Genomic DNA, 71,620 nt, shown 5'->3' with positions numbered 1-71,620 from the left:
GGCACTGCTGTTCCAGAGCTGTGACAAACTGTACGCTAAAACCGTGACGCTGTCAAATAGTTGTGAGGCGAACAATGGCACACTCACACTCTGTATACACACAACACAACACAACACACAACACAATACAGCACCAACTTCAATTAAACAACCGTGCATAGTGTCTAAACCCTAGCGGCAGCGGCACAGGGTTTACCGGGTGTTAGCGGCCGAAGTGAGTTCTCTTCGGGAACGGACACGATAATTTACTCTTGTTTTAAACTTGTTTATAGTGTCTAAAAGTTCAACAACAGGACAACTACCCACTGGGCAGGTTGCTGTGACATTCCTATGGATGCAGAAAAATCACTCTTGACTGATTCAATCAACTGAACCAGAAATGATCACAAAGATTTGGGACTATCCAATGCCCACAAATAATTTGATGCTGCATGATAGCTCTGTTACCTAGCAGGATGGCCGTACTCACCCGTCCGCTGAGAAAGACCACATTGTTGCGTGGCGTGATGCCGAGCACACCGGCTTGTGCGGTGTAGCGTTCTGACAGGAAGTCAAACACTGAGCCATTGCCAACTGCAGCAGACACACAAGTAGAGCGGAAAACCAGACAGCACTAGTCAGGTATGAATTTCCGATAACAGTGCAGTCTACAGAATGACCAACCATTGCCATGTGGAGCACCACGCAAGTGCAGGTACACTCAACTGAGTGCATTCTATCCAGCACTGTCTCCTAGCATTATACGAGTACATTCACACACATCAGTAGTACGCCAATGATAAGGAATAAATCTATGTCAGTCATCCTTTAATAGAGATTCAATCTTTATAATTATCACAATCACAATTTGCAGCACTACAGTATTTCGAAGCAGATAGAAATTCTGAGGGGGAACCAGAACAGTAAATGATTTAATCACACAAGACAATGATGTCATAACACAAATCAATTATGTCATACTTATCAGGGAAGATCCGACGAGAGACTGAACAGATACTTGATTGGTGGAGTTGAATTGCAATGCTGTCATACCATCACCACCCAGCCATGTCCAACCTGGCCCTAACATGTTCTACATACACACAGGCACACACGTATACACACACATGCAGACATGTGATATATCGACACCGAACGCCATGTACAAGTACACACACACACACGCACACACACACGCACACACACACACACAAGCACAAATACACACATATGAACACCGTATATATAAACATTATGTCATTGTCCAGCAAGACCTGCTGCCAAAAGGCAAATAATAAAGCCTCCGGTGTACTGGCTGCAACAATCCACTTGACTCAGTACCGTAGCAGCAGCAGCAGCAGCAGCAGCAGTTCACAAGTCTGGTCTGCTTTCAAATGAACCCCGTTACACTAGGGAGCGCACAGTTATGTAGATGAGGAAAGTGGCGCCAAACCTGGGTGCAATAGAATCTCGAGTAGTGATAAAGACAACAGCAATGGATAGAAAAATACTAGCAACTACTACCTCCAAGCGAAACGTGGCGCGTTTTTTTACTTCAAATTACTCGAAATAACTCACACTTTACAATCAAAACTAATCAAAACTCACAAAAATACAACTTTGTATTGCTCAACAAGGACATCATAGAGATATCAGTTAGGAACCACTCTCCTGATTCAGAGATCGCAGTTTCTTCTGGAGAGGAATTATCCCTGTTTTGCGATGAAAGTGCGACTAGAGCGGATTCAGTGCAGCAAGCACCTCAGTTGTGATCGCTCTGGAAATCTCGATATCGCTCCTGTGTGCTGTGCTTGAGCCACGATGTTGAGAGTAGTCATTTACGCCGCCACTATCCCGGTTGACGTGGTACGAACTGTGCAACACCTCCACACGCGCCTGGATTCCAACTTTTGTGCCGGGTATTCTCGCCAACTGTCCAAAATAGCCTGCAGCAATTCTTGGCGATTTTCCTTAGCCACCAGAGACGCATCGCTGTAGAGGCTATTGAAAGACGCCAGGATTGTTTGGCATGGACGTATGGACTCTGTGCTGGCTGAGTGACCAAGTGGAGAGAGAGAACTCCTTGGCTTTGCATCGGAACGCGAAAGCACGACGATTCTCCTTCGCAGAATGGAAGCGCGCACTGTTGTGCTGGTACACGAGCGACTGGTCTGCGTCTGACTAAGTCTGAGCCATGTGCCACTCACCAGCTCGTCGCTTGGCTTCCTGCACCCGGGTTGAAATGCATGGAGCTACAACTACAAATAGTACAAGTACAAGTAGGTCGTACCTCACATGGGCATGCACAGCCTTATGAAGTTGTGTACCAACACAAAAAAATCAAAAAACACGCCAAGTTTCGCTTGTCGGAGGTGGTATCACCAGGTGATACTTTTCACACTTTTCAACTTTGCTCAAATGAAACTTGCTCTAAGTAGTGCCTTATTTCTCAGGTCATATTCAACTGTAAGACTGAGCAGATCATGTGACAGGAAATGACAAGAAGCAGCCCAAGCAGTGCAGCACACTGTGACAGACTATTAGGTGGCTGGGGCGGTACAACTTTCTTGGGAAAATTTTGACTGCATTTTTGCGTTTATCGGCAAGGCAGAGATGAAATTTGAAAATGTTTTCTGGTGAATCTCTGGAGAATAGCCTTCTCTAGCTTCCTATAGTTTTATTTTTACGTTTGGACAAAATTTGAAAACGTTTTATGAAAGGTTCGTGTTATTTTTTCACGGACCTTTCATAAAACCTTTTCAAATTTTGTCCTAAAGTAAAAATAAAACTATAGGAGGCTAGAGAAGGCTCTTTTCCAGAGATTCACCAGAAAACATTTTCGAATTTCATCACCACCTTGCGGATAAACTCAAAAATGCAGTCAAAATGTGATCAAAATGACCCCTAAAAAGTTGTACCGCCCCAGCCACCTTTTAATTAAAGCTTGCCAGTGAGTGGTGAAGTAACTAGCACCCTGGTAACATGGCTAGTGGGTTTGGTGCTTGCAGGGAAAACATGTGCCGGAGATAACACTGATGTGCATGCTGTCATATGACATCATTGTGATGAACTGTCTGTACTTCAGAATCTATAAACAAACTAGTTGGAGAGCGGTTTGCAAATTCCAGCACTACACTGCACTGCACTACACTGCGCTGCACTGCACTCAATCGCCACTGGGAGTGAGTAACTGATAATATTAGTTTGCAGGACAGTCTGACCACACACCGCGGCTGTGAAAATTCAAGTCAACCTGCACCAGTCTCGGTGATCATATCAGAATCAGTTGAGTGCGGCATTTCTTAAAGTGCATTGCAGCTGGTTTTGGCTGCCTGTTCTGATGGCTTCCTTCGTTATGCTACACGACTAGGCTGCGAGTTCATGGGTAATATCCTCCAACAGGCCATACTGCGATGGCGTGGGTTGGCACCATATGCTAAATAATCCATTGAAAATCAGCCTAAACGTGTAGCAAATATTATTGGAATAGTTTCCAGATCAACAACGAGTTCTTACATTGATTTCGGCTGCCCTGAGAACGGTGCGAGTATCGTCCGTGAAAGCGCTGATAAAGTTCACTGCAGTGTTCCCATTGCGCAACTGTACATACAGAGGATGCGGACAGGCAATAATCAACTGTACATACAGAGGATGACAGGCAATAATCATCATACCGCAGCTTGGCAATGGGAAACATCATGCTATATCTCTCACTACAGATCTCTTCCATAAATCATTCAAGTACAATGCGGATCCAACATTTCTTAATTTTTCCCTAGTGTTGTTTACTATAGATGCATGGCGGTAGGTTGTGGACTTGAAGAATTTTGTATGCGTTTCAATTTTGCGCAACAGTAGTTTGGATCCAAAATCGGTTCTCATCTAGATCCATTGACTTTGGTCCATGGCTGAAGCACAACTGGCATAGATAAGGTGTCTATCCTACCATGCTTAGCTATGAAAATAGCATCAGAGATTCCATCCAAAACTCCTTCAGTAGGATATAAGAAACTGAATGTTCGAAAGGAGGCTGTTCAACAACAATCAGGAAGAAGAAAGCGATCACCTTCTGAGTGACTTCATACCTGTTTGATTTTCTCTTGCACAACCGACAGCTTGGCACCAGGCTCGAAGAGAATGGGATTGCCAGGCAGGACATTACCCAAACTCTGAACGGCATTGAACACAGAGCGCGCCAGACCTGACCCGTACGGATCCGATGTACCAATGATGCCAATCTGCACAAAGCATAATAAGTAGGTATTGAAACATTGCATCAGATAACTAATTGAAAGGAAGTTTCCTGCCTTGTGAATTGGATGAGAACAGGCACTAATCATCCAGGAAAACGCACTGTCTTCAGGGAGCCGAAAGACTCTGTATTCATGCTCGTCACCTGTGGAGATCATTCCACAATCCCTTCAAACAAAGCATTGCTGCCCTATCAACATCCAATCCAGCAAATTCAAAGTAAATAGTGGCCCGACGTGTTGCCAGCATTCTTATATCTCATATTATGTATGGACTCGGATGGAGAGCCAAGGATATATTTATAGAAAGGAAAAAGGTCCAAGGAACTACAAGAGCTGATTGTTTAGTAACTGGTGGTATTAGTATCATAGCCTCTTAACTTGTAGTTCCTTGGTCCTTTTTCCTTCCATATTATGTATTTAAATCCAAGTGTACTGTACCTTCGTCCAGTTGTATCGGGCAACCAGATCACGTGCCACGTCAGCTTGATTGTTATCCCCGGGACAAGTACGAAAGAAGTATGGGTGAGATGTCTTGTTGGATAAGTCGCTGGACGTTGCTCCAAACGATATCAGCGGTATCTTTATGCCTGATCAACACAGCAATTTGCAGCAGGAAATTGCTCGTCATGTTGGATGAAAACACAAAACTGTTCATAACATTTCGGGCACTAGTCACATTGAAGTCCTCGCTAGGTCCAGGTACATGGAATAGCAGACTACAGTAAAAAGAGTGTTCACTGCCAGTTGCCAATCACAGGAAACACTACAGAATCCCTCTCCAGTCCTATGAAGTGAAATGAATCGATCTATGCCAGCATTAGAACAGTGACTATGAACAGATCTCACTGAGCACTCAGTTTGTTATAACCCTGCTCCTAAAAATCTACAATTAATCGGCAAGGGAGCCAAGCAAGAGGGAACTAGATACGTGTGGTCGGACTTTGCTGACATTGAAACAAACTATACATCCGCACATGTGTTTCTTGTTGAAGGGGCCCGGGGGGGGGGGGGGGGGGGGGGGGGGGGGGGAGAGGAGAGTTCTGCCACAAAGGACCAGTAACTACACACATACACACTGTACCTTCAGCTTGGAGAGTGTTGGATACACTGATGGCACACGCGGACTGAATGAGTCCCATCACTGCTACATAGCCAAATCGGTTGGAATAGCTGGCTTGCTTTCTGATGCTTTCCTACATTTTTAAGAGGACGCATCAGCGAATAGTCAGGTCAACGTGGATAATTCCACAAGTTACAGGTGCTGCAGATAATGCGTGTAAGTGTTATGCCAGTGAAGGACTATGTATAGCTCTATAATGGCAGGCATATCAACCGCGATTATGCTACTTCAAGTATATAGCGGTTGATGCTCTGTATTTCACACATCTGTGGTGTACTTCCTCCTTTCCAGCACACTGACAACATACAATAGTTTTATAACATCCAGGTATTTTCATCTTAGGGGCATCCAGTCACAAAATTCATTGGCACTGCTTCCTCATACTGTTACAAGACTGACGTATATCATCAACTGGCTACCAGTGTTTCTTACAGAGACGATACGGCCGCAGTCCTCAGTGGATCCTTTCGGGATTAAAACGGTTACGTTGAGTCGCACGGCATAGGTTCTCTGATTGTTTGCTAGGTACTGCAGAGCAATACGTCTCACCAGACCCTACATGCACCACACAATCAAAAGACACAGATACATGCAGGTCAAGTTGACGTATCGATGTTGAACTCATAAAGGAATGTTCTGAACCCAGACGACACACTGAGTGAGATAGTCACAATGCGTGTTGTTTTCTCCACTTCACATGCCCTGGTGTATACCTTGGAAATCAGTTCCTATGACCTAATGATACAAACATTACTGATCAATAAGTCATCACCTTGAAGTCATTTAACATGCAATTACCTCTTGCTACTTAACCCTTTCTCTCATCAGCACAATGTCACCTCCTCAGATCTAGGCAGAGCCATTTCCTTACCAGCTGTTTAGTAAGCTGTTCATCAGAACCCGAGGTCAGATCCACGTACAAGACCTCAAAGGTTGGAGGTGATTCTCGTTCAGTAGCAATCTGCCCAGAAGGCAGCACCGTCAAGCTGGACAGAGCAGGGAAAACGGTCAAAATGTTTGATAAGTATCTGCATAAATCGTTATCAATGCCGCATACGTGGCTGGAAAATCTCCTAGCCACCAGAGTGAAACATTCCATACCAGTGCTGGCATGGTGTCAACCGCCTTGTGTTGTTGCAACCAATCCAGTTTCTGTGCCCCATTGCCTGACTTTACACTCCACTTGGATTCACTAGAGTGCTTGTGCTACAAGGTGTGTGTGTGACTCCGCAGTATACTGGACACAATAGACTACAGCTTGGCACTACAGTACAGCTCGGCACTACAGTACAGTAAAATGTTAACTCACAGCTCCAGGTTGAGTCTTGATCCCACTGCTCTGCTACGGATCCAGTCACCAACCTTCCGCCACTGGCCTCCCTGAAGATAAATAGTGGATCAACACACAGTCAACTTAAGGGCTTTGACGGCTACATGTCCGTGTGTGTGTGTGCGTGCGTGTGTGCGTGTGTGTAAGTGCAAACTTTGCTTTCAAGTTAGCACTTCCATCTGGGCTACTACCTTGACCCTTTCTTGTTTAGTCCATGCATGAATTGGCATAACTGGCAAAAGCGAGCACATTGACTATTGAAAAGAAATTGAAAACTGTAGTGCTGTTGGGGCACAGCAGCACATTCGAATGGACCGTGTTGAAATTGGGGGGGGGGGGGGATAGCAGACTGAATACAAGCATAGCAAGTATCACTGACTGGAATACGAGCAGCTACCTGAAAGTTGACTATGTCATATTCTGCAGGCCCGTTTCTCTGGGAATCGAAGTATATTGTCGATCCTGAAAAGTGAAAGCACAACAATAATGAAACCAGCCATGCGTTACAATGACAGGCAGACAGTAGAACCTGTCAAGGCGGCCACTCGGATAAGGTGACCACCTGTCCTAGAAGGCCACTGAAACAAGGATCAAGGGATGCTATTTCCAGTCAAATGACTCTGGATAAGGAGACCGCCTGGTAACAGAGACCACGTTTTGAATGTCCCTTCAGCGGTCGTCTTAGCCAGGTTTCACTGTACATGTAGTTGTCATGACGACCACTGAGTCAACACTGTGCATCATGCTGAGCCGGGAAGATCAATATTCATGTCACTCAAGACTGAAACGCAATCCTGTTCAACACCATGCTCTATCGCGATATACAGGCAGGCAGTGAAGTACTCTCCACAAACTGGCAATGTTCAGATATTCATCCGGATCATGAATCATACAACTGTTCACACTGGTAGAGCAGACAAAATTTAATATTGTTTTAGAATTAGCTCCCAAACTCTACCAGCCATAAAGCATGGCCGGGATGCCGGTCAATCTTGGTATTGAGTGAGAGTCTGTACTCTAAATTCCAATCTCATTACCAAGCCAAACCGGTACACCATGCATACTCAGTGTACGCTTATACCACGGAGAATTGCATCCCATCCGCAAACAATTTAGTTTAATGGGGGACTGGCCTGCTCAAAGCAGGAAGACAATGATGTATGGTTGGGCAGCCTGGAAATGACATGCTGAATGTTCACACTGTATTGCACAATATACAGATGTCATTCCATGAATTGAAGTCCACCACCACCAGCTACAACTCACCGATCGAGCCAAAAAATCCTCGCTCAGCGGAATTATAGGAGAGCAACTGATTAAACACTTTATTCCTCACATCACGGAGCGGGGTAAGCTGCGGGATACACAGGAAATCATGTCACATGTTTGTCTTAGTTTCATCGACAAGATTCAAGTTGCAACTTTTTCCAGATACTTCGGCTTGTGCAGAACATTCCAGCAGAGAAATACAGCACCAGAAATGACCAGGCAGACTAGTGCATTGGTTGGCAGCCTAGATAAGGTAGAACACCACCATTGCACTTCGAATGCATTACATAACACACTGTAGTGCACTGCGCATCCATACCTGAGACACCCGCTTGCTGTTGACCAAGTCCGACAGTGCAAGCTCTACCGCCATGACGGCATCAAACAGTTCAGGAACGTAGGGCTGTGGTTGGGCTGCCTAGAAATCAAACCAGCAACAATTCAACGAGAGACAAAATGTCAACAGAAGAGTGAAGACAATGTTTCAATTAGGCACAGGAACATCCAGTTTGCTCCTCCATCAACTAAGTATGTGTTCACCTTAAGCACACATCAAATGCGCTGTGCTGCGAGATGAATGGGTCTACATGTACTTACAATATTGAACACGGTCCCCGGGTTGTATGTGCGGTTAAGCTGCAGCCATTCGCTCAGCAGCTGCAGGAAGACATAACCTTCACCACCTGCAAGCACAGTGAGAACCATGCCTTGTACTTGAACACATTCTCTTAGAACACAACGGTGTAGTAGCTCTGTTCCGTTAGCAGTGCTATGATGATATCACTATCTACTTGTTCATGCACATGTTCTTGTACTCTCTAAGCTACTTCACTGAATCGCATTCAGCAACCTCAAAAAAGACAAAGACAATTTACCATGGTGTCCAAACTCGGGACATTGACATACAGTCAATAGAATACGTATGGCTCAAATACGGTCTAGGGGGTAGGATTTGGTGCACTTGCTGCTTCAATTCACAGCATAGGAACACTTTATGTTCTCTCCATAATGGATGACTTCTAAGGCGCATCTGTTTTGCTCTACTAGGAGTACTTCTGGAGTACAAAATTACCGGAACTACTATTTCAAAAAGAAGTGAGCCAGAGCGCGCTAAAACATGACCACAGCTTTTTTTGAAAAAGTCGAGAAAATCGCGATTTGAATTCCGCGGCAAAAAAATACGAAGTGCAGTGCAACGCGAGTAGCTGTTGTTGTTCTCCTCGGTCGACTGGACTGTTCCGGATGCATTTCTTTGTTGCAAGTAAGTAATAGTTTATTTGTTTGAGTTTGTATTTTCATGTTGCGCTGAGTCGCCTAAAACTGATCGTCATCGATGTATCGACGGAAGAGCCTAGTAGTAGTAATGTACTGTGGAGCGGAAGAAGAGGACATCCTCGCACTCCATGCGCAGGATAAAATATTTTGAGGACTCGGGTCGGAAACAGAAGGAAGACGATGATGGCTACAGCGCGCGACGAGTCATTTGAGGGCGACACTTTCATCGAGCGTAAAAGAATTGATGCTGGTAGTCCCACGATCTGCAGTGACGAGGAATTCTACTCTGATGACAATCTGGCAAGCGATTGGCATCGACAATGACTTGGGAGGTGAGTCGGCCAATGATTTGGCCAGAATGGACATCGCTGCACATATCCGGGACAATGCCAGTATTGGTTGCAACTGCAAAAACAATCAATGGACTCTGGTGCTCCCTCAACTTGCTCAAGTCGATAATTTGTGTACCCTTATGCGGAACATCGCTAGCACGAGCAGTAGGCAGTGAAAGCAGTACTCTCTGGCGAGCGGAGAAAACCGTGTGCAGATGGGCTTTGGTGTGGGGAATATGAGTGCGACGTCGAGTATGCTGTGTGCATCAGTGTATATCGTATAATTATCTGAAAGTACAGGTGGAGTGTGATGGGGAGGACGTGGAGTGTCAACTTCTTCGTCCGTCTACAGATGTTGACCGTGTTTTCGCTGGCGGTTCTCCAGGGCAGCGGTGCTCCAAACAGGAGGTATTTCGGACACCCAGCTCAGCTGCCATAGAAATTTTGGATGTGGCTGAGTACCTGTCAGCTCATGCTATAAGACCCTGGACAGAGGAACTGACCCAGAAAGGATGAACCAAGGGACATATCAACTGTGTGCAAAAGTGACAATCCTGTTGCTGTACATAGAATTTCACCATTTCAACAGTGCTGCATATAATACCATTGTAGCAACACTTAGACATGTCAGATCAATCCAAAACTTTCAGAAAGTGAACATTAGGTGTGTTTGATCATTTTTGAACAAAAAACTGAAAATCGAATTTTTGGTCTGTGGTCATATTTTAGCGTGCTCTGGCTCAAGTATGCACAGGCCAGTCATTCTGAGCCCTGCCAAGGGGACCTACATGTAGCAACATCCAAACATCTAGTTGTCCTGAGATAAAGCACCACGGGTATGAATTGCACTAGTTGTCCAAATAACCGTGCTCATTCCAACCATTACCTTTGGGTCTGGTTCCAACCATCCCCGTTACGGCATCACGGACATCTTCCGCTTGCGGCTCAAAAGCCGTAGAACTGTCAGTCCCCACCCAGATCCAGCCATCAGCTGGTTCGGGCTACAGAAAACAACAAGTACACCAACGTATCCGCCAGGCTTAGTCATTATACACAACACTTGAGGGAGGTAGCCCGAGGGCACCTTGCCCGGGGTGCCTTGCAAGTGGATAAGGCTATACATACCTGCTATGAGCCCATGCAGTAAAATACTGATTCGAAGGCAAAATTAATGGAATTACCTATAAGGCTATAACACTGTATAGTACACATTTGAATGGAATGTTGGATGCAAGATCTCGCAATTGCCATTCATAAAGAACATACAGAACATAGAGATAAGAGGGGGATGGGGGAGGGGGGGGGGGGGGGTGGATGCTCAGCCGGACCCTAGTTTTGTGGCCATGGTCAACATTACTAAGCTATCAGGCCATCATGCTTGGATTCAAGTAACCCAGGTGTCACATGGCTATTTCGATTCCGTCGTCAGTCCACAGAAACAATGTAATGAGGGGTTGGAATCTGGTTGGAATCTGCTGTTCATTTCAAATTATTAAGCCAAAGGAAGAATATAGGGTAAGCAGCTGCATTCGACCCTGTACAGATTTTCCCATCATCCACCAGACCACTACTGCACTCTCCAGCCGACCTCCACATTTGACTCATTGCCACCACAGCACACCACCAGCACAGCGACACATCCGTTGGCACTGAATTCCTTCATGCAGCTGTTTTGAGTATAAAACTCTCGTCAGTGAAGGTAGATATTGTACGAGTAGAATGGCTCAGATCTTAGCCATTCTACAATATCTACCTCGTGTGCTGTAGCAACGAGCTAACTGTTAGGTGTTGAGGTCGGCTGGAGAGCGCAGTTCTGGTCTGGTACATGATGGCAAAATCAAAGGAAGAATGCAAGGAGTTTACTGATGGCACTTACTCCACCTGAGCGTGATCCTCGCTGAACAATCCTCTCAGCTAGACTACTGTACACAACCAGTAGAACAACCTGTGTGTCTTGTTTGATGATCTGCCGGTCAGGGAACAAATGCATGCAAGACAGGTGAAACATAAGCAGCTTGAAACAAACGTAATAGGGTGACAACCACTGAACTGCAACTTCCACACATGGCCACAGAGACAAAGCATGCAATGAAAGACCGAAGGCTATGAAAAGAATGGATGTTCTATTCTTTTCCAGGGCGTAGGCATAACTGTTAGCCTTACATGTGACATTGTTGCCCTTACCCAATTGAACATTAAATTAATGTACCATATTTCCCGGAGTAAAATCCACACTGGAGTGTAAGCCACACCCAGAATCTTCGTCACGAAATACATACATCTACCCGGGCCGATATACCACCGTTAATTTGATCATCGTAGTAAAAGCCGCAACGGCTGTTTTGGGTGAATTACTGGTGCTTAAAGTGCTTAAAGTGCGGCCTATACATGTACATGTACTCCAGAAAGAAACGGTACTTCTTGATACCTACCTCGTTCAGTGCGTCATCAATGATCTGATCCGCATTCTCGTTTGTGTTGATATTGTTGGGCATGGCCCTCACAACAGTTATCTGTGTGCTGTTGAGTAGTGTTCCGTTCGCAGCACGCTCAAAGCTAGACCTCAAGCCTTCGGCGTAGATGTTATTCTCCGTGTAGAGCAGTGCCACCTTAGACCAGCCAAACCGTTGGACGAGCTCAGCTATGGCTGTTCCCTGGAAGCTGTCAGGCGGTACAACGCGAAGGAACCATGGATAGAGATCTGTGTTGGACAGTGTCTCCACAGTAGACCCATAGCTGACCTGAGCGACCATCACATCCTGTCGACCTGCAAACATAACACAGGTGCAACAGCACATCATAATATTATAGTGTATGTACGAGAGAGAGAGAGAGAGAGAGAGAGAGAGAGAGAGAGAGAGAGAGAGAGAGAGAGATCGTAGGCTGCACACATGCACATAGTATTCTCTACGTGCAATGAGACTTCAGAACACTGATCAGGTTGTCCATCATGATCTGGCATACTGCTCTGGAGTTGGCTTTTCTAAGAGTATTTTCACTGAGCCTGCATCACAATACCTGTTCGACCTGCTAGAAACATCTCAGTCCCACGCATCCTAGAACGAAAAATGCTTTTGATTCGCACGTTACTCTGATTCGGATCTTGTAAGGCAGCTCAATCCTGACTAACACACGGCCTCTAGCTTACCAAGAACGGTTGCTGCAGCAATGGAGCAGTTTGACCGGTAACCGCCAATCACAACATGTACACCCATGTCCGCCAGCTTCTGAGCTGCGTCGGCACAGTCCTCATCAGTATCCACAGCCATAGCTGAGCGACAATAGAGCAAAAGGACAAACAAAGCATCACATAGATCTCACTTTCCTTGAAGTTTATCAACAATTACAATTACTTGGACCTTTCGCGAAGATTTCTGCATAATCAATCAAACACTGAAGACTCAGTAAAGGAGGTTACTAATGCAGTAGAGCGCACTGGATATAGCAATCATGCTCTGCATGTCGCAGGCTATTGGCTGCAGAGTACAACTTATGAGAACCCTGCATAATAATTATATGCCAGTCATGTTGGCTTCCATAGAATCATACAGTACCTAGGCTATCAGGTCCCCAGTCGTTTACAACCCTTGGATATGTAACTGTGAAATTTAACGGCAATAGCACTTGAGTTGAGGTCCAGAGCCATCCAACTAACTTGGCCTATTAGCTCTCCTTGATACAGTGCACTATGTACGTAATACATACGACCTTAGCAACTGTTGAAGCCAACATGACATCGTGTATAAATAAGTATGTTCTGATTAGCAACAGTGCAGTACTGTTGGGCGCCCAGAACGGCCAGGCTAGAATTTCACCAATTTTTGAGAACAGTGTAGGCTGGATTTTATGCGGATTAGAACGGAAACCGTAATATACACTATAATGTACACTCAGACGTATAACTCTGCATAAGTGTACATGTAAGACTGTACCATCGAACAAGAACAAAACTGCTGTGGTCGCAAAAATAAGAACGGACTAGGCTTGAACCCTGACCCCCCCCCCCCCCCTGCAGTTCTTCGGCGCCTGACAATACTGTACTCATTGGTTTTGAGGGAAAAGATGCAAACGGGAGCAGTCTGAAGAAAAAATTGACTGTCACCACCAGAATTGGAACCAAGCCAAGAGAAAAAGTCCTAGGCTAATCGTACCATCTCCTATTCACGGTTTGTTCATTTCAGTAATTTTTGGTTTTAAGTGATGTGCCCGTGTGTACAAGGGAACCAGTCAAACTTAATCAGTAATACTAAGAGTAGATTACGCAACCGGCTGTGTGAAATGATAGCAGAGCTTGATGGAAGTGGACCATTGCTGTTGGAATGCGCGAGTGTGACGTACGCCGTACTTACGATAGGGATCAAATAATACTAGTGCAGATGTATTCTGTTCTATGTGGCGCACACTGACATTGAAGGCCGAAAGCTATTAGATACACAAGAACGAGAACAAGAACAAGAACATCAGCAGTAGCAGTAGCACTGACAAGAACAAATTTAAAACGAAAAGCAAACCACTACGGATTTGGAAAGTGAAATCGAAAGTATTCCAGCATGGATGCATACCACTTTTAATATTAAACTATTTAGAGTGAGAAATGAAATATGAATCTACAACACTAGTGAAGAGTAAGGATCTATAAGTTACTAGTTATGACAAACAGTCCACCAAGGCCTTTGTATAGTGGTGGTGGTGACTGATGATCACGGATATGAATAGGCTGCAGTGGGAGCCTCCGTGTTCTAAAAAAAGTCCACCAAGGTAACGAGATAATATACAGTCAGATAGTGCTACAAGGCACAAAACTGATAGGGATATTGAGACATTTGACGACCTGACACCTAGCTTCAACACATCTACGAAGCGCAAACCCAAACAACCTTCCAACTTGGAAGGCTCAGATGCGGAAAGTTCCAATGATAAGGAAGGGATGCGACACGAAGATGTGCACGAGCTATGTCCCTCGGCAGCAAAGAAATTAATTCTTGCCTTCCCATTAATCCCTCACACAATCTTGACCTTTTTATTATATTCTTTCGCAACCCACCCCCTCTACTCTGTTATCGGCTCTCTTAAGAGTTGTGCTCAACACTGTTGAGGCTTCCGATGGAAAACAGAAGCCTACTACTACTACTACTACTACTACTACCAAGAGTGCATAAACAAGAGTATGTAACTGTGGTGATGGGTCAGTGCGCGGCGCGCTGCCTTCATTACGTAACTTGCCTTCATCACGCTCTGAAAGCATGCATTCAAACTCACAATTTCTCGTACGAGCCCATCCGTTTTTGCTCGATTCGTTCCAGTACCTACGCGATCTCTAAATTCTGGCGCGTGAACTCCAGTTCCGCACGAAAGTTCATTTCAAACCAGAGGGAAAATGCGGTGTTTGATTTTCCGCATTGCGCGGACTGCAGCTGAATGATGTGATGAAGGCAGCGCGCCGCGCATCTGGCCCATAGAAAAGGGATCACAGTTGCATACTCTTGTTTATGGACTCTTGATACTACTTAGTAGAGTACACTGTGGAAAGGTACATGTGTTCGGCTATTATATGCATATCCATGTCTCCCATATGGTCTAGTGGTTAGGATTCGGCGCTCTCACCGCCGCGGCCCGGGTTCGATTCCCGGTGTGGGAACACATCTTTTTTTTCCTTTTTCCCCAGATATACGCAAACCATACTTATTGCATGCAGATATACGCATATCGTACCCGTGCCCTGAGAATCAGACTAACAAAGAATACACCGGGCTTCTATGTATTTAGGTCAGGGTCCTGGAGGCTTCTAATTCAGGAGAGATCGATTTATTACTTCGACCTATCAACAAATGGGGGAGGGGGGGGGGGGGGTATTATTCGAGATCAGCCTTATTCAAGACAAGGCTCTAAATGCACGGGAATGGTATGCCTGTAGATTATTTGTAGCCTTACGTATTCTCTACCCAGGGCATTGTCCTGTGTGTTGGATGAGTCGTTACCCTCGATACTCAAATACAGGAAGCCAATCTTGAACCGCGGACGATATCCCGGCGCAATTTCTGTTGGGATCTGGATAGGAGATATTAGGAAAGAAGAACGCAGGAGTTGGGTGCTTTGCGGACATGATTAAAACACCAACAATGGTCATTACAATTCTTTGTTGCCATCTTCAATAGGTCCGTCAAATAGTAGTAATAGGTTTTTCATTTGACCTGACGAGACCACACGACGCTTGCAGACCACAGCACGAACAGTTCACCAGCCACACTCCACGAAAGCAAGTAGTATTACTCCTGACAAGAAGAATAAAATATATATGCTATAAAGTAGCATTATTCAGCTTAACCCCTTCATTCAACAACTGCTTCTCCTCTGATGAGTTCCCCATCAACTTTATGGAACGAAACAAGACTTGTCAGGAGTAATACTACTTGCTTTCGTGGAGTGTGGCTGGTGAACTGTTCGTGCTGTGGTCTGCAAGCGTCGTGTGGTCTCGTCAGGTCAAAAGAAAAACCTATTACTAATGGTCATTACAAACTGAAGATTGAAGTACAGCAGGGATGACGGTCTTAATTGATTTCTTACCTGTGAGCTGAAGCCAGGCCAGACGAATGTCTGGTTCTGATTGGGAACATAGCCGGAGCTGGCAGTCCAGGACCCAATTGACAGCCAAACGTTACTCTACAGAAGTGATTCACCACAAATTTACACACAGACGCAACACCACGGCACGCACACACACACACACACACACACACACACACACACACACACACACACACACACACACACACACACACACACAGACACACACACACACACACACACACACACACACACATACACACACAGACACACACACACACACTTAATGCTGCGACACCAATCCATATTTGGGCATTACGCTGGGACGTACATTCACCATCAAAGCCAAAGGAATCAATACAAGGATGTTCAGAAACCTCATTGTGCATAAGAAGAGACCTACATCAAAGATGACGACTTCCTGGTTTGTCACAGCCGGCATGCGATCACTGGTGAAGTATACAGGGTGACCTGGACAATACAGAAGACAACACAATAACATATCAGGTTTGAATTAGCACTGTTGACAGCTGCGTCGACTCTGCTCCTGTCTAACAGGTTCAGGGAAGATGCGACCTGTTTATTATTATTATTATTATTATTTGAATTAGCGACCATGTGTCGCGTTTATTATTATTATTATTATTATTATTATTGTAGAAGAGAAAAGGACATACGGATACGAGTTAAGAGTAACTCTCCATCACTGTAACATGATACTATATACAGTCAGAAAGTGCAATAACTAGGCACAAAACTGACAGAGTTCTGAGACATTCGACGTCCTCACACCTAGCTTCAACACATCTCCGTAGCGCTAACCGACAGCCTTCCAACTTGGAAGGTTCAAGGTTATGGAAAGACCAAAGAGGGGAAGGCAAGCGCAACGAAAACGAGCAAAAGCTACAGTCCCAACGGAACAAAGAATGTCGATTGTTACTGGACGATGACGAGACCAGTACGATTATTTGACAAAGCGGTCTAACTACAATTCGAAGCAGCAAAGCAGCACACCACCAACTTGGGTGGGTCATAAAATTTAATATCAAAGATAAGTAAAGAAAGGGAAGCTTTGCGAAAACGAATTGTACAAGCCGTATTATTATTATTTATTCATATTTCGCGTTTGGCCAACACAATATCATAAGCAAGTGAAGGTACACTAGTAATGGCTAAGCATCGATCAAGATCATCCTGCTGCCAACAGATCTGTTCATTCTTGCTAGGTCAAAAGAGTTATGTCCAACACATGCTCAAATTTCTGCTTTGATGTTCACATTCTATTAATGACACCTGTAACAATTGGAAGAAGAACACCTTGAATACCTCCAGTGACATCATCTACATGTCTGTGCGTGAAAGGTTCCCATCCATGCATTTGTTTCCTAAGACAAAGGCCTCTGGTACAGTGGAGTTGGTATTTTTCGGATCCCCCGCACAAACAAATTCATGTTTTTTTTTACACAGAAAAGAAACCCGCGTTGTTCTGGTTTTACCTGCTGAACCAATGATACCACGTGCTGGTGAGTTGATTCTCAAGAGCTGATCGAGGATGGCACGCCTGCGTACACTTGCATCAGCCTACAGGCAGTGCACAACAAGTGAGCGCATATCCAGAAACAGGATAACGTGAATGTTAACTTCACAGTGACTCATGCATGGACTCATGACGTACAGTGGCTGTGAGTGAGGTGCGAATTCATGAATATAGTAATGAAGAGTAAAGACAATTCAGAATGACAAAAACAAAATGGAAGACAAATCAAGAATGCAAAGTACAGACCGAAGCAAGCTGGGTGATGCTAGAATGGAATCTGTCTGCTGCGGTCTGCATCTCTGTTAGCCAAGATCATGCTTCCATTGCCCCAATGTCTTGTCCCGGGACTTTGGAGAGGCAGTCGCATGAATGCCCAATCACTCTGCACCATCACAGGCAAACATGAAGTAGTGGCTAACTAGTGAAACATCGCGGCTTGTATTTTCTGGTCTGCACCACCGACCCAGCTACCTTGTGTAGCCCCTACCATGTCTCTGCTCTCTCCTGCTTCTTTCCCATCGCACTTCATTAATGAGGTTGGGTTTGAGGTAAAAACGAAAAAGAAAGAAGGGATGCTTGTTGTGTTGGGGCATCTTGTGACACTCTCAAAACACCCGGTGACCCAGCATCTAGTATACGTCAACCATGTGATATACAGAACATGGGTTACCTGGAGTTGTGTGGCATTCGCACTAAGCTGCATGCCAACAGCTTGCTGTATCAGCAAGACACTATCGACTACCTGTGCTCGGAAAGGCAGATTTATCATCCTCGAATCCTGCAGTTACGAAGAACACACAATCAGGACGAAGAACAGTCATACCATATCGGACACATTGATGCGGACATTATCCAGGAATCAGAGAAAGCGCACATCACTTCTGAATTCAAAAGAAAAGAAACCCCTGTTCTTCAGCAATGGGCATGACCATAATAGTACCATGCATGCTGGTAGTGAGAAGAAACCAAGCAGTGAAAGCCTCACCATCGAATTAACATCCCACCACCATTGATCTTTCATTGAAATCGTCTTACCGGAAGTATACTACATGTTGCCAGGCCGCTGGCAAACATATGCTCTGATGCAAGTATCTGCGTGAAGTTTTGCCAAATGCCAGACGATAAGTCAGCATCTGCAACATTGAATAGGCCGGGGAAAGAATGCAACCATATTATAGGGGAATTTGTGTATAGTAGCTACCTCATCATGATGAGAAGACTGCTCTTTATCAACATGACTGTGGTCTTGAAATACACATCAACATGTACATGTACAAGCATGGCATGGATCCTCTAAAGTGATAGGACAGGTCACTGAGGTAGTCTCACTAGTAATTATCACAATGGTCAATGAGTTCAAACACTGGTTTCACTGTGTTTAGGTGGTGCTATAATTATAATATCCAGGTGGTTTGTTTGATCACGTACACAGTAAAACACCAAATAGCAACCACCCTAGCAACCACCCTAGCAACCACCCTAGCAACCACCCTCTTTAGACTTTACACTATTTTAAACTTTCTGCACATTAGAATTTTCGTCATTAACTCCATTGTTGCTAAAACAGAGAGAAAGCGCGGAGGTAGGATGTGACCAGCATCTCTTACATTTAGGAACAACGGCAAGTGCTCCCTGCGTGTACAGACGCACCCCGCTGCCAATGGGTGTCTGCCCCAATGCCACTGCAGCCTGACTCGACGCTATCCATTGCCATCCTTCACCAGTGACACGCTGTTACCGTCAAAGGAAACAAGACAGGGAAGTAGAAACAGAGGAATGCAACACAAGCACAAAGGCATAGTTCAAATAAACTAGTGACAACTGAAGAAGTGCAGCATGGGGCTAAGGTTTTTCGATATTTCAACTATGACTAGTACTAGTAGTGCAGTGTAAGCAGTGTTTCTAATGACAGCTCAAAACTCTACGCAATTGGCCCAGAGTATGGGCACTACCCGAATGTGTCCAAAACCAGAATGTGTTTTAAAGAAATACATGCAGATGAGGCTCATCGTGTCTTCGCTGGCACAGGCATAAGCATCATAACAGAGGGCTGCCGATATCTTGGGGGCGCACTAGGATCAGATGAGTTTCGAAATCCATTCATCTGCCGGGGAGACGGTCGACAAGTTGTTCTTGTTGTTTATGATCCAAACAAAATAAAGTCAAAATCTACTGCTTATCGTTCTGACTCCTTCGCTGCGGTATCACTTGTTTGCGTGGCTTCAGAGTGCCTTCCTACACAAAGTGTTTCGTGAATTCTGTGCATTGTCTCGAGTGTAGACCTCTTGCTTAGCTCGCACAATATTTCCAGGTTTCTCTGATAGAACTGCATCACTAATGTCCTCTCTTCTCCTGTATGATACGTATTTTGAGGGCTCAAGATTGAAATTACATTTTTCGTTTCACCTTGCTACCTCGGTAGTTTCCTTGATTATTGACTTGAAATTTGCTTCTACATAGCTTTTCATTTCAATTTTCTGTTGTTTTACCTTCCTATTCTTTCAAATAAAGGTTCTGAGTATGACTAATGCTAGTACTGGCACTAGGTGATATATGTATATTGTAGAGAGTCAGGGATCGACATAGCAGAAAAAATCCACAGTCTAGTTATGCAAAATACACAACAATGACTTTACAATGGCATACTGCCTGGTGCCCGCCCTGGAGATGAGCATACGCACCAGTACAGTCACGCAATACAAAGCATGGAACTTATCATACAGCACCAAAACCAAACTCTGTCTGCTATAGTGTCTTACCGGCTCCCGAAATATAGCAGTGAAAGCAATGTTGCTGTTGGGAACATCGCTGACGTCCAGAAGGTTAATGCCAGTGCCGATGCCATATACCTAGATGTGTAAGAAGCACCATAACAGCATCAATCACATCACATTTTTTCGCACACTAGCCTGGAATGAAGCTGAGAGTGTGAGCAGTAGCAACTGGCCTCCACACGCTGTCTTCATACTATTCTGGTGCTGTGCCTGGTAATTCCCATTTAGCCCAATAGCGTAATCCTTCAAACTTACTGCCGAAGAAATTGGGCAAAACTACTTCCAAATAATACTTCCTCCGTTAACAAAAACTTCGTGATGGAATTTTGAGGGGCTGATTTGGGCACAAACTGCCGTGAAATGAGTCGCAATCACTTTCTTGGCCTTCCCTGGCATGCCATGACAGAGGTACGTGTGATATCTGAGCAAGCGTTGTACAAACGCGTCATAAGTTGTTATCTTATTACTTACGTTTCCTGCATGCATATGCGCATGCCTGTTGTTTTGTTGTCTTGTCTTGCTCTGAACGAGTGATATACAAGTCTTGAGTTTTTCCCAATCTGACAAGTGTGTCTTGGTCTTGTGTAGTGCCTGGGTTGCATGTAACAATTTGGCGACGAAGACAACGTCCTGCGCGATGGAGGGAGATCGTGACCGTCTTCCACCATTCGACACGTCCGGACCCCCATCTCAAGTGGCTCTGAGGTGGACAAAATGGGTTCGAGCCTTTGACTATTATCTGACGGGAAAGGACATTACGAACAAGAAGCGTTCAAAAGCACTGCTCTTGCACTTCGCGGGTCTAGAAGTTCAGGATTTATTCGAGGACCTATCCGACCCAGATGACAGCCTTCCACCAGATCAGAGAACACAGAATGACAATGAGTTCCTCAAGTGCAAGCGTACCTTGCAAGCTCATTTCGGTGCTCCTGCAAACCCTACGTATGAGAGGCACGTCTTCCGTCAACTCACTCGCCGGCAGGGAGAGTCCACAGTGCAGTACTGCACCAAGCTTCGGCAGCAAGCTCGGCTTTGTTCTTTCGAGAATGAAGGACAAACTGCGGAAGCTATACGTGACCAGATCGTAGCCACAGTCGACAGCAGTGAGCTGAAGAAGAAGCTCCTGTCAGAACCAGCCCTGACTCTGCCACGAGCGTTGGAAATGTGCAGAATTTGGGAGGACGCCCAGTCCCAGTCGGAAGGAATGTCCTCAACCACTTCTACTTCGTCTGGTACCGGTTATACCGGGAGTAGTAGTATGCTTGTCAATGCCGTGCACCACCGAGACCAGAGTCACAGGCAAGCTGGACGGGGTGGATGTGTGCAGTCATCGCGTGGCCAGTCACGTAAATGCGGTGGATGTGGAGACCAGTGGCACGAGAAGCGCGAGTCATGCCCAGCTTGGGGCAAGTCGTGCCGGAAGTGTAGGAAGCCAAACCACTTCGCCAAAGTTTGCCGTTCACAGCAGTCCAGCACTGGTGGCAGTGTACACATGGTTGGCCAGTCTCAAGAAGTACATGGAACGTCGCCAGTCGACCCTGCTCCTGCTCCAAGTCATAGTGCTGGTACTGGTGCGAGTGTTGCATCCGGTCCTACAACTGCAAGTCCGTACAGCAGCGGCCTGGACGAGTACTATTCGTTGTACCGCACGAAGAGTGACAAGGACCGCGTGGACCCGTACTGTTGTACCCTCCAGTTATGTAAACAGCCAGTCGTGTTTGAAATCGACACGGGTGCAGCCGTGACGGTGATGTCTGAAAACGAATTTCATCGGCTGGCATCCAAGGTCAATTTGTCGCTCGACACAAGTGATCTGCCGAAGCTGCGTACTTACTCCGGCGGAATTCTGAATGTCGTCGGTCGCTTTAGTGCTTCTGCGACCCATGCTTCTCGTAAATCAGCAGAATTGTCGATCGTCGTTGTCCAAGGAAACGGACCAAATCTCCTGGGTCGAGACGCGTTGCCACTGCTGAGGTTGAATTGGAACTTCGTGTTCAACGTGTCACGCGAGCACTCGATATTGTCAGAGTTCCCGCAGCTCCAATCGTACCCGTTCTCAAGCGGAACGGTAGCATACGAATCTGTGGCGATTATAAATGCACTATCAACCAGTCGGCAAGAGTAGACAAGTACCCCTTGCCCAACATCGACGACTTGTATCAGAAGTTATCGCAAGGCGCATTCTTCTCCAAGCTTGACCTGAAACATGCTTATCAACAACTGTTGCTCGACGACGAGTCTAAGCTGCTGACGACAATCAACACCTCCAAAGGATTGTTCGTCTACAACCGCCTACCCTTTGGCGTGTCGGCGGCCCCGGCAATATTTCAGCGCACGATGGAACAATTGTTAGCAGGTCTGTCCTTTGTCGTAGTGTATCTCGACGACATTGTTGTTTCTGGAAAGACTCGTGCGGAGCATGATGAGAATCTGAGGCTGGTCCTGGATCGTCTAGCGTCCGCGGGTCTCAGGTTGAATCGTGAGAAGTGTCTCGTGGCTCAGCAGTCTATTGAGTTCCTGGGCCATGTTATTGATTCAGTCGGCATTAGGCCGTCGGCTGAGAAAGTGGATGACCTTGTGAAGGCCCCACAGCCCAAGAATGTCCCTGAACTGAGAAGCTTTCTGGGACTCATAAACTATCACCACAAGTTCATCGAGAATCTAAGCTCAGTGTTAGCTCCATTGTATGAATTGTTATCATCAAAGTCGTGGTGTTGGTCTGATAGTCACCAGAAAGCGTTTGATACAGGCAAGTCTCTGCTGCTTTCTGAGCCGATACGTATTCATTATGATCCTAGTTTACCTATTGTCGTGTCCTGTGACGCTTCCCCGTATGGTGTTGGCGCAGTTCTGTCGCATGTTCTGCCAGATGGGTCTGATCGGCCAGTAGCCTTTGCATCTAGAACGCTGTCGTCTTGTGAGAAGAATTACTCGCAGCTTGACCGTGAGGCCTTGGCAATGGTATTTGGCGTCTCCAAGTTCCACAAGTACATCTTCGGTCGCAACTTTACACTACAAACAGATCATAAGCCACTGCTGGGATTGTTTGATCCTGATAGACCCATTCCTGTTCAGTCTAGTGGTCGTATTCAGCGATGGGCACTCAAACTAGCCAATTATGAATTTGTTCTGGAGTACAAGCCTGGGAAACAGAACGGTTGCGCTGATGGGTTGAGTCGCCTCCCCAATCCGGCGCTGGTACCGGAACCGCCGCAGCCAGCCGAGGCTGTACTATCGCTATCCGTCTTGAACACTACACCGGTTACGTCTGCATCGGTTGCTCGCTGGACGAGCAAAGATCCGTCCCTGGCATGAGTATAAGAGTTCGTGTCTGAGAGCTGGCCCCAAGACATTCCAGAGGGATTAGAGCCATATTCCCGTCGTCGTAGTGAGCTGTCTGTCTTGAATAACTGTATCCTAATTGGTTCCAGGGTAGTTATTCCTTCACCGGGTCGTGCACCATTGCTGGACGAGTTGCACGCCGGTCATCCCGGTATCGCTAGAATGAAAGCCCTGGCACGCAGCTATGTCTGGTGGCCGTCTCTCGATGCAGAAATCGAACAGACCGTCCGTGGTTGCACGCAGTGCCAGACCGTCACCAAGTCGCCGCATCGCCAGCAAGTCCACCCAAGGGAATGGCCTGGTAAGCCTGGGTTACGTGTCCATGTCGACTTTGCTGGACCCATCGCTGGTAAGATGCTCTTCATTATTGTCGATAGTCATAGTAAATTTATTGAAGCACATGTTTGCTCTGGCTCATCTGCTGCTGTCGCAATTCGCAAGCTGGAGCAGACATTTGCTCTGCTTGGCTTACCTTATAATATTGTTTCTGACAATGGCCCTGCTTTTGCAAGTAGTGAATTTCGTGAGTTTTGCTCATCTAATGGCATACGTCACACTCTCGTTTCACCATATCATCCGTCTAGTAATGGCTTAGCCGAGCGCGCAGTACAGACGGTGAAGTCTGGCTTGGCCAAGATGTCTGGCCCTGATTCGGAAACCCGCCTTGCCAGGTTCCTGTTCCAATACAGAATGACGCCGCAGTCAACAACGGGTCGTTCTCCGTTTGAGCTACTTTGGAAGGAACATCGTCCCCGCTCACGTCTGGATCTCGTGTTCCCGGACAGCGGCAAGAAAGTCTTGGACAAACAGTGCACTGCCCATGATCGTGGTGGTGCGAATGCATACCAGTTCTATTGTGGTGATGCCGTCTGGGCAATGAATTTCAACTCCTCACCGAAGTGGATAGCTGGCACCGTGGAAGAACAGCTTGGTCCTCTAACATTCACGGTTCGTCTTGTTGATAACAGAGTCTGGAAGCGTCACTCTGACCACCTGAAGAAACGCCTTCCTGCTGAGTCGGTGCAAGATGCTTCAACTGCTACGTCAGCACCACAGCTTCCATATTCCAGAGCTTTACCTTCTACCACAGCTCTACCGTCTTCAACTGCTCTACCTAGTGTTCCGCCGAATGAGTCTATGTCACTGCCTGGCTCAATTGTACATGATGAGATCCGTGAGAATGCTGATTTATCTGTTCCTGAATCTACTCCTAACCAGTCTAGTGGTTCTAGTCCTGTCGTGTCTATGCGCAGTTCTTCTCGTTCTGTAAAGGCTCCTGTCCGCCTTGATCTGTAGTTCATCTTATCAGATTATTTGCTGCCACGACACAGTCTATGTATTTCTGTTATTCTGGTCGTTTCCATCTGATGGTGGAGGGATGTGATATCTGAGCAAGCGTTGTACAAACGCGTCATAAGTTGTTATCTTATTACTTACGTTTCCTGCATGCATATGCGCATGCCTGTTGTTTTGTTGTCTTGTCTTGCTCTGAACGAGTGATATACAAGTCTTGAGTTTTTCCCAATCTGACAAGTGTGTCTTGGTCTTGTGTAGTGCCTGGGTTGCATGTAACAGTACGATGCAAGGAAAGCGACCTTTCACAACAAGCCGAGCGGAATCGATGGTTGCGCTGTGGAAACATAGGTGATGACAGTCATGGCGAGCGAAACTGAAATACCACTTCTCCGAGGGGATATTGCGTTGCTTGGCCTCTCTGTCACTTTAGCACTGAGTAAGTTGGAGAGTGATAGAGAGCGATGAAACGGAGCAGCGAGCCCACACAATGAGCGAGTGAACAAGGAGCTGCTCCGATCGCACGGCTCAATGAAAATAACTCTGAACTCAAGATCTTGTTCAACCTGCGCAAAGCCCAGATTCGAATGCTGATGACCATGCATTCTTTCAGAAGTCCGCAGTCCGATGCGAGTCTCGTGGCTAAAGAAAGTCGACTGGACTTGCTAGCCTCTGCCGTTCAGTGCTGGCGGAATCCATTAGAGAAAATGGAATCAGTTTAGCTGTGCCTTTACTCCTCGTTTCGCGGAGTTCGGACAGCGAAGATGAAACCAGGGAGTCGTAAAATATTTTTCACGACTCCCTGGTGGAAACGAGTAATCGCCATTGCGGCGAATCACGCAGCTTGAAAGCCAACTTACTTGAACGACGGCGACATCAAGGTCAGCGGAGTGTGATCAAAGAAGCCGAGGCAAGGCTGAAACGGGCTGAACAACGACTCGAGAGAGATGACGACTCGCGTACAGCAGATGATGACTCGCGTGCAGCAGATGACGACAGCGACGCAGGTCAAAAATGGATCGAGCGATAGCGACGCAAACTGAACTCTCTGCTCATTCCGCCAACAGTTTCTCTTGTAAAGACGCTGTACATGGGCTGAATCACCTTCGTCCAGTGATTTGCAATCGATACAAACTGTTCTTGATCTGTTCTAAGCGTTTTCATATCTATCAAAATCCATCACGAAGTTTTTGTTAACGGAGGAAGTAGTTACATCACCACAATCATGTTACAATCATGTTACAATCATGTTGATTCTGTACATGAACTACACATTACAGATACAATAGGCTCCAATCAAAACTGTCGTAGTACAGTAAGAAGTCTTAAAAGTATGTATGGTAAGTTGTCAAGGTACGCTGGCACTGCACTGCCGTTCGTATCTATGTTGTAACTTTACAAAGGCGGAAGAGAACAGTGACAGCCGGTTAAATTATAGTTGTAACGCTGCGTTTCATGCACTTGTCCTGAGACAACTGATTGTATCAGTTGTCCAAGGATTAGCCTTGCTATGTGCGTGAAACGCAGCGTTACTACTACTTCAAAGTATAATTTTAGCCGGTCCAGTGTCACTGTTTTCTTCTGCCTATGTGGTATTGCTCCATTATTGTGTTGCTGAGCACTTTAGAAATCTGGGCATTCTATAAAGTCTACAATGCAAGACATGTGAACTGAGTCAAGACTTGTTTTACAGATCTTTCATCTGGCCATCCCACATAAGTATTGCCTTTCGGCAATGGCACTTTCTCCATCAACAGATCGATCCCTACGAGAGAAAAAGATCACACGAACACATCGTTAACATGATGTACCTCGGAAAAGGCAGACTCCAAACTGAGTTCGATATTTGTTTCGTTTGATGGGATGTGAAGATCAACACCAAACGCCAGTTGGCTGCCTGTTGTTGTGTTTCGTATTCCAGTAACGATGTCACTGCTGCCAAAGGAGTTGACTGCTATGGAACTCATCTGCATGAACAGTGGGAGCAGTCCAAGTGCATCAGATTATACACTGCTTGAAGAACTGCCCAGTGCTGTTCATTGTAATGACACTCCACGAAGTGTCTTTGTCTACCGGTTATGACCTGAAGCCCGAACTGAAAACGGGGTAGTTGACTTACAATAGGGGACTACTATCACACCGGTAAATCAACACCCCAAGTATGTGTGTGTGTGTGTGTTGGGAGGGGGAGGGGGGGGGGGGGGGGGGGCTGACTTACATCTGGTAAAATGCAGTACATAAAATGCCAACGCCCGACAAACACATGTTAACATGCACAAGATGGCTAAACCGCGAAGGCTTCATACTGACCAGAGCTTGAATAGGATTAAACGTCCCTTAGCATGCACATAGTTTGTTAGCTGCCTCAGAGCAACAAATCTAACACTGCTTAAAAATGGTTTCCTTCGAGACAAAATGGCTATAATACTGAATAGTAGCACAAACTTCAGGCTCTTCAACAACATTATTTTCACAAGTAACACTGCGTGTAGCTAGATAGAGACAACAAACACACCATAGTACTAATCGCACTACTCACCGAAGTCCAGTTGTAATAATCCATGACAGCGGCAATAGCCCGGCCCTGCACCTGATCTGATGGTGCTAGTTGAAAAAGGAAATCTCCATCGTTCGCTCGAGACAAGACTGAACTTGACGATGCCAGGGCAGCTAACACTGCAATGCCATTAGTTTCTACATGAACAGAAAATAATGTTCCAACGCAATGAAAATGCTATGGGCTTCTGCCTACAGATGCATATACTTGCAGTATCTAGAACTAATGATGTCATGCGTTGGCACAGCCAAGCTAGATGTGACGGAAACACAGGATAAACCATTTTGCCTCCACCAAAGCTAATCAAATCTAGGCTTGATGCTCACCAAACAGAGGTAATGCCTGCGCTGTACAATAGCTGTTAGCAGTTGATACCACCACTTCCACATTGTCATTTACTAGCTGCTCAGCGCTCAGTGAGCAGTTTGTAGAGTTGATTGACGATGCCCAAACACCTTGACAGAGGAAGACAGCAAGTGCCAAGAAAGATGTGGAGAGAGAGAGAGAGAGAGAGAGAGAGAGAGAGAGAGAGAGAGAGAGAGAGAGGGAGAGAGAGAGAGGGAGAGAGAGAGAGAGAGAGAGAGAGAGAGAGAGAGAGAGAGAGAGAGAGAGAGAGAGAGAGAGAGAGAGAGAGAGAGAGGGAGAGAGGGAGAGAGAGAGAGAGAGAGAGAGAGAGAGAGAGAGAGAGAGAGAGAGAGAGAGAGAGAGAGAGAGAGAGAGAGAGAGAGAGAGAGGAGAGAGAGAGAGAGAGAGAGAGAGAGAGAGAGAGAGAGAGAGAGAGAGAGAGAGAGAGAGAGAGAGAGAGAGAGAGAGAGAGAGAGAGAGAAGGAGGGAGAGAGGGAGAGAGGGAGAGAGAGGGGGAGAGAGAAAAAAGAGAGAAAAAGACACAAAAAGAAAAGGAATAGTGAAAGCAGTCTCGATCATCAGTTTCCTCTGCAGAAAACTGAAGATGACATCCAGCATTAGTTATTCAGACAAGACCCAATATTAAAAAAATTCAGAAGAATTCTCCCGAGTCAAGCTCCGTATGAAGACATCCAAGAAGAAGATTGCCTGATGAGTCCAGCGGGGACGAAACGTACGTCGCAATCGAGCTATGTCGTTGCTGTGTCATCTTCTATGTGCCATGCGCTACTTGATGTACCAGCCTGCTATGCTGGATACCGCCAACCATGCATCGACCAGGCGCCAGGCACGAACTGATGGTGGTGGTGGTGAGGAGAGCTCTGTGCCAGAACTTTGCAGCCTAGAGAGCGTGTGTGGGCAGGCGTGTGTTTACCGCCATATTGCCAGGTGTGTCTTTACCACCATATTTATCAATCAGAAGGAGGAGATAGGAATATTCTCCAATATGAAAAGGACAGTACAATTACGTAATAACTGACAGAAATGCGAAGAACTCACGTGAGAATGAATACGAGACGCCATCAGGGGCAGTTCTATTTGCTTCTGTCAGTGCAACACCAAATGCAGACCACTGGAGAGAGAGAGAGAGAGAGAGAGAGAGAGAGAGAGAGAGAGAGAGAGAGAGAGAGAGAGAGAGAGAGAGAGAGAGAGAGAGAGAGAGAGAGATGGAGAGAGAAGGAACGAGAGATCGAGAGTAAGATGGAGAGAGAGATTGAGAGTAAGATGGAGAGAGATCAGCCTTACTCGTAGCTGCCATTGTGACTCGGTGTGAACTATTGCTACCTTTCCACAGTTTGAAAAACTACAAGTTTCTATCTCTCAGCTAGATATCTCACAAACCAGTGTTCGTGCTTTACCATGAAGTGAAGCACAAGCAACCTGACGCAATCAAGTGAAGAGATGCTAGTGTGAAGTACCACAGTAGTGGTAACCAATAGCAACTGTACAACTGAATGATGAGTTCAGTAGTGGTAACCAATACACTGAACTGAATGATGAGTTCAGTAGGATTAGGAAACACAACACTGATTTGTGAAATCTTCAATCCAGATGCTTGTGGCTGTGAGCTGGGAGTTTGTAGTTTTTGCTGCTACAAATTCTTGCCTTGTAGCTCTGCAGTACTTCACAAACAAATAAGTTACAGCCATTACACCCACATGTTGTTCCTTCTATTCAAAGTAACACTTACATACTCCCTGGAGAGTAGATTATCTTCCATTCCAAAGTAGCCAACATGAATGGGCCGTGAGAAGGATAGCCCGATGCCTGCATATCGATATGAAGCACACAGTGATCATAGCACAATGGTCAAGAAAGTCAATAGGACGTTTAGGACCATGACGTTATTGGCTGAAGTGGCTTTTTGGGTGGCATTGCTGCTCGTGCTAGCCACCCGCCTGTTTTTTGGGCTTCCTTTGCTTTGAGGTTTTCAGTTTTTGTTGTCGGCAGTTGTTTCCTTTCCCATCCAATGCAGTTTCTGAGTTCCAGTGTCCCTGTCTGAGTTCCGCCAGGAAAACCTGTGCTGTGTTTGGTTGCCATCACAAAGCCGGCAAGAAAGACAGCGAAGGCATTTCGTTTTATTGCTTGCCTCTGAAAAATAGGTCCTTGCTCAAGAAATGACTCGGTGCCATGATAACAGATTCTCTTCGCATCAATGTGCACACCCGTGTGTGCAGTGCTCACCACTTCGAAGGAGGCAAGCGCAAGGGAAGGACTGATATTCCTTCTGTGTTCAAGTCTCCTTTCGGAAGGAAGAATCCATTAGCAAACCACCTACTGTGCGTCTCGCCCAGTCGCCGAAAAAGCGCAAGAAAACCTACACCTGTGCCTGTGTATTTTTCTGCCGAGGCAGACCCACCATCTCCAGCTGTAGACGATGCTGGAGAGCAGGATGCTGCGGGAGAAACCACCGAGAACCTCCGGAGAAAAAACTCTCAGAAATGGAGGTGTGGGCACACCAGTTAGTATCGCGACTGGGAGAAGTGGAGTCGCAGAATGCACAGCTGCGCCACGCCAATATTTTAACATACCATCTCATTGACTCACCGGTTTGCTTTTACACTGGACTTCCTAATGCGTTGTCATTCTGTGAGCTGTACTCTTTTGTTGAGGATTGTGTTGATACCTTTGTTTACTGGCACGGGGCAAAGACATGACGTGGCATTACACGCAGACATTGCCGTACACTATCCGCCAAGGATGAGCTTCTTATGACACTGATGAAGCTGAGGCAGGACCCCCATATGCAGATTTGGCGCAGCAGTTTAATATCGACGTCTCAACAGTCAGTCTCACGGACAGCGTCGACATGGATATTATTTCTTGATAAGAAACTCCGGACGGTGAACTGGTGGCCTAGCCGGGAGCAAGTGGATGCCACAATGCCGGAGCACTTTAACGAAGTCTACCCGTCCATCCGTGCCAGCATAGGTGACTGTGTTGACATAGATGGATGTCTTGCGTAGCTCATTGCAATGGACGTTTGCCGATAATGGCAATGTTTTTTTCGCCAAGCTGCTCAAACAGCTATTGAATATAGTTTTTGAACTTGTTGCAAGGACATAACAATGGCGTTGAGGACTGACACTACTCCGATCCACTGTCATGAACAACCAATTTTAATTCCACAAGTCAAGCCAATGGTCCTCTCTTTGTCACGGTACTGCAGCGGATCGGATATGCCCGTAGAAGAAATTACACTTATAGGCCGGGCTGTACCTGCCTGGAACTGAGTAACATGGATGGGTGGCTAGTGGTTGTGATGAGTGGTTTGTGAATTTGAGCTGGGGTTCAGGGGCTGGGGGGGGGGGGGGGGGGGGGGTATTTTGCTAGGTAACCATAGATCATCTACTGGTACAAAAAGGCAGAGTAACTGTTAAACATGGTGGGAAACAACTTGTTGAACTTTTCTGAAATGCTCCTTGAAATTACAACCATGTTAAATTTTCATCCAAATACCAAGATTTATGTAACTTCCAACAATTCCACTATAGGAATCAAATTTTCCATTAGTTGTACCTTTGTGCTATTAGCATTCACATATACACCACAATATAAAACTCACACCTCAGCCGCCCGTATCCAGACACGCCCCCCCCCCCCCCCCCCCAATATCCCTCTCCCTCTCCATCTCTCTCTGTCTCTTGCCAACTTGTACTCATCACGGTACCGTTGATCTGCCCCCTCTAAGTCTAATTCCCGCCCCCTGTCGATTTTCCACCTGTGAAGCGACTTCGGCGTATACAACGAAATACGATGTTGAACCGACGCATGCACTGCTGTACACAATACTTGCCAATCCAGGATGAAAATGTGCACAATCCAGCACATTGAATCTGATCCTCTACGTTGTTGTACATCGTACTGCACTTGACAGCCTTGATCTAATTCCCGCCCCCTGCCGAAACCCAGCTGGGAAGCGACATGGCGTGGGGGCGGATCAACGGTACTTTACGGTACTACTACTTCACATTCAAGTGAGTAGCTAGTTGTACTGGCAGTGGATATGTTACTACTTCACATTCAAGAAGTATCTCTCATAGTGCTTAGAAGGTACCAAGCACCTACCAGTAGGTCACATCCTGAATGCATCATGACTGCCCTATGTACAGCAGCAGCAGCAGCAGCAGCAGCATCTATTATAAACAAAAATTTTAAATAATACTCTCACAACACACTTAGAGATGTATCCGGACCCACATTCATGCACACTCTATCATTGTTAGGCAGACCACTTCTGACTCAAGTGACTCACTTGTAATTCAAACAAACAAGAGCAGCTCCAGACTAGTCTTGTAAGTTGTAGAAGCTAGCAATTCATACTCCATATATGCATACTAGCCATAGGACCACAATACTGTGCACCCTAGTCTAGATCGACGGTAGTAGACCCAGCCTGTCCCGGCACAGAGGGAAAGGTATCCCCACTTTCCAGGTGTACTTGAACTAGGTCGACCCATACCGGCTGGAATGTGTGCGGCACATAGTAAGTTGTAATGTTAGTACTCTGGTATGCACTTGAACTATGATTGTGGTGACCGATACTTAGTCATGCACACTACCATTCCCCTTGATGGATCACATGATTGCACTGATGTTGTGTACGTGTGTGAAGCTTGTCCCATGACAAGGCACTCAAGTAGTGTGAAAACTAAGTATGTATGTAATTGTAACAACATAGTTATATACCAAGCACAAGCAAGGGCATGTGTGCAGCTGTCACAGTACTTTGTCTTGAAATTATCTAGGGCATTTCTGACGTTGTACGTGACAACAAACTTGGTTTCTAACTTTCTACCGTCATTCTGTGACTCATGATTTCTGTTGTATCACGGGGTTTCGGGCTTCCTCATTCTCCCAACAAGACGTGTAGTGCTGCTGCAATTGACTAAGTGTGTGCATTGGGCTAAACAGAAGCAGATAGGTCTGTCCCGCGCCGCATGGACAAGAAGTAATCTCACTTCCGATCTTCGGAACTATTCTACAATTGTAGCAACATTGGGCAGTGAAACATACAACCTCAAATGGAACCTACAATGCTACATGAACGCTTTTCTCCATTATGTCGTGCGGTCACCCTGTTCACAATACGACATCAGAGATTTGTTTTAATGTTTCCATCGCCTCCTGGATGAAATACCCCACTATCCGTTATGGACCGAGACTGCTTTAAAGTTTCCAAATACTTAATTACATGTACATGTATGTGTTCATGTTCCCCTCTAAACCGTAGGCTCCACAACTAACACTGCACGTAGATCAACAAAGCAGATTTCGTGCAGGCAGTAGAGTGAGAAAAAAATGACAGACAGACAGACAGACACAGAGGTGGAGTGAGTACCGCCACAGGAACACTACGGTTTTGTTTCAATGAAAAAATAATAACAAGACCAAGGGGAACTGTTGTCTAAAACTTACCGTGCAAAGCAAGTGCTAGCAGCCAGTAGAGCCCGACACAGGACGGACCCAACCGGAACCACCGGCTGGTGGGCACACCAGTACATTTTCCGACAATCTCCTCCATTTCCGGACCTGCTATATCCACGGACAATGCGACTCAGCTCGCCTCGCAAACCTACTCGAACAGATTACTCAACGACGTACTCGAGGTGTTCGCAACAAGCGCAACGCCAACCCTAGGCCTAGCAGCTCACATGGCTTCCGCTAGTGAGGCAACGGACTTTACATTTATCCCAATCCAACATGACCCTGAATCAGTGGCAAGGCCAAAGTGATGCCGGGTGCCTCTTCTTTGAGCTCCAGGACTATTTTGTCTTCTTCCAAAATCAGTCAGCAAACGGATAAAAAATGTGTGATTGACAATTTGACACTGAATGCACAAATCTAAAAATGTAGGCGGTCTTTTGTTGTTTTGATTTGAACGTGACAGGCATGATAGGTCTACGTAGAGTCTATTATGCAAACGACGTTCTGGCAGTCACTACAACATAATCATGATATTACCGGTAGTACTTCGTGCAGTGCACTAGCGCGGTGGATCTACGTAGTGGGACTGGGCGAGAGTGATGAGAGAGCCGCACATCGAGCATCGCATGCGCGCATTGATAGCAACTCCATTATCGACCGACGGACCGGACTACAAACAGTACAGTACAGTGTACATCATAGTACACGACTGCAGTGCCGAGTGCTGTATTCACGAGGTCGAGTCTTGCGCTTGCCAACCCTGACAGTCTGTTTCTGGTTAGGGCGCGTTCAGACTACCGATAAAAAGTGACCGATTGGGAAAGTCGCCAAGGTGATTTGATCACGTGACGTTACTGGCACGTTACCGGTGGAAAAGTTTTACTGCCGCGGCTGCTGCGGCAGTAAACTTTTACCGGCAGTAAAAAAAGTGCTCAGGCTGCATGCGCGCTGGGAAAAAAAGGAAAATCCCTTGTCAGTGCCGCGGTGAGAGCTGAAAACTTCACGGTAACGTTAGTTTGTTATCGGTAGTGTGAATGTCCTTCACGGTTTATCGGCATTCACGGTTTGACGGGATTCACGGTAGTCTGAACGCGCCCTTAGATTACCGATAAAACTAGGGGTGAAACGGTTCGGGTAAGGAACCGGTTTTGGAACCGCCAGCTGAAAAGAATCGGGTACCCGTTCCGTCAAATTTCGAACCGAAACTCGAAAATCTCCTTCTCGTACAAATACATGTACACGCCAAGTCTACTCAAGATTTTTAAATGTCTTACCTTATGATCACCGCCCTTCCAAAGGGTTCTCCTATCGATCCTGGTCACTACGAGCGTACCTCCTTCGCACATGGACTCTCCGATGTCTCGTTCTTGCTCGTAAAAATGGTTTCTACCTTGAAAATAATTGTCACGGACGCATTTGGTCGGTCTGGAGAAAAGAGTGCATGGAACCGATACCCGAACCGTGGGAAACTATGCTGGCATTCGGGTACCCGAACATGAAAAACATGGAACCGTTTCACCCCTAGATAAAACTTCACGGTAACGTTAGTTTGTTATCGGTAGTGTGAATGTCCTTCACGGTTTATCGGCATTCACGGTTTGACGGGATTCACGGTAGTCTGAACGCGCCCTTAGACTACCGATAAAACTTCACGGTAACGTTAGTTTGTTATCGGTAGTGCGAATGTCCTTCACGGTTTATCGGCATTCACGGTTTGACGGGATTCACGGTAGTCTGAACGCGCCCTTAGACTACCGATAAAACTTCACGGTAACGTTAGTTTGTTATCGGTAGTGTGAATGTCCTTCACGGTTTATCGGCATTCACGGTTTGACGGGATTCACGGTAGTCTGAACGCGCCCTTACTACAGTACATGTAGTACAGTGCTGCTCAATGAAATCCAGTCACGTCGTCACTCAAGTACGCGCCGGGTGTTGCGCAGCCCTAGACCTGTGAACACTGGGCTGGGGAATGATGCCAGGCGCAAACTTCAGTGATGCGACTGGATTTCATTGAGCAGCACTGGGAGTAAGTAGTATGGTATTATAAATGGTCCGAATGGACCGGGCTCTGCCAACCGCGCGGAAGGTTGTAGTAAGGTCACTGTTTCCGAACACAGTGTCCAGGTGTCCTCCACCTTGTTTCATGCTGTCAATCTAGTAAGTACATTGTACTAGTAGCAAGAGTACAAAAAGGTTTTATTGTACTCTTGGTAGTACCGTAAAGTACCGCCAGAGCGCCCCACCATCTCATCCTTTCGTGGTCGTATTGTGGAGGTGGTCTGCTGTCTGTAGGTCATACGACATGAACCTTGTACACATATTGCACGTTTTGCAGTCAATCCGTACCTTCGAGCGGACACAAGCTCCACACAAAACCCTGCCAAGCGTGACCTTACACTAAGATTCTCACATCGTACAAACTTCGTTGCACTCTGCCATACGATTTTCCTTTCTCAGGCTGTAAAATCAAGGTGGGGCGCTCTCGCGAGACGGGGCGCTCTGGCGGTACTTTACGGTAGTAGTAGTAGTAGTAGTAGTAGTAGTAGTAGTAGTAGTAGTAGTAGTAGTAGTAGTAGTAGTAGTAGTACACTGCTACATCATTGAATTATTTGTACAGTCAACTTCGCTAATAACGACTGCGGATATAACGACAATTCGCGAATAACGACAGAATTTCCATGCCCAGAGCAAAGTCCCATCCCACTGTAATACATAATGAGACTTCGGGTATAATGACACTTCGCGGATAAGGACACCTTTTTGATGCCATGCCGAGTGTCGTTATAAGCGAAGTTGATTGTACAGTGCTGCTCAATGAAATCCGATCAAGCGAGTCCACAGTAGATCTACGAGCTTGTACTGTCGCGGACATGGAAATCCAGTCGATTGACCAGGGCCGGCGCCCTCAGCGCGTACAGAACGTAAGTCGTTGCATGCAGTGCACAATCATTGTTGATCCTGGCCTATGCGACCAGCAGCTAGCAGCGCATACATGCTACGGCTGCATGGCCAGCGCCCTGTGGCCGCAAGACGTGCGACCGGATTTCCATGTCCACGACAGTAATCTGCAGGCCTGGCCTTGCGAACACTGGTATGCGAACTGGTGCAGGGCGCAACTCTCACACTCACGAGATCGGATTTCATTGAACAGTCCAAACAGTACATGCATGGCATTCACGCACAATCATTATTTACAAAATACATGTAAAGATGTGCTATTGTACAGTACTACATGAATGTACATGTTTTTCTCACTGTAGCTCCTCATTGTTTTTTTTTCAGGCGTGGGCCATCCCCTAATTTCATAGGTGCCAAACATTTTAACGTTTTTCAAAAAAAATTATACTCTCCAAAAACAAAACAAAAACATGACTGTTGGTACAATAATCATGTACATGTACAATTGTACTTCCTCTACCATTTAATAACCGCAATCAATAAAACTAGCTGAACCGACATTTGTGTACTTTATTCATGCAATGTAAAAACTGTGGAGACGATGTGCAATAAAACGATGAAAATATGAAGAAATGGTGTAGGGAAAAAATATGGATTCAAACAAGTTTTCGTACAACACTCATCAGGAATCGTCGTTGTACTAAAGGACACTGAAACAAAAATTGAACTATTATAGAAAATCTAAGTTAGAGAAATAACACTAAGAGCAACAACAGTGAAATTTACAAGTGTGAATTTTAACAATCAAAGCGAGAAATGAACAAAGGAGAAAAGAAGGAAAGACAACGTGATAACACATAACAGCAGTACATTACACCTAGAACATTAACGGCCAAGCTTGGCCGCACTAAACACGACACGTTACTTGAACAATTTCAACCCAATTATACTATCTTTCTGTACACACAAATTAGGCTTGTACAGACGCTGATAGATAGCTTCCAACACTTTTAACTGTAGTCCATAACCATGACGACCACGGCACAATACAGTGAACGAAGAGTCGGAATACGAATTGCAACAATCAGGACTAGCTAGCAGATGATTGTAAACTGAAAACTTGCTACCACGAAACCTACGCACAACACTAACACTCTCACCGGCATTCTCACCATCACTCCCATCACTGCTCTCCGACTCACTGCTCCCTCCGCCGTCCGCTCCATCCTCCGCTTCCTCTGTACTCTCTCTGTCTCGTCCATCCCGCCTGACCGGGTCCATTGAACTCAACTCGGCCGTCACCCTGCTATCACGTCCCTCCTTTCGCCCTTGTCCGCTGAGTGCGTAGCTTCTGTTGTAGTTGGCTGTTGATCGTCTTGGTCTTTCAATTGTGGGCTTGGATGGTGGATTAGTTGTGGTTGCTGTAGATTGCGTTGTTGGTGTTGGTGTGGGAGCTACTGATATGCAAGGTGGGTCTTTTTGAGTCGGCATTTGTAGTGTTAATGCAGCTGTCAGTGTTGCTCGCGGTCTCCCACTGGTTCCCACTGGTCGGTGGTTCCCTCGTCAGTGCCCCCGGCGGCTTTGGCTGAGGCGGTGTCGCTTGCGGTCCCGGTCCCGCTGCCTCCTCCTGATCCTCCACCATCGGTTCTTGCGGCGGTGGAGCTTGCCAGTGGGAGACCGCGAGCAACACTGACAGCTGCATTAACACTACAAATGCCGACTCAAAAAGACCCACCTTGCATATCAGTAGCTCCCACACCAACACCAACAACGCAATCTACAGCAACCACAACTAATCCACCATCCAAGCCCACAATTGAAAGACCAAGACGATCAACAGCCAACTACAACAGAAGCTACGCACTCAGCGGACAAGGGCGAAAGGAGGGACGTGATAGCAGGGTGACGGCCGAGTTGAGTTCAATGGACCCGGTCAGGCGGGATGGACGAGACAGAGAGAGTACAGAGGAAGCGGAGGATGGAGCGGACGGCGGAGGGAGCAGTGAGTCGGAGAGCAGTGATGGGAGTGATGGTGAGAATGCCGGTGAGAGTGTTAGTGTTGTGCGTAGGTTTCGTGGTAGCAAGTCTTCAGTTTACAATCATCTGCTAGCTAGTCCTGATTGTTGCAATTCGTATTCCGACTCTTCGTTCACTGTATTGTGCCGTGGTCGTCATGGTTATGGACTACAGTTAAAAGTGTTGGAAGCTATCTATCAGCGTCTGTACAAGCCTAATTTGTGTGTACAGAAAGATAGTATAATTGGGTTGAAATTGTTCAAGTAACGTGTCGTGTTTAGTGCGGCCAAGCTTGGCCGTTAATGTTCTAGGTGTAATGTACTGCTGTTATGTGTTATCACGTTGTCTTTCCTTCTTTTCTCCTTTGTTCATTTCTCGCTTTGATTGTTAAAATTCACACTTGTAAATTTCACTGTTGTTGCTCTTAGTGTTATTTCTCTAACTTAGATTTTCTATAATAGTTCAATTTTTGTTTCAGTGTCCTTTAGTACAACGACGATTCCTGATGAGTGTTGTACGAAAACTTGTTTGAATCCATATTTTTTTCCCTACACCATTTCTTCATATTTTCATCGTTTTATTGCACATCGTCTCCACAGTTTTTACATTGCATGAATAAAGTACACAAATGTCGGTTCAGCTAGTTTTATTGATTGCGGTTATCAAATTATTGTCTCCTCTACCATTTACTTCGAAGTTTTTTTGTTTTTTATAATTTTTTTATTTTTATTTTTTTTCTGCGTTCCGGCTCTCCGCCTTGTCCTTCGAAGTACTAGTCACTATCGTTGTTACATGCTGTCAACCAACAACATGTTTCAACAAAACAAGGTTTATCCATGTACCTACACGTACATGTTTATGTACATGTATGGTCTACTCACAACCCAAATTACAAAATACTGCTTTGAAAAATGTATTTCGCTCTTTACATACGGGCCGCCCTAAATAATATAAACTATGCTGCATAACAGGCTTCATCATTTTGTAGGAACTGCACCTCGGTATGGTAAGAAGGCATACGTGTATTTGCCTTGAAGTAAAGATAACAGACAACAGCAACAAAATGGCTAGAGTTGAGCAAGTGGGAATGCAGACCCAGCGCCTCCGCAGGTACGTAGACTGTGTATGGTTCAAACATACAATGTACATGTACGCGCCACCTGCACTGATTTCGGTGCGCACACTGTCTGAACCATAAAACTGGCAACATCGCAACAGTTCCATTGAGATACATCAGCATTATGAGACCATCCAGTCATGCAGCTGTTTCGCTACTTCAAGTGCCTGACTAAACTCGGAAGCAAACTAACACCTACCTAGAGTGCATGTTGGTCTGGAAAAGTCAATGTACATCCGATTTCTTTCACTCTCAACCTCTAGCGGGGTTGCATAGTGAAAGTGGAATAGTTTGGCTAATGGGTTGTCTCACTAAAATTATCACGCTAATGAAAAAACACAGAGAACAGAATCGCATGCTGCCCAAGCTATTACTAGTACAGCATCTAGTCATAACGCTCATCCACACACTCGCCACTTTGGTGTTCTAAATTAGTCAAAGTGTAATGACATTTTTCATGATATTTTTAATGGTCCCAAGTCTCACTGTCAGCTTTACTTGTGCAGAACATCGGATGTACACATGTGCACTGTTTACTGCCCTGTACGTACATGCACATGCACAATGTACATGACATATCTGATGAAGTGCACGTACATGTACATGGAGGTATTTGCTTTTTAGGCCACACTTTGTTTTTTCTATGTTTCTCGTCGGCAAATTTTAACAAAAGGTACGCGGGCGGGCGGAAAAAAAACAAAAGCCAAGGAAAAAACAAGAACACTTTCTACTGAAAATTGTATACATTTTTCAATGTACATGTATATGCGTGATTCATACCAGACACTACGCATACCATGTATACAGGACTACATTGTACAATCATGTACATGTAGTCCCATACATGATTGCACTACATTATCACATCAGCCCACGAATATCAGGCAAACTGCAACAATGAGCTGAGAGCATAAAGTTTGATTACGAGATGGCGAAAAGAACATACATTTATCTGCTATCGCATCAACAAACGTTTCCCACTCGTCATTAATTTTGGTTTTGTTACTTCAACGTTCTTGTGTCCGCTTATCAAACTCTTGTCTCCATGCTGCTCATATTTTCCTTGCCATGCGTCTATTGCTTGGATTTTCTGCCTACGACATCGTTCCACAGACGCCAGTTGCAACGGAACTCGTCCGACTTACGGTATTCCTGGGACCCACGAGGCTCAGGCAGTGAACGACTGAAAGCTTCGTCATGACAGCCTTCATCGCAGAGAACGGACGAGGAGCGCTCCTTTGCTGCTGTGTTGCAAACGTTTACGATTTTGATTGACGCATCTAGTAATAGCTGCTGCAGCATGTGCAGCGCACATACATGTATATTGTATGAACTTTTTTTCTTCTTCCGAAATTTCTGAAAACCTACGCGGGCGATGACGAGAAACATAGAAAAAACAAAGTGTGGCCTTAGGTAGAAACATGCAGTTACTTGCAAGTCCGCAAATTGCAAGTCAGCTTGAACATTCACGGTTCGCTTGGGACTCAATGAGACTGGGGTGTCCACATGCGTAGCTAACACCACCGTTCTCAAGGATCAAGGCACAGATCATGGGGCAGCTCCTTATGTGGTGGAAGGCGCCGGAGTAGATCAGACCCGCCACCGAAGTGGTCAAAGACCGAGAATCCCATTGGCTGTATCCATATATCAGCTTAGCAGGTAGATTAGTCACCATATTTGCCATAATATAATATACGTCCCCCCCCCCCCCCCCAACCACTCACACATCCCTGCATGGTTGGCTAGCTTGTCTTACATCTGTTCCAGACGGTTGAGGCATGTGTAGCTCTGTTGCTACTGCATCACGCCATCAGTGCACAGGCGCGTGCCCCGTATGGGTTCCTGGGTGCCCGGAACCCCCCTCCCCCTTTTCGCTCAAAATTGCTTCATTTTTTGAAAATATTCCCGGGGGAGGCCCCCCGCAACCCCCCCCCCCCTCCCTTGAAGGCCACCGGCGCACGCGCCTGGTGCATGGTAAAGCCAAGCAACTGGGCTACATCATGCACCACGAAGTATTGACTGGCATGGTCAAGGCTGACTGCGGAATTGTCCAGTGTGGCGGAAAATGTGTCCATACCCTTGCCCGTAAAGATTTTAAACTTGATAGAGCGGAAGGTATAGCTTCTAACCAGGGAGTAGTAAAATCAGGATTATGGAATGTCCTTTTCCAGCATTTTACTACTCCCTGATTATGACTAAACATTTTTAAAGGGGAAGTTAAGGCAAAAATTAAAATTTCACCAGTTGTAGTCTTCGGGGTGCTGAGTCGAATGGTCGTGGTCCGAGGAAGCTGAGACGCTCCCTTCCTACTTGAATCCCAATCGAACTCGCGCACTTCCACCGAAACTGGGTGACTGCGCCCTACTAGATGGGGATTTGTATGCAAAATGTCACTAAAAGCGCCGTTTCGTTCTTATAAAAGCACGGATGACCGCGATTGGCCCATATTTTGTAGTCTTTTGGACGCTGAGTCGACTGGTTTTGGTCCGAAAAGGCTGCGATGCAGCGTTCCTCCTTTATTCCCAATCGAACATGGTTGAAGAAGCGGTCACGTGCTCCTGGGTGCCCAAATCACCTGGTCACCACGCCAGCAGGCGACAACTTTCACACCAAGGTTCAACTCGAGTTCAACTCGAGTGACAGGATTGCACCCAAAAAAGGTCAAACAGGCTAGTAAGTTGTACCCTGCAGGCACGGTGACCAGGTGACTGGCGTACGCAGGAGCACGTGACCGCTTGTTCAACCATGTTCGATTGGGAATAAAGGAGGAACGCTGCATCGCAGCCTTTTCGGACCAAAACCAATCGACTCAGCGTCCAAAAGACTACAACATATGGGCCAATCGCGGTCATCCATGCTTTTATAAGAACGAAATGGCGCTTTTAGTGACATTTTGCATACAAATCCCCATCTAGTAGGGCGCAGTCACCCAGTTTCGGTGGAAGTGCGCGAGTTCGATTGGGATTCAAGTAGGAAGGAAGCGTCTCAGCTTCCTCGGACCACGACCATTCGACTCAGCACCCCGAAGACTACAACTGGTGAAATTTTAATTTTTGCCTTAACTTCCCCTTTAAAATAATAATTGCTCTACGCACTCCACCCACGCCAGTTGTGCAGTAACTGCAGTCAAATACCTGCTAGATGATGCATGTATGAAACACTTACCAGTGGCAGTGAGTCCACGTACGTACCGGTATGCGGCCTACGTCCACTGCGAATCTGGATGGGGCTTTGTCAATATTCTTGCCCTTGCCTTGGTAGCTCAGGTCGATCAAACTGTGGTTGACATCTGTCAAAGGTTTGGCACACCACGAGCTTGCATCGTCATTTTCCAACCACGTGCCATTGCGTTGACATGACTCCACACACACAAAACACACACACACATACGCACTATTGCAGTGCTCGTCAGTGGATAGTCCTTCGTAGCAAGGCCTAACTAAGTCTAAGGTAAGGCCAAGGACAAGGGTGACCGAAGACGTCCACAAAATAATGATACGTCAACGGCCTTAGACATTTTTTGCACTACAACTATTACTGAGTATTAGTAGTATTACTTGTAGCCATTCATTGGCGTATGCGCTTGACGCGGCAATGACGCCTATCCGTCACATGGCCTTCGTGTGCCATCCCTCACTGCCACTGGTCCGGTACTAGAAGTGCTAGGTCCGTTTACAATCGTTTATGCTCGCCAGACTTACAACCGCGGAGTCACCACCAGGTCACATCCACAGACTCACTCAGTCTATCTACATTTACGTACACTGATGCCACTGACCGTCAACCACGGTCAACTCGCGGCATGCTTGGCGAAGTCTGATCTGGTTGATCTACCCTTGCAGCGAACATGGTGAACAGGTACATGGTCCGACACAAGTGGTAGATCATAGATGCATCGATGCGACGAAGGACTCCACAGATATTTTCATTGCTCGGCACAGTTGCGTTTGTGAAGTGAAAAGATTCTGAACCTAGCTTCGTTTCACTCTCTACTCTTGATACAATTAGTTTCCTGGAGAATTCCGAGATGGCGTCCCTTCAGTTCTTACTCATCCTATCTGTGATTGGTCTCAGTGCAGCGCTGCCAGCACTTCAGTACCCTATCCACGCGTCCTGTAACATTCAGTGGTAAGAACTCAAGAGCCTAAGAGGTAGTTTTCCGACTGGATGTTTGGTCAGCGAGTCGGGTATTGCATCGCCTGCTAGTGTGCGAGCATTGACGAGGAATTCGTGTTAGCGTATCTGCCCTGCGAACATGTTCTAGCTTGAAACTGTACTAAAGATAGCAACTGCGAAGGAAGTTTGTAGGGGATTTGTGTCACTAACACTGATGCACGACGAATTCAAACCGTCACTTTTCACGCGATGGTTGCTTCGTGATCTGCATCCAATGATTATGTAGCTTGCCAGTGCCAATAACCATGATAACTCATAACAATCTCGCTTTAAATCTCACTTCTCAGGCGGCACCACCATACCGCACCTTCTGGCCTACAACATGGAATAGGACTAAGGACGGCCTCCCTTCTGGTCCGTTCCTGCTGAGCCAGCCTGTACAACTCCGATAACTATTACTTACTTGTGTAGATTTCGTGGTTGAGAAAGAGTTAGTATGGTTTCGAGAAGATGAATTTCAAAATGGCAAGTGGTCTATTTTTGACAAGTAAAGCGAACTAACACCAGCACGAACTCTTCAAGTCCAAGTTCAGCTGAGAATCGATAAGTGACGGATATCAGCCCCTTAGCATAGGCAACCTGTTTGGCGAGAATAACATAGCGGACCAGATCGATAGTGGAAGAGGTAGAGAGTCTAAACACGAAAAAGAAAAGGGAGGGGAGCACTAGAGTGTTTAGAACGTCATTTTCTTCCATCATATTGCTTTCTGTACTTTGTTCCAATTCTTGCTTTTGTATCTAGCTATTAAAGGGGAAGTATACCCTAAAATCAATTTTTCACCAGTTGTAGTCTTCGGGGTGCTGGGTCGAATGGTCTTGGTCGGAGGAAGCTGAGACGCTCCCTTCCTTCTTTATTCCCAATCGAACTCACGCACTTCCACCGAAACTGGGTAACTGCACTGCCGTTTTGTTCTTATAAAAGCACGGATGACCGCGATTGGTCCATATGTTGTAGTCTATTGGACACTGAGTCGACTGGTCTTGGTCCGAGAAGGCTGCGATGCAACACTCGGCTTTTATTCCCAATCGAACATGGTTGAGTAAGAGGTCTCGTGCTCGTGCGTACACCAGTCGCCTGGTCACCGTGCCTGCAGGCTATAACTTTTACATCAATGGTCAACTCAAAGGTTCAAAGGTTCAACTCGAGTGACAGGAACGCTGTAAAAGTTGTAGCCTGCGGGGCCATGCGAGCACGGTGACTGGTGTACGCAGGAGCACGTGACCACTTACTCACCCGTGTTTGTTTGGGGATAAGTGCCGAACGCTGCATTGCAGCGTTCTCGGACCAAAACCAGTCGACTCAGCGGCCAAAAGACTACAACACATATGGACCAATCGCGGTCACCCGTGCTTTTATGAGAACGAAATGGGGCTTTTAGTGACCTTTTGCATTCAAATCCCCATCAAGTAGGGGCGCAGTCACCCAGTTTCGGTGGAAGTGCGTGAGTTCGATTGGGATTAAAGGAGGACGGGAGCGTCTCAGCTTCCTCGGACCAAGACCATTCGACTCAGCACCCCGAAGACTACAACTGGTGAAAATTTGATTTCAGGGTATGCTTCCCCTAAAAAAAATCATCTTTTGCTTCTTGTTTGCTGAACCTATCAGGACGTTTGCAACTACATCATGTGACAAAGTCAATGAGGCTCTGTACGCAGCTGCAAACAAGATGCAGGGAACAACGGGATGTGACGATGGCAGCGAGAAGTGCTTGTACACGGTGAGTAGGTATCTTGATTCCGGGGCAAACGGGCTAGCAGCTGTGAATGGAATTCAAAGCATCCCCAGGTCATCGCCGGACCATCTTTTGGCCACCAACGTGTGCTTACTGCTGACAAGGAGGTCATGTGTACCTGCCATGTCCATACACAAACTGAGTATGATAGGCCATGGAATGGGAACCGATCAAGAGCGGCAGTCCTGCAATGATTCTCAGTGGACCTATTTGCCACTTTGGTTTTACACAGCAGTAATATGTAGCAGAGGAAATTTAGCGTGTTGGCTAGGTGGAACATCATGAGTTGGCAGAAGTTGAGCTCATCATTTTTACCAGGACTGTGCGGCGAGTGAAAGCCAGATTGATTTGAACTTCCAGTGCTGGAAATCCTGCTTGATGATCATATTTACAAGTGCACTGCAAACAATGCCGGATTGTTTTGAATTATGCAGGAGCTGTGCCTCCTTGCAATGTGGGTGAGCAATGAGGTATGCTTACTGCCTTGTCTGCGTGTCGGGTTGTCTGTTGTTTCTGGCAACGTTTATCAGGTTGAATCTCACTCTGCATCTAAGATGACACTCAAGCATGAGACCCCAAAAAAGCACTACAAGGATGACTTGACCATCACGTTTTCTGCATCAGGATCCGGCTGCAGTGTGAAGGTACGCTATCAAGTTTGCATTCACCAATTGTTGTGCTGATTCATGCTGTTCCTTATGTTAGGTCACTGTGATGCATGCATTGCCATGTACCATTCTTGCATTCCCATGATTCGCTTTCTATCACGACTCTGAGAAAGGGTTTCACATGTAGCAACTGCTTGCCAGATATGTGTAACAATTATGGTCTACGCTAAAGATCTAATCAAATATAGCACAACCTGAGTTACTACGAACTCGCACACTCCACCTCAGCCACGTGTACATTGCCTAGTCTAAACACACACAAACACACACACACTCTCTCTCTCTCTCTCTCTCTCTCTCTCTTTCTCTCAATGGTCGGAGGCAAACGGCCAATATGAATGGCATTGGATGCAGCAAGTGAAATCTGACTACATAAATACAGCACAGGTGTGCACAGTACATAGCCCTATGTTCATCATACTAGGGCTTTACAGTTCATAGGATGCTTAATCTACAATGTTGGGTTTCGCTGGCCTAGACTGGACTTCCACTACCGAAATATACCGGTAAGGCGGCAACAAAATTATAATTGTTCCTTTTTGTATGTGCTTGTGTGGATGGGTGTTCCCATGCATTCGTGTGTGTGTGTGTGTGTGTGTGTGTGTGTGTACATGTTTGTGTGTGTATGCGTGCGTGCAGGCTGCTTCAACATCTGAGACATGGTATGCGTATCTGGATGATGGCACAAACTACTGCAACCTGGAGAACCTCCTAACTGGTGAGTCACAGCTTCATGCAGCCCTTCATGCATAGCCCTTCATGCATAACCCTTCATGCATAACCCTTCATGCATAACCCTTCATGCATAACCCTTCATGCATAACCCTTCATGCATAACCCTTCATGCATACCTCGTATCACTGGTAATGCTTAGACTACACAGCAATGTAGCATTGTGCACTGTTCAGTGGTTTCATGGACCCGCAGCTACACTATAATACACTTACACATAGAAAGATTCTACAGAGCAGCAGAGCAGCATATACGTACTTCGTATGTCCGCGTGTACATATATCCGCATATTGTAGAGCAGCGGCACCCTTTATGTGTTCTCCATGCATCATCCATTCAAAGACATTCACTACTGCAGGCTGCAGCCACCTCCTTGTACACTGCATGTACTGGTGACGGTCAGACAGACCTGGTTTCAAGGCCGTGTCATCAGGTCATGGGACCGGCTAATCATTCTCTCCGGAGTCAAGTGGTCCCTTATCAAGGTTTCTCCGACCCATTAGTAATGCGGGTACATTCATATGTACGGGTAGTGAATGTAATAGCCTAGAATCATTCATGATAGAGAGGACTTGCGCCTTGAGTCTTTCCTTTTGTGCCCATGGTAAAATCTCTGGGTGAAGACTAAACCAGGTCACACTGCCTTACAGGCAGGTGAGTCTCATCAACTGTAAGAGTTGCTAGCGGCAGTCAGCGTGATGGTATTCTTGAATACTTCTGTGTGCTTTGTCTTATTTCATGCTACTTCAGTGGGCGGCCTGAAGACTTCCGACGTCACGGAGCAGACGAGTGACTCTCAGTGCACCCAGTACTCGTCGCGTGACTGTAGCAAATACTAAGTGTGCAGCCAGGGATATCCAGAGGTACAAGGCAAAGAATGAATTGTACGATGGACAGATCTCGTCACTGAGCTGATCATTCCTTCCACATGCACATCCTACTCGTTTCAAGTTTGCATGCTTCTTTCTTGTAATGGCCACATAGTACTAGTTTCGCCACAGATGTTGTAGATTCCGCGCATCGTTGTATCATCTGTATCATTCTGTTGCAAGCACAAGCACATCGCTACATGACATATCTCTAATTCATGAGTGCTGGTACATGCAACTTAACAGCACACTGCAGAGGGCTTGACAGTTCCTTACTTGCCGTCCTTCCACCATTCCAGGTTCAGTGAATAAATGATTGTGTACTTCATAGTACGCGTGTTCTCTGTTTGTGGATTACGTAATTTACGATGCAAGCCTTTGGTATACATTCATGCACTCTTTAACAGTTGGTAATTCTGTAGAACGGTACATTATACACTATAGCATTGATAATTTATCACATTGTCAAGACGGTTTCGGACTCGAATGATCGGTCTGGAACTGCAGGCCCAGAGCTGTTGTGACATAAAGAAGAAGATCGTGGCATAGGTCTCGGTTTGACATGGTCCAGTGGAGTTTCTGACACTGGCAGTGTGTTGATATTCTGGTCCGGCATTTGTGGGAGCATGTTAGTTTCTTTTTTTATTTACTAAAAAAACACCATTTGACGGCACAAAGCAGCAAGGCAGCGATGAGACATATTGAATGGAAGGAGTGGGGGGCAGACAGGGGCAGAGTCGACCGACCATAGGGTCTCGGCTTCATTGCGACCCAAACGCTCCACGTAACAGATAGTGTGGTGTGTTGCCAAAAAAGATGGAAAGCAGATGTACTTGCTACAATCAACATTGGCAGCTGTACCTGTGTTTTATGCTCTACAGATTCAAGAAATAGTTCTGATCTCATCGTAATGCCTAACATTAATGTTTTCAACATTCACTGACTTGTTAGAGTGAGCACTCTGGCAAGGTACGTTCGGGCCTGGTTTAACTCTGGCTTTGGAAAATTAATTTTTATTGCTATTGGGTTCCTGCCTCATTTCCTTTGTGCTGCGCTGATGAGTCCACAAAGGACGAAACAGTTCTGTCCGCAGACTGAGTGTTTTCAACATTCTAAAATCTGAACGTAAACTCTATGACGAGAATATAATTATTAGTTGAAGGTAACGACTCCACAAGAAGACAATCAACAGTGTAAATGACAGTGTAAATGATACGTGTACAGTGGTGATTCGGAATACTGATAGGGCATATGTACAGTGATGAATACAGACACTTGCAGATCATGATGGACTACAGTTAAAATCGCTTACTTATCAATAGCAATTTTGGATATTTTTTTATTGCCCAACATGAACTGCATACCGGTAGACACAAGGAAAAACACAACAGAAGGTCATAAAAAGATGACTTTAGTGTTGGCGACACAGGATCAAAATCAACATACTCAAGAAAGTCCTGCTTTTCGAGGTGGTAAATTGTCCTGGTAGTTCCTCTGTACCCTGCAGAAGCCACTACCATCTATCGCCACTATCATCAGCGCTAACGTCAGCACTACAAATTGACATCGGCACTAGCGTGGACTCAACATCACCCGCGGCTATAATGTGGAGCAAGCCACTTCCTGCAGTGGCCTCCCCAGTCTGAGTCAAACTAACTACTATGCTCTGCCATATCCTACTCTCAACTGGCAGTTTTAAGTCTAAAATCAATAGAAAATTCACGGCTGGCTGAGACTCAGTTAAACTGAGTTTTCAGCCTCCGTAGGTACACCACCACCCTGCAAAGATCTAAGGCGCAGATGCAGCTCAACAGAACACGGGTGTACTAAATACATAACCGGGTTGGAACACCTGAACACAGCCTGGCGTCTTGCACTCGTCGCATACGCACGGCTACGTTCCCAGTTCATCATACGACGGCGGAGGCATTGCCGCTACTTCATCAAATCCAGGCGGCGGCTCAGTGGCGTCGTCAAAGCCAACAGATAGGCTAGTGTTGTTGGTACGCGTGTATGAACCAGGTTCCGGGGACTGCATAAATAAAAGAAGCACAAAACTACACTGAGAAGGGATCTTCATACGAACAACACTTCAAATTCATTCCTACAGACAATTCTGTGCTATGCACATGACTGTACATATCGACACTCATTGACATTTTATGTCAAGGATTCCTGAAAGGCAACCAGCTGCCTATCAAAGGGAATCTCCTAAAGAATACGAGGGGAGCCTGGTGGGGTCAAATGTCACGAGAGAAGGGAAGAGGGAGTACATGGCAGAAAGGAGAATCTTTCTACTGCAGTGATAACAGCCATCCTGGGATTCATGATGTTTCATTTGTCTGAAACAGGACGGGTCTGTCTAGGAGAAAATACAGTTAGACCTCTTCAATCCGGCAACCTCTGTTTGACAGACTTCTTCTGGATTGGGGACGGTGCTGGATTCAAGAGGCATGGGTGTGGAACTTGAAAAACTCTTACCGGAATACTATTGGTTGGTGATGAAGTCGGTAATGTAGTTTCCAGGGCAATATTGTAGCTGGGCGGTGGTGCGTTGGTAAGTTCCCGGCTGCCGTAATCTTCCAGTTCAACCTCCACTTCATTTGTAGGTTGAGTGGACGGTCTGGACCTATTCACATTGCCATTTCTTGTTACGCGTACATTTCTGGTTCTGCATGCACAAGATCAATGTACATTTTTACAAAATGTGGAGCAAAATCAGGTACAAGATAGTGTCCCCCGTAACACAAACCACAATGTGCCACAATCGCTCCTAGTGTTCATGTTATACTGATAGTAGCCGCATTTATCTTTCTCGACAATGTGACCAGTGATGTGTAACTGCCATTGTCTTTCGCTGCCATTCATAGTCTGCTAGCTCCAGCTGTAACGGGACTTCTTTCTCTTGTACACATCTATCTTTCAGTTATTCAATCACCTCCGAATCAGCTCAGTCTTTAGTTCAGTCCGTCTAAGCTCCTCATCTTTTCATTTAGTCTTCGGAGTCACTTTGTGCCATCTTTCTTCTCCGCATTCTTAAACTATACGGTACCTAACTTGTGAGTCCCTGTTAGGGAGAGAGCCCAGTGTGACTACAGTGGGGATTGGATATAACAAACTTGGATATAACGAGTTTAGCGACAAAATTCTGTTGCCCAAGTCGTTTAGTAAGTCCTTTCTGTACATTATTATATCGGGTATAACGACCTCGAAAATAACGACAGGTCGAATTTACTGACACTTTTTTGGTGCCGGAAGGCGTGAAAATGCATCGAATATAATGACTTTCCTCTTGTATCTAGCGAAGTGGCATGCATGGGACATGTCTGTGTCACATTCCCAGACCTCTGGGTCACTCCATGCATTCTGGTCATTGTGTATTGTACATTGTAGCCGCAGTGCAGCGGTGTACCTAGTAGTTGCTATGCATGACTTTTGGCTTGAACTATGCACGCAAGATACATGTACATACACGCACCTATGCATTATATTATGCACATGCATACCTGCAATACATTTCTGTCATTTTGATATACATGCACATATTGCATACTAAATGTGAAGATCGGGTTTAGTGACAGATCGAATATAGCGACATTTCGTTTTCTCCCGAAGGAGTGTCGTTATATCCATCTCCACTGTTCTAGTATGCACACACTCACACACTAACACTGATCACTCCAGTAACATTACAAACATACTGTACAGGCAGAAAATTTCGTCGGTCAATAATTTCGTCCAACTCCGAAGAAAGGGAGTTCGTCCGGTTGTAAATTTCGTCCATGGATCATAAGAGTGAATTGAAAAGCTGGACAAATCGACATTAGTCCGGCATTTAATTTAGTCCAAAAGCTCCTTGGACGAAAAGACGAAATTAAATTCCAGACGAATATTTCTGCTTATACAGTAGCACTTGAAGTTGTTACCTGCTTCTGCGATTCCTACGACAACAGTTCCATTCGCTATGAACAAACTTGTTGAGAGCAGCCATGAAAGGATAGGCGCAAATGATGACCATCCAGACAGAAATGGAAATGATAGTGGCCACAGAAACTCCAGAGCTATCATCCCCGTCGTCAGTCGTGCAATTGGAATTCCGAAGGTCACAGCAAGGCACCACTCTGTTATCGGAACGCTTGGTGCAGTTCCTCAGAGACCTATTGCGGTTAAATACATGGATAGCAGACAAACGTAGAATAAATTAACATTGCAGTGGGTACAGAACAGAACAACAGGGACAATCAGGGCTTGTTTGCTGCTACTTCAAGTTTCATGATCTGGCAATCATCAGGCAACAGTCAGTACAGTGGGTATATAGGCTGATAATTAATCTACGCACACAAAGGCACACAATTCGAACTGGCTCTCAAATTCTTTTCCTTCCGTCCCATGATGTATCTTATACGCTTTAAACGAGGTTTAAGTTCTGTATACTGAGTTTGAATCTAAGGCGGTTCTATTAGCAATGCTAGCTCCAATGCTGCTACGCACTGTACTCCTGTAAACCAAAACATGTTTTGAAAATGTTTTCAAATATTTTCTTCAATTTTTTCAAGTAGGACTGTCCGACATGTATCAACGAGACCACATAAACATACTGATGAGCACTAGTGTGGAGCGGGGAAGACCCTGTATATAGCTCAGGTTCTTAGTGGGCGGAAGCTCTTACTGAGAGTACCTTGTGCGAGATATGATCATATTGCACTCCACCATAACATCATCCACGTGCTGCAGATCACATTGGCGATGTATGCCGGTAGTGCTGAACGTGCTGCTCTGAGTGCTGCAGGAAAGCAAAGCGTACCAGCACCACACCATCAGTTGCCCTCGATCATCGGGCACGCATGACGAAAATCAGCATCACACCGTGGAGAGTATGTGACACTCCGCCACAATTCTGCACTGGGAATGGTTTACGGGTAAAATATAGGACATACGTAAAGCAGAACAAAGTTGAACTATAGACCTCTTCAACATAACGTAGAGAGACTCTTTCTCTCTTCCCTTGCTGTGTGAATAAGCTCTTCCTCAGCGCATAGTACACTCTTCAGAGAGTATAGTTCTCTGCTTGTTTCAACTACCTAAACAGATAGAGAGCACAACTACTTACTCGCCACGTAGAGATGGTGACAGGGCTCGCCAAACACTGCATGCATCTGCCATCGACGAGTTGCACAAGCCAGATCGAGCAAGGAGCTTGGTTTCAAGAGTACCCTGAAAATTGGTAACATCAACCATACCAAGAAAATCAACAAGTTGCCAGAACATGTGAATATCCTCACACCACCTTCAACAGCAGATCTTCAACAGCCTTGCCTGCATGCACAAATTCAGTGAAAATACCACATTAGAAGAACCTCTACTCTGAAGTTTGATGCCGCAATGCAATCGTGGAGAGTTTTTGAAATAAAAGTTTCAGTTTGCATAAGTAATTTGTGCACTGCACAGGTAGATGCAGTAGTAGGATGGATTTTCAGAGTCCCCAGCATTGTCACTCAGAGCCCAGTATGGACTTTCAGAGCCCCCAGCATTGTCACTCAGAGCCCTCAGCATTGTCACTCAGAGCCCTCAGCATTATCACTCAGAGCCCAGTATGGACTGACAGAGCTCAAAAATGATCAGCAAAGCCCACCATTAACAGGGTCCAGGTGCCTGGAAAATTGGAAATCCTACCATCGCGGAGTCTTTCGATCCTGGGAATTCGTCCAAGATAGCAGTGGCCTGTACGTCGAACGCTACAACTCCCACCAGTGTTTGTATGGTCTTCTCCACTGGCAAGGTTGTCATAACAAAAAGAATAAACAAGTGCAGAAAGCACACCGCAGTGTCATGATACTCATAAGTTTGAGGCCGCGTCGAAACGGGAAAAGTCTAAAGACCAAAAAGAATGATTGCCACCAGCACGATTGAAAATAGGGACCCTTGCTTATGGCCAGCGAATGTCACAATGGTACTTCCTCCGTGACTTTTTGACATGACTTTTCAAGGAGTTACTGTGCCCAACAAAAGTGTTCTTTTGGAAGAGAAACACTTCAACACATTCAATCGACATATCTACAATATCTACAGGATCGATTAGTGGGAGTAGAGTCTCAGTCTGGGTCGCCATCGCTCGACTCATCACCGCTGAAACTGTTCCAAGTGGCAGATCGATCGACGCAATGTCGTACATGTATGTCACGGAGAAGCTTCTCCGCGTCCCTGATCGTCTTCGCTGTTACCTGAATGCCTTCTCCAACATCTCGGCGGAGACCACGGTAGCGCTGCAGTGCTGGTACTCACTCAAACGCAGGCGACGCCAAACATTTCAAATTTCCTCCGAGGGATATCATAGTTGTACCAGCACTTTCCCGACTGCCGCAATCAGATCTCGCCTTCTCCTTTGCGACCAAGGACACATCGTCGAGGCTGCTGGAAAAGGGGAGATAATCCACGTTTGGGTCTGAGCTCTGCAGTGGCTGAACGACTTCTTTTTGAAATTGTTCATCTTACTCTGCTGCGCGAAGTGACGATTGTCACATCTCTGCATTTTGGAGTTTTGACATCTTGCCGACCTGTTCGCATGCAGACAGGCGTTTCGGGGATGGCGAAGATTTCAAAACGCTAGCTGCTATTGCTTTTCATTTTCCACTCTTCTTGCTCCTTGGTGCCATTGTCCTGCTCTGTCAAGTTCTGAACTAAAAAATAGCTCCGACAAGCAGTGAGCGCATAGCTTTTCTTTCCATTGCGCCTGGTGGACGAAAAATGAAAAACATGTTCACTTTGTTTTGTTTGCAGCGTCGACACCCTTGCTCTGCGACGAATGTCGGCTCTCCAAAATATGAATCATGTTTCCTACGATTCTGAAATGTCATGTCAGTGTTTCAGGCTGACAGAAGAAGAGAGAGAGAGCAAAATAACAGCAGCGGAAAGTAGCGAAAAAAATCACGAAGTTTTTGTTTCCGGAGGAAGTACTAAAAATGAAAGAAGGCAGATTGATTTCACTTCGGTGTACCCCACAGGCCACCTTACAGAAGCCCTGCTGTTTACTATAATTGTTATCTGCTACATCTGCCATTGGTCTACTGAAGGCTGTGAATTTCGTCGTACTTGACTCAACGGTTGTTTTGTTTCCTTGAAATTTGACCGTCTTGCCACAATGCAACATGTCTGAATGTTGCCATGGTCATACCCAGGAAACAGGTAGCAGGTACACTGGGCAGACTGTAAGAATGTGTGCTGGCTTACACACTTGATTGCAGTTTTCTGCTTATTCACAGTACAGTATGTGGCGAATGCACATGTAAATGTGTCAGAGCATGACACGCACACGTATGCACGCGCGCGCGCGCGCGCGCACACACACACACACACACACACACACACACACACACACATCTGGTCTATGTGATGTTAGTGCCTGCTCAGTACCTATCCATCAAGGCTTCAGTGAAGCATGCTGTTATAATTATACCGCTTTGCTCCACTCATGTAGCCTTACCATTACTGTCGTTATTCGCCGCAGTGCCCTGCCAGAACACTGGTCTCGACAGAGTGAAGTACTGGCTCTTCGTTGGTGCATTGGTTTGTAAACCTATTGGTACAAAATAATAGGCAGGTTGATGACCCGGGGATTGAATCAATGACAATTGCTAGTACATAACCTAAAGGCACAAGCCGGCTGTTAGCAATCACACCAGAGTGCCAAGTGTATGAATACCAAGACAACGAGAGAAGGGGAGAACGGAATAAAAGAGAAAGTAAGACAGAGCCTTGAAGCCGGGATCAATCATGTGACATTCAGAAGAATTCTGTAAAGGAAAGGGTTTGCTCACCACACTGGAGCTCGTGCTTTCAATTTCTGTAAAGACACACATTTTGCTTCGATGCATAGCAAATTCCACAGGAAAAATTATGGGGACCTGCATATACTTCTTGAATCTTGAAATAGATAAATTATGCTGCCGTCGATCTACTTTAAACTGATCGGTTGATGATTAGAAGAGGAGAGATGCTCACCTGACCAGAACGTAGATGGTTGGCGCATAGAGACCAGTGCCCATAAGTACTTGTAGTATTGGCTGACAACATTTGGCAGGGTGGACACATCCATTACTTCTGTGTGGATACCTGCGAACAACACAATGAGAGTAAATTTACAGCAAACATATTCGAGGTGAACTGTTCTCGTTCATCAAGTTCCCTCACTTATCCAGATATTATTTTTGGAGAAATAGAGGCTTGCGAGAGGAGAGAATATGACCCATCCCTAGCGTTGCAAAGAGAGACTAGAAATTCTGTGAAGGAATACCCTTAGCTCGTGGCGCAGTGGCCATCACCATGCCACACGTGCAGTACGCCATGTTAGTAATGCTGCTGCTGCTGCCACACGTCGGTCACCGCAACGTCACCATTATCTTGCGATGCATTGCAATGGCTGGAATGTTGTATCTCACAGCAAAGCATAAATGAGAGAGAGAGCCTTACGAAGGTTGTCAAAGATCTGGGACGGATGCATATCACATTAACTCGGATTTTGGCTGCATGGAGCACATCACCAATGTACATAATATGATACTGTAGTCCCAAATGCACTGACCTCCATACAAGTTAGAAAGAGACTCTAAAGTGTTGTCCTTGGCAGTGGAGTAGCTAAGAATGGATGTGAATGAGTCACCAATGGAAGTGTTGAACTCCTGGATGAGGTTGTCCAGAGCTGCAGGAGACAGAGAGGGCATAACACAATGTGTTATTCCTGTTCATATGGTTATTCGGTTTGTTCTCAAATATATCACGTAAAAATACACATACAATAAAATATCTGAGAGGACTCCCCATAGTCCCCCCCCCCCCCCCCCCGGCACATTTGCCCTACAGGGCTTTCGTGCATGAGAGGTAATTGAACCGAGACCTGATAGTTGGTGATTTCATCCATTCCTCTCTTGTTTGCTAACCATCCAATTTATCACATCTCCGCATTTGCTGCTTTGTACCACCAAGTTGTACGAGTCATTCCGTGGAAATGTTCACAATGAAAATATGAACAGCAGAGTACAAGGCAATCACACAGGGGGTAAAAGACACCTCTCCATATATGGCTTCAGGTGCTCACACAAAAATCACACAGATAACGGAACAAACAAATTGAAGAGGTAGTAGATTGGTGAAGCGATACTGAAGTTGCCAGACGTCAGTACCAGAACATGCACTGGACAGCGGCTTGGAGCTGTCACTGGACAGTTCTGTCCGTTTGGTTTTAGCGAATTCAAATAAAGAAAACAACAACAACAACAACAACAACAACAACAACAACAACAACAACAACAACAGCTACCACTCCCAGCAATCTCTATAGTTTAAACTTACACGCGAAGTTATGGCTTCCTTCAGAAATGAACACGACTACACTCCTGGAGTAAAGGAACAAGCAAGAGATGATGCGGCTGTCTTGGTTGGATATTTGTCTTGGACAGGCATGGGCATGTCTTCCTTCTTTCTAGCTGTCCATGATGGAATTTTTGCGTGCTTTACTGCCTACTCTCGTTCTCTGGGGTCCCTACGCTCTTAGGGCATAGGGCTTATGGTGATGAGCATGAGAATGACAATATGTGGGCTTCATGTGCACTGAAGGCAGACTAAACCCGCAATAGACTCGTTGTAAAGTACACATAATAGAGAGGTTAAGATGCACGTTATTTCTGACATGACGCGCAATTTCACGTCAAATTTGGTGTAAAACTCCAAATTTCGACGTGAGCTGCAGGTCACTCGCGTTGTTTTTCGACGTGCAAGCAAATAACACGAGCTGAACTTTCGCGTTACGTCGGAAAAACGTGCATCTTAACCTCTATAATCCTCCCCCCCCCCCCCCACCATACACACACTTCATTTCCCTATCTCTTAGCCTGTCACCAGGAAACCCTATATATAGGGTTTGACATAACGCTACACATAAAGACCCTATATATAGGGTTAGGACCCCTAAAGAAAGGGTTTGATCAGTCCTCACAACTGGGCACACAATACACACAGTTTCACTTGTTTTTTTCTTGATATTTTCACTGCATTGCCATTGATGTTAGCAGGAGCGCTCCTACGACGTGCGCGAGTGTCGCCGCATTTGCTGCTTCCGACCCACGTGTGGATCAGCTGATGCAGAAACGGCAATGGCGGGAGCGGCAGCTGCGACAGCCGCTGTTGATGCTTCGCCTTCTTCTTCAGGAGCATCCGACGCTGCTGGAACATCGACATCATCATCCTGAGTCGACACCAGGTCGCCAGGAACATTCTCATCGCCCGAGTTCGTCTCCACTAACTCAAGTTGCTCTTCCTCCATCGTGAAAAATCAAACCCTAGATATAGGGTCTAGAAAATGTTACGACAGCGCTGCACTAAAACTAACCGTACTCGAAGAAAACAGCAACAAAATGAACACGGTCTTCAGCAAGAGAACCGTACGTACATTCTACGTATGTAGGCCCAGGCGTCTAGTTGCCATAGCAGCCAAGTGGGCTCTCAAGAGAGCTCAAGATAGAACGCGCGGCTGAAAACCCTATATATAGGGTTTGACAGGCTAAGAGATAGATATCAGTCACAAAAGTGGCTTCAGCACTACCATTACAAGGTATGTAGTGAATGCTCTGCATCAGTACACAGTTCGAATGTGCAAACAGCCCATAGAGAGCAACAAGCCTTCGGTAGGATTGGGTGAATGAAACTCCCCACCATTATATGTACCAAGGCAATTTTTGTACTTGCGTCTGTGCAAAGGCACATAGAACATTCAAGTGCAAGATCACACACCCCCACATCCCCCCCCCCCCCCTCCCCCGCACACACGCATGTACACATACACAAACACACACACACACACACACACACACACACACACACACACACACACACACACACATGTACACATACACATGTACACAAACACACACACACACACACACACACACACACACACACACACACACACACACACACACATGTACACATACACATGTACACAAACACACACACACACACACACACACACACACACACACACACACACACACACACACACACACTACTACTACTACTACTACTACTACTACTACTACTACTGTTGACAGCTGCCAGAAATGGCCACGCCGCTCCCCAAAGGGAGGTACTGTCAGAGAGGTTAGGGGAGAGGTAGGCAGTGCTTGCAATGGCGCTCCAGGTCCTGTCGCCTCCGAAACTGGCGTTGATTACAGACTCGGCAATGAAAGTGCTGGCGATCAGTCACTGTAGGGCGCTTCGGGCGGGGTCCACAGCGATGGCGCTTGAGGCCAGCAGTAGACTTGAAAGTACGCTGGCAGGCAGTACACACCGGGACCTCGGCAACAGGAGGAGCATCACAAGGCGGTCGGTTGTCACACACACACACACATACAGACACACACACAATATGTACACACACCCAAACAGGTAACACACAGATAACACACAGAACAAACACAATATCCTCTACACAGACCTGCGACAGCTGCTGCGCGCAAGGATTCGCTTGTTTCCATAAAGGATTCTGAAGCCTTCCCTGAATGCATTTCTGTAGTCCACAACGCTAGTTTTACTAGTTTCTCTTGCACGTTGGGCGGTCTCTTCAAGCTGGATCTACAGTAGTACATACACAGGATAGTCAACAGAGGGACATGTTCAGTATTGTATGTTGGCTTGGCAAGCTTGGCTACTGTAAAAACAGAGGGTACATGTTCAGTATTGTATGTTGGCTTGGCAAGCTTGGCTACTGTAACAACAGAGGGGACATGTTCAGTATTGTATGTTGGCTTGACAAGCTTGGCTACTGTAACAACAGAGGGGACATGTTCAGTATTGTATGTTGGCTTGGCAAGCTTGGCTACTGTAACAACAGAGGGACATGTTCAGTATTGTATGTTGGCTTGGCAAGCTTGGCTACTGTAACAACAGAGGGACATGTTCAGTATTGTATGTTGGCTTGGAAAGCTTGGCTACTATAACAACAGAGGGGACATGTTCAGTTTTGTTTGTTGGCTTGACAAGCTTGGCTACTGTAAAGTGCATCCAACCCCCCCCCCCCCCCCCCCCCCCCGTCTCTCTTTCCTCATCTATCTATCCATCTATCTACCTCTTCTTTTCGTAGTTTGAGCACTCTGGCGCTAGAGCGACGAGCTATCCTAATGTCTGTGGTGCCTCCTTTGCACCATGGCTGGTAGCTCGGCCTATTTAAAGCTCGTAGCTGTACTGATGAGGTCTTTATGGCCGAAACAGCTTGCTGTCTACATCATTGAGTATCTATCTATCTATCAACAAGAGAGAGAGAGAGAGAGAGAGAGAGAGAGAGAGAGAGAGAGAGAGAGAGAGAGAGAGAGAGAGAGAGAGAGAGAGAGAGAGAGAGAAGAGAGAAAGAGAGAGAGAGAGAGATTGGAAGCTGTGTACAAGGCTCTGCCCTATGAGTATTGAGCACTCTTCGGACAGTGGAGAACGCTACTTGATTACTTGGCTATCCATCCATCCATCCATCCATCCATCCATCCCCTAGCTCGTCCCCCGCTATAGTACTATTATTGTGGTAAACTTGACTGTACAGTAAGCATAGACTGACTGCATGAAATGTAGAATGTCAGTACAGTGTACACTGTTCGTGTGGTATGACCTACAGACATGGATTTGCTCATCCTTCCCACGTCAAAAACATGACCGTGTAGGAACCAAGAGGTGCTGCGCTGCTGCGGTACTTTACATTATGACAGAACAGAACACGTACAAAGAGGAGCCCTATTTCACAGGTTTTTCTTCTTAAAAAAATCATTGGTCTTCACCACAAACAACCTATAGAGATCAGCAGAGGTCAATCTTTGTCCTTTGACCTGAAGTCCACGACTAATATGAGGATTCATCAACAGCTGACTGGAGTATGGCAATCGACACTTCTTAGAATTTTCGACCCAAGAGATATCAAATCCCGCATGGGAAGTGTACCCAAGTCCATTTGATTGCAATTTCTTCTTACATGCAAATCCAACATGATTCATGTGCTCAGCAGTGATCACTACACCCAGACAGGCTTCTACTGAGAATGATGTCATGGTTCATGTCCTCGGAGTATGGACAGATATAATTTGAACTGATATTATCTACTGGTGACCCAATAGAATGCACAATGGTGCCATGCTTCTCCTACCTTCAGCACGCCAATGTTCCGCTGCGTTGCCACCTGCAAACCTTCCACTCCAGTCAGAACAATACGCGCAGAGTGATCGAAAGTCACCAATGCAACCTCGTCTGTTCAGGACAATAGGGGCATTGTACAACACAGTGTGCGTTGTCACTCACGACACACAATAACTGTAGAACAACCTAACTGGGTCACACCGCTAGACAAACTGATCTAATACTACTGTGGTGCTTTGCAAAGCATACAACAGGACCAATGGACAGACCAATCCCAGCCTCTGTATGCCTCACAGTACATGCATTGTAGAACACAGCAACAGGAAATATCTATACAGGTTATGGTCACAGTCGAAGAAGCAGCAGCAGCAACAGCAGCAGCAGCAGCAGCAGGAACAGAAGCCAAACCAACCGCACCCGCAGTAGCATCAGTTACGCTACCACTATAAGTAGGCACACCAGCAATAAAGGCAATAAAGGCATTACAACAGCAGCAGCTACACCACCAGCAGATACACAAGCAGCAACACCAGCAGCGGCAGCACCAGCACTAGCCGATGCACAAGCTGTGAGCAACACCAGCAGCAGCAGATACACAAGCAGCAGCAGAAGCAGAAGCACAACGATCACCTCAAGCAGCTGCGTCTACACACCCTACAGAACTATACTAATACTCTAATACTACTTGTGCAAATAAAAGCCAAAGTACTAGTAAGTAAAATGAAGCTTACCAAAATCAGTGAGCGTTCCAAGGACATTATTCACAGCAGCAATGGTTAGGGTACTAAACATTCTTAGCATATTGTTGTCTATGATGATAACAATATCCTTGAGGGAGGACAGGGCAGCTGCATAACTGTGCACAAAGGAAGGGTTGATGCAGAAACAAGGTTAAGCCAGTGCAACACAACCACTACAAATGCTGCGGCATGGAAGGAGTTTAAACAATAAAATAATGCTCCGTTTTCCGTAACATTTTCACCCTAGCTTTGTGCTCTACAAGAATATCTGCACGGCACAGTGCATAACACTGTCAAGCTGAAAAGGGTCAGCAATGTTAGGGAGAGCAGATCAGGGAGCCCTCGGTTCAGCACACTCAAACCTACATGATACCTGAAAAATATTCAAGTGGGACAGTCTGCATGGCAGCCACCTACATAGCAACAGCCTGTATAGTAACAGCCTGTATGGTAACAGTCTGCATGGCAACACTACGCGGCGGCTGAGTTGAACAGCCTGCATGGCAACAGACTGTATGGCAACAGCCTGCATGGTAACAGCCTGTATGGCAACAGCCTGTATGGCAACAGCCTGTATGCCAACAGCCTGTATGCCAACAGTCTGCATGGCAACAGCCTGTATGGCAACAGCCTGCATAGTAACAGCCTGTATGGCAACTGCCTTTATGGCAACAGCCTGCATGGCAACCGCCTGAATGGTAACCGCCTGTATTGCAACAGCCTGTATGGCAACAGCCTGCATGGTAACAGCCTGTGTGGCAACAGCCTACATGGTAACAGCCTGCATGGCAACCGCCTGTATGGCAACAGCCTGCATGGCAACAGCCTGCATGGCAACCGCCTGTATGGCAACAGCCTGTATGGCAACAGCCTGCATGGCAACAGCCTGCATGGCAACCGCCTGTATGGCAACAGCCTGTATGGCAACAGCCTGTACAGTAACAGCCTGCATGGCATAATAATCGGGTTTAGAGCAGATCTTTAGAAGAAATCGAGGGTTCGAGTCATGAAAGTCAACATATTCTCAAGACTTTTCACCACCAAGCTTCCACAAACTGGTCTATAGAACGGCCTTAATTCCCGCAACATAATATTATCTGGACCAAATGATCAACAGTAGCACATCGACTATACAATATATTCCAGTAAAAATTAAAATATGGCCCATGGTCAGAATCCGCCGGACCCTACCCATGGTCATACAACATCTTTCGAGCATGACAGTCAACATTTTAATTATTAATGATCAGCGTACCGTGGGTAGAGGCGGGCATCAGTACTGCACACCGAAAAGTTCTGTAGAAATCCGGGAAACGTTCGTGTCAGGCCAGTGTCTTCCACTGTCAAATGTTGCCATTGAACGTGCAGCAGATCCTCAGTAACTCTTCTGAAACGCACACCTGCGTGTCAATACAACCAGATCAGCACCAGGACTCCAGTCAAACCCAGCGAAGTTCAAGAACATTGCATTGAAGCTATTCTTAATCCAGTACTGTAGAACGGGTAATTTTAGCGACGTAAAAACTAGGGCTCAAACGGTCACGGTTTTACCCCTAACGGTTAACTGCTAAGCTAACGGTCGGTTTAACGGTTATAACCTATAAGCCACGGCAATCCTGCGGACTCTTTTTTAACCGTATATTTGACTATACTCATTCAAAAATGTACCCTATTCAGTACAACGCACACATGTACATTCTCTTGCATGCTCATTCATACATACTCTCACACCAAGAGACCAGATATGACCGAGTTGACAGCCCAGAAATTGCGTACGCGTGCGACAGCCTGCGAAAATGCATACTTTGCAACGACCTGATACTTGAAAAATTGACTGAAAAGTTACTGCGTAACCGTTATCTTTATCGGTTAACCGTTAATTCTTCCTAACCGGTCTGCAACCGGTTAATCGGACTAACCGTTTGAGCCCTAGTAAAACCCCCTAGCGAATTTAGCGATCTACTCATTTGCGCTAAAGTTTCAAGTCGCTAATCCGTTGAGAGTTTAGTAGTGCACTGGTGATCCGTGAGTAAAATCGCTGCAAATCGCTAAAATAAAACGTCACTAACCAATTGACAATGGGAAAACGCTAAAATTACCCGTTCTACAGTATTCCGGTGGAAGCATTTGGGTTTATGTCCATTGATGTAAATAATTTCGTTATCTCATAGCAAACCATGATGGCTGTCAATCATGAGAAAATTGGTGAAAGCCGACAGCGGTGCAGAAACGAAGAATGTAGGTAAAGGATAGTAGCCATAGTTGAGAGGCTGGGTTGTTCAATTCTCCTGGCCAACCAGGCAAGAACTCGTCTTCCTGCCCAGATTCATGGTATCGCTTTGATGATCATTAACACATATTGTCGCCATTGATGCTACACCTACACGTCCGATAAACTGAAACAAAGACTTGACATACACGTATTAGATATGCACCATCAACTTACCGTCCGTCCAGGAAATATCCAACTCTTGCTCGCCAGGCTTAGCCAGTAGATTATTAGTCTGTACTGAAGAATAGATGTCGTCTATTTGCCTGTTCCCCAATGACCAATGACAACACAGGGCAGAGAGAACCACAGATACAACGTATTTTACCAGCAAACAAATTCAAAAAGCGACGAGGGGGGATGGGGAGGGGTGTTGTATCCTGATCTCCATATACTCTGCTAAGGGATTACTACAAAGTCCGTCGATCGGCAACTACTGCGTCATATCAGTTCCGATCTTGCATCCAACATCAGGCGGGGGAGAGAATCGTGGATTTTTGTAACAGACTCGAGCGAGCTGCAGTACCCCATGCCAGTTTGGTGATCATTTAGATCGAGCTCAAAGGATCAGTTTGTTGCCGGTCTTGCCAGCTCTGACATCAAACGTAAGATTCTGACAAGCGCTGACGCGGATACTAATCAGTTTGCCGATATGGTACAGATTGCAGAATGGGAGGAGAGCGCCATTACGTACGCCGGTCAACTCACTCCAGGTGCATCATCGCTGGATCAGTCAGCACACTCGAGCTCTGTCAATAAACTGCATAGTATGAACAAGTCGAGAAGTGCACCGAATCGTACTGCGCCGAACCGTGCTGCCGGCCAGCGAAGTACTACTACTACTACTACTACGCCTACGAGGAAATGTTCCCGGTGCACTTCTGATCTGCACATGGCCAACAAGTGCCCGTACCGGAACACCGAATGTCGCTTCCGCAAGAAGATCGGGCATCTAGAGAGAGCCTGCCTATCGAAACGAAAGCCTGCTGGCCATGTAAACCATGTGGATGACAAGTTGGAATCAGATGAAACCGAGGTGAGATTGTTTCTGAATTTTCTCCTGGTTACTGGAATTGAACGAAGAGTGAAGTTTTATCGTTTCAATGTGCCAACTTTTCTAAGGATCCGCAAACTCCATTGCAGCAATTTACAAGTAATAGTTCTCAATCCAACCACGAACAAACGGCCTCTTTGCTGCAGATGTCACTTCAGGCTCACCAAATCCTTGGGCGTGGCCCATAGTTTGAGAGACCCTTTTTGCGCGTTTGGACCGAGAAAAGAAATTTCAATGTGTCACGTCTCTCCCCAACAGGTTTGTTAGCAAAAAAATCACAGAGGTTTGATCAGGACAATGCTGGCAACATCAGTTCAGTAGCACTGGCCACCGGATGAACACTGGACAAGCACTGGATGTAAGCAGCAGCACAGCACAGCACAGCACAGCACAGCACAACCAGACAGACAGGCCAACCTACCTTCCAGTACAATTCTTGCAGCCAAGCCCAACAAGATTGCCATAGAGGGTGTCATTGGTGCAAGTGGCAAAATTCAGCTGGGTCTCACACGACAGCGGAACGCACGCAGAAGGCCCGGAGACGCCTGTAGTGCAGAATGACTCGTACTGATTCTGCACCATCCTGGACAGTGTTTCGATTCCAAGCTCATAACTGTACAGAGTGCTGAAGGAAGAGTAAAAAAAACCAATGCATATACTGCTAATAAGAGCGTGCAAACCACATTTAGCCATATTCGTAGTATATGGATTGACCTAATGCCTCCATGCTGTAGGGTGGGGTGGGGATATCACAATACAGACATATTAACCTTGTTTGGTACCATAATTATGTTGTCAGTAAGGTTTCGTTTCAAGTGCTAGCGCCGCAGCAAAGTGATCCTGGTCTAATGCTCTTAGGGCCATTTTTCGGGATCGAGCTAGACGACTGGCAAGATCGAGAAAGGACTGTTGCACAACACTCAAGATTCCTTTCAAAACAGACCACACCCACAGGAAGGTACACTATCTCATTCCCAATCATCAGCTGAACACCTATATCATCTACACGGATGCTCGCCTCAGCTTGAGGGTGTGCAGGTCAGCATTGGACAAAACCCCAGTGCCATCAGTATTGCGGCGTGGAAGACAAGACTGATGGTGCGTTCCCCTGATGCTTAGCAGGCCGTGCCATTCGACTTCCTTGCACATAGACGATCGGTGTGTTTGAACTCTTTCCTAGCGCAGTTTTATTTTAATATGGCAATAAAGCAGAGTAAAACATGCAACTACCGACCACCCCTTGGTACCGACCACCCCTTGGTGCCGACCACCCCTTGGTACCGACCACCCCTTGGTGCCAGTCTTTAGTTAGAGTTTTGCACCGCGCGACCATATACGGTACTGTAAATATACAAAATTTCGGCGCTGCAAAATTTCGGCACTTCACGATTTTTGACATTTCGGCGGCGATTTATTTTCGGCGTGGGGTAGAGGGCATGGTATAGTGCGACAGATGCTGTGAAAAATTTCATCGGCGTTTTAATTTAGGCGTTTTGGGTCGGTGCCGAATATAGCCGAAATTAAATAGCTGCCGAAAATTTGTATATTTACAGTATATGATTTTTCATTTTTTATTATGTATGTCAAAATGAAGCTAATCCCAGGACTTGCGCAATGCCATTCGTATTGCAGATCAAACAATTAGACACAGAGACAGGGAGAAGATTCATTTTTTGCAGACATCAAATTCAGCTGCTACTTCTGAAGCCAGGAGTCAAACGTTCGCTGTGGAAGTTCCATTTTGCGCTGGGCTTCAAATTTGTTCATGCGATCAATCGTACCGACTGTCCTTGTTGTGACTTTTTGATCGCTTCAACGCGATCCTTCAACATCAGGATCTTGCTTTGTTTCTGGATTCCTTGGTGCCATCCTCGATTCGTCTGTATGACTGGGGTGACAGAGCCGCTCAGTTTTCGTTTTTCCTCTGAGTAGTAACATCGATCAGAGAGCGCTTCCGATGCGCTCTCCATGACGTTTCCTATCATGTTCGTTCCTGACAGCACTTGAAATTTGGACAGGTGTAGTGCAGTCCACACCGACTCCACAGTCTAAATGACCTGCGTTCATTTGTTCAGCTGTAGTCTCGAAAGAATCCTTTCAGGACCATGGAAAATCAGCACAATTTCTAGAAGGAGCTTCAAGCAACATTTGATTTCCTACATCGCGGTCGCTAGTTACGGGTCAAACATCGTCTTTGGGACAAAAAAAAAGGAGGTCCCTGGTCGCGTTCAGCAGGTAGTCGCTTGTCACAGTGCATTTTGAATGTGAGACTAACACAAAAAAGCCATGAAACGATGATCGCGACTCAGCAAATCAGGCCTGGGGAGTTGTACAAACTCCCTGCTGCGGAGTGGGCTATGCGATGGGGGTATGAGCACAAGGCAATGTTTGTGCAAAGACGTTCGTGGCCGGGTCTCTGCACATGCAAGGACGTCCGTGGCCAGGAACACTTTCAGAGTTGGAGGTTTGAATGGCAAGTTGGCATCTCATTGCTTACGATTGCTCCTTTGCCGCTGGCTGCACTTTTGCGTAAGAGGGCGCATGCTAGTTGAATACTAGCAAACTTAGTGACGGAAGTATGTTTAGCTCTACACAACTTTGGTCATGTAGGATGTACATACCTCAGTACTTACATAAACTTTGCCATTCGAGGCTGCTCCTGTTTTCCAAGCAGATCAAAACAGTGTTACCATGGTTACCTCATTGGATGCAGTCTCTACTACACGGTCAAGCCATAATTATATTCGTATTATCCATCCTCAGCTGTATGTGAAGCTATGGCAGTGCACAGCACTGTCTGGCACCGAAGAACGGAGCGCCGAAGGACGAGCAGCCTAGGATTTCACCAAGCACAGCAACACCACTGTACTAGTGTCCATGTATACACGCTGACCCGCAACCGTGTATACACTCTACTAGCACATGAACAACAAGAACGACCTGTTCTAGGCTACGGCTACGGGGCTGATCCCCCAGTTCTTCGGCAACCGACAGTACTGCACCGTGATTACACCACCTGAAGCTAGATCACCGTGTCCCACGCTGGGCATATACAGCTACTTGTACTTGTAAGTCACGACGTGACTGTGATGACAACTGCATGCACACCAGAGCTCAGTGTTGTCCGCATCGCTGGCCTATGCGACAATGGCATTGGTCCCTTGCCAACCTTGCTGGTTCCAGTCCTGGTGTTGCAAATTTATGTTACGACTATGATTTACGCATGTCGTTGTATTTGGTTCTTGTCTGGTGGAGTCCAGTGTCTGATGCCATATTTGGTCTAGGTGTACGCGCGAGTATGGTGTGATGTGTGACGTTTATGGTATGTGGTGCATGCAAGAGTACGCGTTGTCAGAGTGTGAGGATGTGCTTCCATCTGTGTGAGAGTGACTGTCAAGTGAATGCTGTACATGCGCAGTGCTAGTTTGGTCTGGGAATGAGAGTCATGTGTGATTCGTCCGTGGTCTGGTTGTCTTGGTCTTGGTCATGTGTTCTGTACGTATTAGTCCCTGATTGGTCGTCCCGATTTGTCGTCGCAATATTACTGCTTGTTCTTTGTTGTTTTCTTTGAGTCTTTTCCCGGGAGTCTTCCCGTTGTCCTTTTTGTCGTCTCCAAGTTTGTCTCTCTCCTCCTGCGCCCTCGTCATTTCTTGGTATAATATAAGTATTGAAGATACAATCAAGAGTTTGCGTTTTTGTGTGGCGGGGGCCAGGGGGAGAAGCCTACTTCACTGGTGCTTACAATGGGCGCTTTCGGTTAAATATTCTGCACCCAGGTTTTATCATTCTCGAATGAACAGAATGAATGGATTGAGGCCATGTTAACGAACGACTACACATAAAAATCGTAAAAGGGGATCATGTGGGATCACGCACACCCCTCGTACCCACGTGGACCTAGCATCGCATGTACGTCGAATGTGTCAATTCTGGCAGTAGAATTAGAAATTCCGCTCTCTTCAGAATAAACGGAATAGGATTCCGTCGATTCTATCCAATTCCGTCGATTCTGGCCACGGAATTTGTGTAATCGAACGGTGCACGCACCATACAAATTCTAGAATGGACGAAATTGTGTGTAATCGAACGCGCCCAATGACAGTCAATTATTTTTATTCAGAGTTTATTTTTCCATTTTCAATCCCTCAAAATACTTTTGTTACGTCTTCTTTGATGGTGTGATAGGCTACTCTTGTAAAACCATAGCACCCACAAATCGTACATATCACCACCCTATTCTTTCACATTATGTCAATGTGAGGACTGTCTCCACTATAGTGATTTGTGACCAGGTCTCTCATTTTTTAATGTCGTTCCGTTTAGTTAGCCGTGATTGGTTTCCACCCCTCATCTAATTCTCATTACTGGCAGTCTTACGGCAAGCCAGGAGACGTTATATAAATATATAAAATAAATAAATGTGGCATGTGACGTTTTTTTCACATTTCGATTTTTTTCCTGCTGTTTTCCTGACACACCTATAAAGTCAACTTCGCTTATAACGACACTCGGCGGGGCATCAGAAAGGTGTCCTTATTCGCGAAGTGTCGTTATCCCCGAAGTCTCATTCTATGTATTACAGTTGGATGGGCATGAACATTCTGTCGTTATTCGCGAATTGTCGTTATATCCGCAGTCGTTATTAGCGAAGTTGACTGTAATAAGTAGCCGGGTTGTTTTTTAAAGTCTGCCTTCCTTCCGTACCTGCTTCATCCTGAAGATGGCCCATAGTGACCGAAACGTTGAACCAGAAACGTCCGACTGTGTGAAAAGCAGTGCAACTGAGTATTGGCCAGTGTTGTCATAAAATTTTTGTTTTCAATGCTTTGTGGGAAAGATGCAAATGGGAAAAGTCTGAAGAAAACATTGACTGTCACCACAAGGACTCGAACCAGAATGTTTGTTCTAACAACAACATTCATGTTCGAAACGACACGACACGTGCACTGATACACTTACCGGTCGACGACTAGGGAGGGCGCTGTGGCGTTGGATTGCGAGCGAGCTGCGCGACAGAGCGTCGCAAGCCAAATAATTGATACAACGCATGAAGCCAGGCGTAAAGTCCGCCGGTTAGGACGGACAATCCGCGATAAACCGGTCATCATGGTCATGGAGCAGATATCTTCCATGGAATAAGCTCACAAGAATGCATGGACAGTTACTATAAAGTATAATTATAATTATTTTATTATGCACCAGTACAGATACAAGAAACGATCATTCTGGCTGAAAATAACAACTCGTCACCCTGAATAATTTGGAAGCCGTCAGGAAAATGCAAGCTCCATCCGAGAAACCTCGAGTCAAACTGTCACGATAGAAAGTTGAGGAACTACAAATCAATTCAAAGAAAGATGTGGCGAATTATTTATTTCATCACATCGCAAGCTAGTACCTATAGTACTGTAGTAGTGGCAAGCCTCTGCCTGGCAGCTGTAGCAGTCTGTAGTGTAGATCTACCTAGTAGTAGTAGTAGTAGAACCTAGTACATGTACTAGTACAGTAGTAGATCTACCTGTATGACTATGACTCTGAGGACTGAGGAGAGAGGTAGTTTCGCAAGAACGGAGATATCACGCCCAGTGTCACTAGCTAGCGCGCCGGACTGCGAAGCCTCGAAGGCCCTGGCCTAGCTGGGAGGCTGGGACTTGACTGTGTCCAGGAGTACAATGTTGTAGTCGACTCCAGGAGTCCAGGTACTGTAGCCTGTGTAGGTGTCACTTCGACTCACTGGCATGACTCATGCTCAGTCATTATTGATCGACTTGAACTAAGGTTACTTTAGTTGAAGCTGCATGACGATTGTGCGCGAATGATGAAGTCACACGCAGCGTCATTGTGGAAAGAAGTAGTTAGTTACAGAACTAATAATAATTATTACTTACTTCAACCAATGAGGGTTTATTTCCTTCCTTGTCCAGAGTGACAGAGTCACGGTGACAGTTCGGTAGTACCGCCTGTCGCCAGTGTCGGTCGGGAGGTCCGGAAAACTGGACTATAAGTACGCATGGATCATGTACCCCAGCCTAGGCAGTACTAGAGTACTAGGCACTCCCTAAACTCTGCCGGACTCTGCGCCTCTACCCTGCCCACCCCCCCCCCCCCTCGAATTTCATTGAGCAGCACTGTAATTAATTTGTAGTAAGTACTACTGACTCTGAGCCACCCAAGAACAAGCGTGCCGTGGTGTACTACAGACTGTAGTATGTGGGTTGCCACGGATAGCACTGGGAGCCACTTCCGTATCCAAACCAGGAGTGAGATTCTGGTGTTGTTGTTGTTGTTGTTGCTGTTGTTGTTGTTGTTGTTGTTGTTGTTGTTGTTGTTGTTGTTGTTGTTGTTGTTGTTGTTGTTGTTGTTGTTGTTGTTGTTGTTGTTGTTGTTGTTGTTGTTGTTGTTGTTGTTGTTGTTGTTGTTGTTGTTGTTGTTGTTGTTGTTGTTGTTGTTGTTGTTGTTGTTGTTGTTGTTGTTGTTGTTGTTGTTGTTGTTGTTGTTGTTGTTGTTGTTGTTGTTGTTGTTGTTGTTGTTGTTGTTGTTGTTGTTGTTGTTGTTGTTGTTGTTGTTGTTGTTGTTGTTGTTGTTGTTGTTGTTGTTGTTGTTGTTGTTGTTGTTGTTGTTGTTGTTGTTGTTGTTGTTGTTGTTGTTGTTGTTGTTGTTGTTGTTGTTGTTGTTGTTGTTGTTGTTGTTGTTGTTGTTGTTGTTGTTGTTAATGTTGTTGTTGTTG

The 71,620-nt window shown here is 45.9% G+C and overlaps 3 protein-coding genes and 1 non-coding gene across 5 annotated transcripts in view; 2 read left to right on the top strand and 2 right to left on the bottom strand.

The window, feature by feature from the left end:
- The window catches only part of LOC135808291 (uncharacterized), a 42,848-nt gene extending 8,972 nt beyond the window's left edge, over positions 1-33,876 (bottom strand). The window contains exons 1-33 of the mRNA XM_065321460.1: positions 33,449-33,876; positions 29,721-29,797; positions 29,030-29,102; positions 27,952-28,080; positions 27,608-27,762; positions 26,880-27,035; positions 20,419-20,508; positions 19,267-19,390; positions 18,695-18,792; positions 18,330-18,437; positions 17,619-17,703; positions 16,526-16,593; positions 16,123-16,218; positions 15,490-15,606; positions 13,908-13,980; positions 12,707-12,829; positions 11,991-12,325; positions 11,435-11,524; positions 10,445-10,559; positions 8,549-8,634; positions 8,271-8,369; positions 7,949-8,036; positions 7,080-7,144; positions 6,662-6,732; positions 6,224-6,338; positions 5,785-5,907; positions 5,314-5,425; positions 4,671-4,819; positions 4,065-4,217; positions 3,496-3,579; positions 961-1,072; positions 470-573; positions 1-90 (exon numbers count right to left, since the gene is read on the bottom strand). The exon at positions 1-90 is cut by the window's left edge and continues 15 nt beyond it. Coding sequence (XP_065177532.1) covers positions 1-90; positions 470-573; positions 961-1,072; positions 3,496-3,579; positions 4,065-4,217; positions 4,671-4,819; positions 5,314-5,425; positions 5,785-5,907; positions 6,224-6,338; positions 6,662-6,732; positions 7,080-7,144; positions 7,949-8,036; positions 8,271-8,369; positions 8,549-8,634; positions 10,445-10,559; positions 11,435-11,524; positions 11,991-12,325; positions 12,707-12,829; positions 13,908-13,980; positions 15,490-15,606; positions 16,123-16,218; positions 16,526-16,593; positions 17,619-17,703; positions 18,330-18,437; positions 18,695-18,792; positions 19,267-19,390; positions 20,419-20,508; positions 26,880-27,035; positions 27,608-27,762; positions 27,952-28,080; positions 29,030-29,102; positions 29,721-29,797; positions 33,449-33,554 — 3,669 coding nt within the window. The 5' untranslated portion in view covers positions 33,555-33,876. The remainder of the gene's footprint in view (positions 91-469; positions 574-960; positions 1,073-3,495; positions 3,580-4,064; positions 4,218-4,670; positions 4,820-5,313; positions 5,426-5,784; positions 5,908-6,223; positions 6,339-6,661; positions 6,733-7,079; positions 7,145-7,948; positions 8,037-8,270; positions 8,370-8,548; positions 8,635-10,444; positions 10,560-11,434; positions 11,525-11,990; positions 12,326-12,706; positions 12,830-13,907; positions 13,981-15,489; positions 15,607-16,122; positions 16,219-16,525; positions 16,594-17,618; positions 17,704-18,329; positions 18,438-18,694; positions 18,793-19,266; positions 19,391-20,418; positions 20,509-26,879; positions 27,036-27,607; positions 27,763-27,951; positions 28,081-29,029; positions 29,103-29,720; positions 29,798-33,448) is intronic.
- Positions 15,125-15,196, top strand: Trnae-cuc (transfer RNA glutamic acid (anticodon CUC)). Its single transcript has one exon. It is a non-coding gene; the product is annotated as a tRNA-Glu (tRNA).
- Positions 33,877-43,353: 9,477 nt separating the features above from the next.
- LOC135808290 (uncharacterized) lies at positions 43,354-48,230 on the top strand. Its single transcript, XM_065321459.1, has 5 exons — positions 43,354-43,619; positions 45,274-45,385; positions 45,931-46,044; positions 46,708-46,786; positions 47,551-48,230. The coding sequence occupies exons 1-5, from the start codon at positions 43,519-43,521 to the stop codon at positions 47,637-47,639; spliced, it is 495 nt and encodes a 164-aa protein (XP_065177531.1). The 5' UTR covers positions 43,354-43,518; the 3' UTR covers positions 47,640-48,230.
- Positions 48,231-48,867: 637 nt separating this feature from the next.
- Positions 48,868-70,273, bottom strand: LOC135808289 (uncharacterized). Of its 2 annotated transcripts, none has more exons than XM_065321457.1 (17): positions 69,853-70,273; positions 65,315-65,518; positions 64,017-64,105; positions 62,826-62,970; positions 61,562-61,686; positions 60,841-60,941; positions 59,155-59,291; positions 57,015-57,058; positions 56,248-56,364; positions 55,668-55,778; positions 55,150-55,242; positions 53,343-53,440; positions 52,780-52,883; positions 52,339-52,452; positions 51,596-51,826; positions 50,151-50,340; positions 48,868-49,701 (listed from the first exon to the last, which is right to left on the bottom strand). In XM_065321457.1, exons 1-17 carry the CDS (start codon positions 70,023-70,025, stop codon positions 49,564-49,566), a joined length of 2,214 nt encoding a protein of 737 aa, XP_065177529.1. In that variant the 5' UTR covers positions 70,026-70,273; the 3' UTR covers positions 48,868-49,563. The 2 variants fall into 2 exon arrangements, with proteins under 2 accessions (XP_065177529.1, XP_065177530.1); XM_065321458.1 differs by having other exon boundaries at positions 52,348-52,452; positions 69,853-70,272.
- Positions 70,274-71,620: the final 1,347 nt, after the last annotated feature.

The sequence above is a fragment of the Sycon ciliatum genome, chromosome 2, assembly GCF_964019385.1.
Source record: "Sycon ciliatum chromosome 2, ocSycCili1.1, whole genome shotgun sequence".
Taxonomy (NCBI): Eukaryota; Metazoa; Porifera; class Calcarea; order Leucosolenida; family Sycettidae; genus Sycon; species Sycon ciliatum.
The sequence above is the reverse complement of the archived record's forward strand: the minus strand, read 5'-3'. Positions and strand labels throughout refer to the sequence as shown.

Coding starts and splice junctions, on each gene's coding strand:
- LOC135808290 (XM_065321459.1), top strand. CDS start 43,519: ATGGCGTCCCTTCAGTTCTTACTCATCCTATCTGTGATTGGTCTCAGT. Junction 43,620..45,273: donor GCGTCCTGTAACATTCAGTG/GTAAGAACTCAA, acceptor TGAACCTATCAG/GACGTTTGCAACTACATCAT. Junction 46,787..47,550: donor CCTGGAGAACCTCCTAACTG/GTGAGTCACAGC, acceptor ATGCTACTTCAG/TGGGCGGCCTGAAGACTTCC.
- LOC135808289 (XM_065321457.1), bottom strand. CDS start 70,025: ATGGAAGATATCTGCTCCATGACCATGATGACCGGTTTATCGCGGATT. Junction 55,243..55,667: donor ACCATCTACGTTCTGGTCAG/GTGAGCATCTCT, acceptor TTGTACCAATAG/GTTTACAAACCAATGCACCA. Junction 52,884..53,342: donor GATCGAAAGACTCCGCGATG/GTAGGATTTCCA, acceptor ACCAATTTTCAG/GGTACTCTTGAAACCAAGCT.